Source organism: Enoplosus armatus, chromosome 8, assembly GCF_043641665.1.
Source record: "Enoplosus armatus isolate fEnoArm2 chromosome 8, fEnoArm2.hap1, whole genome shotgun sequence".
NCBI lineage: Eukaryota > Metazoa > Chordata > Actinopteri > Centrarchiformes > Enoplosidae > Enoplosus > Enoplosus armatus.
In genome coordinates, this window is record NC_092187.1 from 13,668,109 (window position 1) to 13,740,197 (window position 72,089).

General features: G+C 41.5%; 1 protein-coding gene across 1 annotated transcript; it reads right to left on the bottom strand.

The window, feature by feature from the left end:
* Positions 1 to 1,302: 1,302 nt before the first annotated feature.
* LOC139288522 (chemokine-like protein TAFA-2) lies at positions 1,303 to 36,178 on the bottom strand. Its single transcript, XM_070909831.1, has 4 exons — positions 36,079 to 36,178; positions 9,040 to 9,189; positions 5,108 to 5,236; positions 1,303 to 1,427 (listed from the first exon to the last, which is right to left on the bottom strand). Exons 1-4 carry the CDS (start codon positions 36,176 to 36,178, stop codon positions 1,303 to 1,305), a joined length of 504 nt encoding a protein of 167 aa, XP_070765932.1.
* Positions 36,179 to 72,089: the final 35,911 nt, after the last annotated feature.

The following is a 72,089-nucleotide window of genomic DNA, read 5'->3' on the forward strand; positions in this document are numbered from 1 at the left end:
AAAGACAAGCCATGGCACGAGGTTGCTGCAGCAGCATGTGCACCATGATGTACACTTTGTAGGAAACAGAAGAATCCTAAAGTCATAAACTGTGTATTTGAGGCAGGTGAAAATGAAAAACAGCCTTGCCATGTCAAGTTTGTGCTGACGCAATATAAGTACACCTGAGATATTGGACCAGCTTATGTCATGTACAGAATCTTTTCAACACAACAAAGCCATAAATGATAAAACAAGATCTGCATTTCACTGTGTGCATGCACCTTAACCAAGTGATGTCAACAGCTGTTTAACATTAACACGTCAGCCCAAAGCTTCAGCTGTGATAGTACAATGCATGTTGGTAATAAACATAGTATCATTGCCAATTCACAATCACTGCTAAAAAACTCACCTGTTGATCGAGGTCCACAAAACAGAGCCAAAACATACACCAAATCTTGTTTACCAAATATTAATTTGTATGGCTGAAACAAAATGCAGAGATGTATCTTTTCTTTTGAAAGGTTTTATTCATTTCATATAATACTGACACATGTACTCAATAGCGGTTAACAGGCGTTTAAAAACACAGATATTAAAACCATTAGAGCGTCAATTTATTTTTAGCCCCATTGATTCCATGGACCATTTTTTACACGTTTACATGTTTCAATATACCGCAACATCTACTTGGTATTAGTCTAACCTCTCCCCCTGAAAGAATTTTGTCCTCTGTCAAAAAAAACAAAACAAAAAAAGAAGACTGGCAAACTGTCTCCCCATTTTAAAAAATGGCATGTGGTAAGCCACAAACTATTCAAGGTAAAATATTCTTATGGAGGTGAAATCTGAAAAAAAAAAGAAAAAGAAAAGTTTCGGTTTCAGAGCGGAGAAACACGTTGACAGCATCAAGTGTGTCATATGTGGCACAGTTAAATTGAAATGTGTCATCCAGGCTACATGAGACAGCCATGTCTGGATCCACTCCCTTTTTTTTCTTGTAGTGACATTTGTAATGTAGGATAGCTGTCTAAAATCCAAATCCCCTTTATTCCCAGTATGCGTATGGAACACAACTAAGCAATAGAAGAGAGATGAAGAATACAGATTGTTGGAAAGAAAGTTTTTTGTCATCTAATCCAGTGCTGTTTAGGTCATAGTTTACTTTTTTTGTTGTTGTAGCAGTAAAGGATTGTGGGTGATGCAGTCCTCTGCAGTAAAGGATCAAGGACACTCAGTTGTGTTTAAGGTGATGGAAGCCAGTGAGTCCTGTCTCTTCAGCCACCACATCCTCAGAAAAATGAAACAATTACTGGTTCCTCATAGATGTCCATCTGAGTGTGTTTCCTCACCATTGATAGGTCCATTGTGCTGTGTAAGTAACTCCACCGCCATTCTCTTCTGCTCTTCTACTTTTCTAGAGACGGGCAGGACTATCGGGTCACCTGAAACAGGGAGAAAAGAAGTGGGTCACTGAAAATAGTCCCTAAAACAAGTTGGGATGTAGCCTGAAACGGTGAAGGTCACAGAACAGTGTGGGAAGCCAAATTGTGGTAGAACACGTCAACTGAAGGTTTTAAAATTAAGCAGTGCCGTGCAGCACAGTCGGCTAAATAATGGGAAGTGAGTCTTGTTGGTGGAGCACCGACGACGTGGCTAGCGCGGCCTCCGTCTCTCCTGGCAAGAGACTAAACAAGACACAGCTTGAATCATGGCAGTCGGCCCACAATGCATCACTCTCAGCGCCTGGCCCGCTGCCATGTCATTTCGTCTGTTTGTCGAGACGGCTGCTCTAATCACATGGACTCTTTATCTCGTCTATCAATCTTTCCATTTTCTTTGCTCATGCTCTTTTTTTTGGTTTATTTCGAGCTATTAGGAGACATTTTCAGCCAGCCAACGACCAAACAGACACAAATTGCTGTGTAACAGTCAGTGCTCGCGCCTGTGATAGACCAGACTCTCCAAGACTATTCTTCTGTTTTCCTGCATACCTTTCTCCCTCATTGTGTTTCCCAGTGGCGTCCCCTCTTATCCGCAACACATGCCGTCCTCCCTCCTGTATTTCCTCTTGAGGGAGTCTGTCTTTTGTCAGACCCAGGTGCCAGCTAACAAAGTGTGAAGGCCAGCCATCGCTGAGAGAGCTCAGAGGAGCGTTTCCTCCAAGCTGCCAGCTGAAACTGTTCTACTGTATCTGCTCTCGATGGCTCCAGGCCACCCTTCCTGGGCCCGTTCCCATTGCCTTCAGGCATCTACTCCTGTGCCTGATCAAAGAGTCTGCAGGCGTTTGTTGTCACGCCAGTTCACTATACATGCACACTGCTGCATCTCTGTGCCTGCTATGCTTTAAGGTGCTTCTCAAGTCCCTTTAGGTGTTCATCCCCTTGCCTGTTTAAATATGCCTGTAGGTGACAGTTTCTGTGCCCAATTAGAAAGCGGATTTAGGTAGTTAGATCTCAATTCACAAAGAACACAAGTAGTGCTCAAGTGTCATCTCTACGGGCCCTTTTTTAGGCCCATGAGTGTCACATTTTCTATTGCTTATTCCACAAGCTTTAACTGTCAACACAAGTGGCCGCTCAGATGGCCACAAGGCGGATGCCCCCTTCACACCTTCTATGACTCTCTTAGTCACACAAGAGTAAGTTATGGAAAGGTATTATTTCAATAGTTTGATGTTGATTTGTTTTTTCTAATTCTTCAATAATCTAAAGCTGCATCAAATTACATTACACAGGTCTTGATTCACTGATTCTATCAAAGGGAAAGGTGCTTTCAGAATATCTCTATAAAGAGGATGATGGTGCTTGCTACATCTGTTTAGTGTTGATGTAAGCTAGCTATATAGGAAGTGAAAGTGTGCTGCTGACACCTTGTCATTTGTTTGTAAATGTGTGTATATGACTGTGTGTGTAAATGCACACAAACACACACACACACACACACACACTTGCCTTGCAGTCTATGACAGCTCAGTGGCTTGGCAGCCCGGCCTTGTCTGTCTGCTCATCCATATGATATTATTTGGCATTGATCGAGCTGTCTTCTATCCCCTCCCTCACTCCTCCCTCTGCCCTCCCCCTCTCCTCCTTTCCTCTGCTCCCAGCCAGGGATGGATGGAGGGAAGGATGGAGAGTGCCAAACCCTCTTTTGTGTTCTTGCTTGCTCTGTGTACCCAGACACAAGCATAAGCTCCTTGTCAGCCGACCAGTTCCAATATTCTTGTTTTCAAGTGTTTTCTTTATTCTTTTATCTACCTGTCACCTCTGCCTTCCGCCTTTTGTCTCCACTTTCCACTTGTTATTTTTTCTTTCTCATCCGTCTCCCCCTCTCTCTTTTATTCCTTTTTTGCTTCTCCCCATGTCTCCTCTCTCTCTCTCCCATCCTCTTTCTCTCTCACTCCATCGTCAATTTCAATTTACGAGCTGGTCTTAATGGGACTATAAGAGAACGTTCGATGCTATTGATCTGGATGCCTGCGCATCTTGACCTCAGCGTACCACACCAGAGGAGAAAAAAAAATCACTCCTTTCATCATCAGGCAAACACATCAACTAACACGCTCACATAGAGTACACACACACACACACTCACCCAGATCATTGATCAAAGACCTGAATGCTAGAGACAGCAAATATTTGTGCTCTTTCAAACTACGACAGAGTCAATGATAAAGCGATGCTGAAACTGGTTTGCTTTGATCTTGTTCAGGAAATTACAAATGCGCACTTTTGGTTTGATAAAACTAAATGCATGCGATCAGATATATGAAGCAACTTCCTAACGGCACTCACATATTCAGAAATTGCATCATGTTCATATCTGATCGACCCTCTTGTGCCTCTCTCTTCAATTACGCCCGTTACATGCTCCAAGACCACTCTTGTCATTTTCTGTTTGTCTCTTTATCTCTCTGTGATGTGAGCAGTGAATTTGGAAAGTTCAGCTACGCTTGTGAGCAGCAGAAAACTATTTCAGGGGTGAGAATAAGAGGAGGGGCTGTTGAGATGGAAGGGGAGACTGTTACTTGAGGGGGGCGAGATCCACTTTGCCAGGTGAGAGGTGAGCAGAGGAAAAAGTAGGGAAGGAATTCTTAATCAGCCAAGCGTATAGGAGGCAGTCTCCAAGTGTTTTAGAGAAGGAGAGAGTGGGAAAGAGAGAGTGACGGGTGTCTTGAGCTTTTCTTATCCCTCTCTTTTACCCGAGGAGATGCACTCTCCCTCTTCTGACCACGCCTTCAAATCAATTATTTAGGAAGAAAACAAAGGTCTGCACCCAGCCATGAATAATGGAAGGTGAGAAGGCAGCGAGAAGGATGGTGGTTAGAAACAGAAGCATACAGTGACAAGAGGTGAGTCTTGCACAAATTCCCTCCTATGACAGACAGCTAAGCGTCTGCTCAGGTCAAGCCACCAAAGAGAAGCTAACAGGTGCCGATGGGGGCTGAGTAGAAAGATATATATATATATATATATATAATGTACATCCACACCTACACACACACACACATACACATGCTGTGAAGACACAGACAAATGGGCAGTACATGAAAATTGAGGAACACACACATGCACAAACCACACCACATACTGTATTACGGTGGGCGAATCAGAGCATAAAAACTATCCGAGGACAATTACCACTCTAGTGTATTCGACGTGGTGAGTTGTTTTTGCATCGAGTCAGATGGCATGCCAGTCAGACGCTGGGAAGCAGGGCAAGTGGGAGTGAGGGGAATTGTGATGTTCTCTCTCCCTGTGTGTGGTGTGTGTGTGTGTGTGTGTGTGTGTGTGTGTTATTTGCCTTGTTCCTGTTGGCCTTGTTTTTCTTCAGAGACTGTTTGATGTTAGATCCAAGATGGGCGGGAGGAGAAAGTAAAGAGAGAGAAATTGGGTGAGAAAAAAGAATGATACGGAGGGAAAAAGAGAAAGAAGCAGGTGATCGGGATGAATAAGACGGAGAGGAGAAAGAGAGGACAGAGATATAACGCAATGGAGGTGGAAGTGGGTCACTTGGTGGGTCTGACCATGTTTGTGCATGCACGTATGTGGAAAGGGATGAGAGGAGAGTTTGTGTGAGAGAGAAGGAAAAAGAGATATTAAAGAGAGACAGGTTGTGCGCACACCAACCTTTGTGGTCTTGACTTTGTTGCCTGTGCTGCAGCTCCATCCCGTGAGGTCTGGGAGAACCTTACACTCCTCACCATCCATACATGGCTCCATCTGACACCACCACTTCTGGGCTACAATGGAGGCTGGGGGAAGAGAGGAGAGGGCGGCAGATATTTAGTTGGGTAAAGACATGACTCAATGTTTGTGGGTGTGGTTTCATTCAGTGCTTTCTCTAGCAAAGTTTCCATCCAAATTTAAATTTCCAAAGAATCAGCAAAAGAAAATGTCAGTTATTGTGCGTTATGGGCGCTTGGAGATAAACAGTTAGTAGCACTTATTGTCCTGTTGGGTGTCATAAATTGAAAGTTTACTGTAGCACGGGCCGCCGCTGCAAAATATATATAACAGAAACACTGATCGGGGTAGTATCTGAGGTGATTTTTTTAAACTAATTTTTTAAAAACACAGTATACTCAAATCTTTTCTGCACTTCATTTATATGAATAACCCTAACTGATTTCAAAGCCAATCTGTGGTTAGCTTTAACGCATCCATTATTTAACTACATTTCCCATCGTTTTCCAAACAAACAACAAATATAATCCAGTGGGCTCTACAAAAATTGCCTCTTACTAGTTTCCCTGATTTAGAAATCCAAATTTAACACAGTGGGGTAAACATGAGTTTTAATATTTGACACTTTACCAAATAATTTTGAATATCTAAGTAAATATTGTTACACATCAATAACAAGATAATTATTGACATATTTTCCATTTGTCCCACCCCTACTAACCTTCAGAGAAACATGAAACAGAATTCTTCTTCAGAAGAAAATATTTTGACAACCTTTCAGCAGTAAAGAAAAGTGGGTTATGTTCTGTTTTTTAAATGCAGATCATTACTGTATGCGTGGGCGCTCGAGTCATGTGAATTTTATCAGCACATAAGGGATCATTTACATTTTCAATTCAACCAGGAAAGAAAGAAAAGAACCAAACCAGATGCAGGATATGCATGAGACAGCAGGGATATGTTGTGTTCTTTTAGGGTCTACAGTAGATCTGTTCACAACACATCAAATCAGATAAAAAATGAATTGATGAAGTGCCTTTAGCAAACACAAAAGAAGAGAAAAAGGCTGAGAAAGACCAGGCACATCAAGAACAAGAAGATTATTAAATATCACAAAGAACAAAGTGACAAAAGAACTCTCACCACAGTAAAAGCTGACTGAGTCTGCGAATACATGAAAAATGTTCTTATGATCAGTCTTTCTTTATCCGTCACTCTTAAGACTGTGTATTTGCCACAGTCAATTACCAGGTAATTACATGTAAGTCATTGTCACTGCAACTTCACCGTCACTCAGTCCAACTTTGCAATATTCTCTGAGAAATTCTTCAAAGGATTTCTTAGTAATCACATGTTGCAGATGGTAATTTTGAACAGAGAAATCCCAGCGTACAAAGCTTAGACAGACTTTCATCAAGTCATCATCATGTCAGCTCAATATTAATGTAATGCCTGCAAGAAGTGTAAGAGTTTTATGGTTAATATACCCTTTCCAAGTGAACAGAGCTATGTTACAATGTATTAGTTTAGTAGTTTATTAAGTGCTATTCTGTCAGAGATTATTCCATACTACTACTACTACTAACAATACATGCTAAATAAACACATAATAAACCACAAACAAAAGATTAAGAGTAACATGTGTTGTTGATCTTTGAAAACCAATGGTGTTCACTTTGATCACCTGGTGAGTTGCGTCGTGGTTTAAGTAACTGAACTGTGAATTCTAGTTAAAGTAGTTTGTTCACTGTATATACCTCGGATTTAAGGTTTTAACATGAACTCCAAAAGCAAGAAACAACAGAGCCACAGAGACTGCAGTCTGTGATTTCATCAAGTGCCACTCTTCATAGCCGCAGGGGGTGCTGGATACTGATTTTGTCGAAACAGGAACAGTAGCCAGGGGGATTTTCTGGGTATATGGGTACAGTTTCTGGCCTTGAATTGTCAGCGCCACTGTGAAACTGTGAAAACTCATTTATGTGTAAAAGCCCAGATAAACAATTGGGTCTACAGAATCAACCTTTCATTCATTGTCAACCAAGCAGCTCCATAAAGATAACACTTTACAGATGATAATATAAAGATTCACACTTCTTCTTCATGGATCTTTTTCCATGTTCTGCCGCTCAGTTAAGAAGCCATTATGTCATATTATAATTTGTTATATTACATTTTTATGTGTATCATTGGAATTATTTGCTTGGTTGTGAAGCACAGATTACTTTTACTATACTGTTGTAGTGTGAAGCATGAGTTCAGCCACCTCCTGAACTCATGCTTCAGACTACTCCCATCTGGCCGCAGATACAGGTCTCTGATCTGTAAAAAAAATCACACTACAGGAAGAGCTTGATGCCCTCTGTGGTGGGCCATCACTGCCCTCGACAAGCTTTAGCAATAACACTCAAATGGACTCACTTTCTTTTGGCTGTTCTGTGGTCCTTGTGGCTATGTTGTTGTGTATATTTCAGTGCACATATACTGTATTTGTACACAATATAATTGACAAAGGCTGTGTTTACAATTGTTATTGCTGGAGATAAAAACAGGAACAATGGGAGTAAGGCTTCAGTTTGTCTGATTCTGTTACACACACCGTTCAGTGGCTACAAGGACGCCTACTATATTTTGGCTTCCAGTACACGTAAATACTGCCAGGGGAGTATTGACATATACAGTATGTCTTTACTGTCAAATCAAAGTTGACTTCATTGATATATCAATTTTATATCAATTTTCAGAAGAGAGCAGCACACACAAGAGCGCACTTTGAAAATGGACAGATTTATGCAGGTTAATGTAATTATATATTTCAGACAGGAACTCTGGGTCAAATGACACTTAGCAACGTTTTTGAGGATAACTGCATCAGGACCAGCGAGAGAGTAGCAATTACATTTCCGTCAAAGACATTTGTGTGAGGGAATTGATCATTTATAGCAAACGGTAGTACTGTTAGATTTGGCAGAAAAGGCTCTGCTCTTTGAGGTCTCGAAGAATTCGAGCAGCAACACATCCATGTACATTAGATCTTAGTCAAATCAGCAATACCAAAAATATAGCACATAAGAAGGAGGGCGGGGTGGTGGAGGGAGAATATCAGGAGAGTAATCAGGTTATAATAGCCCTGCTGTGCACCTGCATGAATATGATTGGATCTTACTAGTCAGCTGGTAGCCAAACAGCTACGACTGAGCCAGTGAGGCATGAATGAAATAGTGGACACGAGGGGTGTGTATCTCTCCCTCTCAAACAATTTGATAGTATCAAGAGATACAGTCCACGATCTGATGCAAAAATGACATTTTCAATATGTTTCGATTCAGCCAATTACAATTTGATATTTTTACTTTTTAATAATACAAGTGTGAATAAAAATAAAATAAATCAATTATTTCCTCATTTTTTTATTATTCCAAATACTGATCAGAAATACCCCTGAAAATGAAGGTATGTCTACTACCACACCAACAGTAAACATGGTCAGTAATACACTGTGTTTTTAGCCAGTCCTTGAGGAGTTTCTTTTCCCTAAAATACTGCAGACTGTTCCTGGGTCAGTGTCATCCTCCTGAATTTGGTATTTTTAACAACACTGTGTGGGCACATGGGTTGGATCTGTGGTTCTGTATCAATGTAGCTAAATCTCTGACTCTTGTAATGGATTTAGGATATGTAAAATCTTAATCCTTACACATTCAGTAGACACCAGTCGCTAATGCATGCACAACTTTAGTGCTGTGCCTGAACTAACTCTATTCTCCATCATCATATGCTGAACAATTCAGCATTTTAAGACATGTCTAAAACCAGGTGTGGTCCTGACAGTGGCAGCATGCAGATATAAAATGTGCACAGTGTTACATACCATCAACACAGGAGGGCATGGCCCGGGTGGTGCCAGCAACCTGTCCAGGAAAGCAGGAACATTTGACTGTCTGAGATCTCTCCTCGATTTTGTTCTTGTTGCAGCAGCGATGGGCAGCGATCACCTCACATGTCCCGGCCTTCACATGCACTGTGAAAGAGAGCGACACACAGTGTTCAGCATACCAGGCTCTCAGTTGCGCTGCTCTTATCTTGAAATATCAGTCTTTACATTTTACACAATTAATCCAACATGTGCTCTGATATCGAACATTGACAAGTTGGCATTTCTTTTTGTTTTTCAGCGTTTCAAATAGGTTTGGTGTTGCGCCCACTGACGGCTGTTTACACTGGTGAACAAATAACTAAGACAATCAGAACGTTGTTGGTGGGATGAAGAAAGAGCATAGCATCCACCTGTGACTGATCCAGAAAAACAGTAACAGAGAAATTGCCAAGTGTAGATCAGATCAATGTAGCTATACAGGTTGTTGTAGTTGAACCTACAGTAATGATAATAATTATAATAGTAAACACTTAAATGACAGATGTGTCAGTCACTGCCAAAAACTGGCAACATGAACACGATGTCAGACTGAATAGTGAGTGAAATGAAATGGCAATTCAGTGCGATTATGAGACTATTATCAGATAGCCATGAGCCATAAAAGAGCAGTTTATAATCAGAACTATCAAATTAAGCACTTAATGAATCCTGTGTTTATGCACCGATGTGTGCACAAACCAAGCCATGCACACATGTAAAAATACATATTTGGCTCATAGAGGTTCACACGTAGAGACTCGCAAATATAGCAAATCTGGAAGTCGCAGTTTTTACTGCATGGCTGCTGAGCCGCAGCTGCTCCTCCACTAAGAGGATCTGTATAGACAATGCATGTTAAGTCTCTTGTTGTCCCTTCTGCAGTACACAGGGAATAAAATGATCATATGATGGAAAAAAATGATGAAAATAAAAATAATGAAAAAATGATAACCCGATAACTTGAAAGAGAGCAAAACAACCAATGTTTGCATTAAAATATACTTATTTGATCCTATGGAATATCATCCCGAGTGAGTATCAGCTACTATACTAATGAACTCACTTCTTCTACAGCTACCACTTTGTGTGCACATTTACAACACACACACTTCAATCAGACAGCCATGTGGTTAATTAACAACAAGTCCACCCCGAGCACCGAAGTCCCTTGAGTCAGCGAAGTGAGAGGGAACAAAGAAATCACTCTACATTTGAAGATTTGTGATGTCAACACATGGTCGTTTCATAGCAGCCTTTCATCAAATACATGAAAATGTCAAGGACAAACAATAAGCCTTGTCAGGAGCACTGTCTGCAAAAGTACAGTGCGTGTGTGTGTGTGTGTGTGTGTGTGTGTGTGTCATGCACGCCTGTTTGGGACTATGTACATGTTGTACCTATAATGTATACAGTACATGTCTTCAGGTATGCTTGACTTTGCATGTTGTGTGTGTTTGTGAGCGTACATGTGCGCTCACTATGGTTTGTCAAAGTCAAAGTCTGTGCATTTTGGCTTTTCACACAGTTGTTGGAAGTTACTGCTATTTCCATTACAAAAGAGCACACCCACAATACAACAAAGGGTGCACACTGCGTGGCAATGAAAACTAAAGCAGCAAACAATGACTCCGCTCGGTCTAAAGAGTATTTAAAAGTGAGGCAAGCTGAACTGAAAGACCCAGTATGAATATGTTAAACAGGCTAACAGAGATTTGAAAAGTTCTTAATTTGCTCCGTTAATGAGAAAAAGACAAAGCAGCAATCCTGCAAAGCCCAGTCCAATTAATATCTCAGTGAAAAGCACATTCTAATATCTCACCCACTGTGTGTGCCTGTCTCTCATCATTCTTTCGTGTCCTCTGATTTCCCTTTTCACACCACTAGCTGTGAGGCCAAAGCTTAGTGATGTCGGTTGATTGATCCTTCCATCTGTCTGTCCATCAATCTAACACTTTGGTCCACAGAAAGATATCTCATGGGCTACAGGGCAGAACATTTGGTGGCAATATTTATTTCAACCTTTGGTTTATCATCCCCGAGACTTTTGTATACATGTAATCAGAGCTTTCCTGTGACACTAGCCTCAGGTCAAATGGTGAACTATTCATAGGACTGCAATGCTGTGAAATTAGTTGTGGACCTTAATGCTCCCCAGAGGACGACCCTTTCTGACCTTGGTGACCTGTTCTCTACTATTCCCACTCAGGACACACTTCTATGATCCCCACAAGATCTTTGTCATTTTGGTTATTACGTGACCTTTACTCAAACGCTGACCTCAGGCCAAATCATCAAGTCAGAGGATGAATTATATTGCTGATACTGTTGCTTCCTTTTTGCCACTCTTCAACCAAAATGTCTACAGGAGGGCACTTTAACATTTTTATCTCCTTTTGTGTCAAGGCCAGAAGAATATCCGGATCAACAGTCATTTATTCCATCCACCACTTTAATACCCTGGGCTGAAATGAACATCGCGGCCTTTAGAGATTGCTAGTGAGCTTTAGTGTTTTAGTTTTGTTTGGCACTAATGTCCCTCATTTTGCCTTTTGCCCTCTCTCTTTATGCGCCACCCTAATTGGCTGGCTTTTTTTTTCTTCTTACAGGCTTGACAACCCTGTTGGCAGATACACAGCTCAGGAAAATCAACACACACACACACACACACACACACACACCCGTAGTAAACATCTTAATCCAACCCCCCACAGGCACACACACCCCCTGGCCCATTTTTAGGCTCAGTACCTGCAGTAGTAATTGACTCAGCATTAGTCAAAGCGGCGGCGCACTAAGCTGAGCATAGAGAAGTAATGAGGAGGGGGATTTTACTGGAGGAATGTAAAAGTTCACTGAGGCTTAATTACACATATTAATGTTAATAGATGGCAGTAAATGTCTTCAATGTGGACCACATGGTACAATAATATGACAGAATGGTTGAGTGATTATTTTGGCGGTGCTTGATATGTAGATGTCTGCAACAGACTGTCTTGCTTTATTTTTCACACTCTCTAATTTGCAGCTGATTGGCTGCCTGTTCAAGGTATACTCCTACAACTTTTAAACCATTACTGCTGCCTGGTGGCAGTAATAGTTTTAAAATCACTGACGATTTGCTTTAGTTGGTCAGGCAACAAACATGAAGACATGGGAAACTGAGCGCTAAAATTGTTTGATTATTATAATTGTTTTGATTGCTGCTATTCATGGTTTTTACAAAATGCAGACAGTGGTAGTCATCCCGCCTGAGGTCGTTTTTTTAATCCTCCAAATCAACCTTTAAAAAATGAGAATTGTTAAAACACATTCTGGGGTCAACTTGTTTATTGGACTGCTTTTTAAAAGGATGCTTGTACTCAGTGTGTTAAAAAGGCTGGATTAACAGTGCTGATTTCACATTTGATAAAAAGAAAAGTATTCACTCATACTGTGAAATCCTTATGTAGGTTTACTCTGCCTCAACATTAATCTCATTATCAAATCGAGACTATTTCTGGTGGATTTATGCTGAATTTCTTTTCAGGAGGCATTTGGAGTATTTTTGTGATATTTGTTTCAAACCTCTCTGCTTTGCAATAACACAATGGAAGGCATAATGGAAGACAGCACATAATTTCAAACTGTCATGTTTTTCCTTTTTACATGTTACCACAACAGGATAGGAGTGGGACTTAACATCGGGAAGGGTTTCACTTGAGAGTTAAAAAGTAAGCAGGACAAAGACACAAAAGAAATGTTCCCTGTTGCGTGCTCTTGACTTTTTTGCTGACGATCACTCGCCTCCTCCATCAGTGGAAGGACATGATTTTATCGGCATCATGCCACAGTCAGGTTGCGATGACCATGTATGTCTGAGCTTTTTGCCGTGCAGAGAGCTGCTGCTGATGTTGGCAGTGTTGTTGTAAACTGACACCCAAATATGCACCTGTAACACATGTTGCTGCTGCTATTGCTGGTTAGCTGGGTGCAGGTTTTATATGACGGCATGTGTTGGATGGATTGCGTTTGTGTTTATTTTTATTCAACATAAAAAGAAAAAACTATTTTAGTTAGCAGAAAGTGATTTGGGGGTAAAATACATCAAGTACTCACAGGGAAAAGGCACTGCATTTGTGTGCGTAGAGTGTTTAATGTGCTCTATGTAATACAGCTGAAGGTGTCAACAGTTTGAGGCTGTGTGGTGCTAAGATGTTAATAATTACCAATCTGCTAGATAGTGAGCCAGGCAGTGGGCCACAGACTCCAGTAAACTCTGATAAATACTAAATAAGGCATTACTCACCACATGACATACACAGAAGAACACACACATTCAAATATAGACAGAAGAACACACACACGCACAAATAAGATATTTTATCTCTGTGAACACATTTGTGTAACACTGCTAAAATAAAAAGCAGATATAAACACTTGGGATGTTACAGTCTCCAGAGATATAAAAACTCACCATGGACTGCCTCACAGTGCGTGTGTGTTTGTGTGTGTGTGTGTGTGTGTGTGTGAGAGAGAGAAGACTAAGAATGTTAAACTACACTAAAAAAGCATCCAGTTAAGCCTCATTCTGAGAATGCAATCCTCTTTCTATTTCATAAATGGCGCCTACCTTCATTGTGATCTCTCCTTCACACATCCATTTCTACTCTCCTCCATTCACCTTCTCCTCCTCCTCCTCCTCATCTTCATCTTATCTCACCTCATCCTACTGCTATTACATAAATGACCCCTCCTTTTCTCAATCTCTCTTAGCCACTCCAGCACCCTATTTTTCCTCTGCGCTCTCTCTTACTCTTAGCCCTGCACAGCAAACTCAGCAGGGTAGCGAGCCATTATCCTCAATCACAGGCCCTAAATCTGAGAAATTTTACACTTCCTATAATGTGTTCTCCCACTCTCACTGTGTCTCTTTCTCTCCCTGTCGACGTCTCTCTCCCTCTCTAAGCCCCCTCCCATCTCTCTCCATGGCATGAGGACTTGTTATCCCTGCCTCTCTTAACACAGCAGTGGCTGTTAACCCCATTTACTAAGGATGACGTGCTACTGACAGACTAACAGATGGACAGATTGCCCTGACTCTGAAGAACCAGGAGATATGTGTGTGTGTGTGTGTGTGTGTGTGTGTGTGTGTGTGTGTGTGTGTGTGTGTGTGTGTGTGTGTGGTTTCGCCAACACATACGAACCACTGAGACAGCGCTCTTGGTCCCAGCGGGGTACTTCCTTCAAATGTCATTCCTGCCACTGGGGGCCTCTCTTTCTCTCTCTCTCTCTCCCTCTCACACACACACACACACACTCACACACATAGACACACACAGAACCACACATACAGTACATATAGTATAACCTGCAGAAATACAGAAGTAATATCGCAAGAAAGATTGGACCAAATCTACTCACGACCAGTGTAAATATGTAAATGGTCAGTTGTTTTATATCTGTCTAAAGTCCCCTTTACAAGAGGCCAGTTACACCAACATTTCTAACCAAAACCAATAATTTTACATTGAATTACCACAATCACACGGCGAACAACTCACCGAGGCAAAGCAAGCCCATGCATTGCTTTTGGATAGAGGTATTTACTTTCTGGTCTGACCAGGTTTGAAGCCTGTCTTTAATTCTCAGCGCTGCCGGCAGTCCGCCCCCTTCCCTGTTGTGTTTTCTGGGAAATTAACTCAAGAGATAATAAGAATTCCAAAAACTGACAGTTTCTGTATGTCAAGCCTCCAGGAAAGGCACAGGGCGATATTGGCACAGTCAATAAAGGTAAGTGTCACAGCCACATGTTTTTGCCACACACATCCATTACAGAAGAAACAGCTGTAAAACTAAGAAGAAAATGTCCTGAGCATCACCCGCATTTACAAATTACCCTTTGAATTATCTCAATCCACTGATCTATTTGATCCAGTATATATTTAACAGCCACAAAGAGTTATAGTAAGATATTGCTTTTGTGTGATTCATGTCTATGGGCAGGTAGCCAGGTGGAGCCAGAGACAGATGATGATGTGAATGTGTAATGGGCACACACTGTAGGAAGGGGGAGAAACTTTTTTTCCGTCATATCTGCTGCGTGAGCAGCTTTCATCAGCATGAGTCACGTACTGCCATGTTTGATTCTTCATCCTTTCATACATTCCTGTGTTATGTTGAGTGTATAAAACAGCCAGTACCTAAAATTACTCCTATGGAAACAAAAGCAGCTATTGTGGAAGTGACAGTGTCATTGAATTGTAGACGATGAATGGATTCTGTACTGATTGTACAATGTCTTGACAGTTTTCAAGCAGTGCCCTTGAATTCGGCTCTTTTTAAAAAAAAACCCACAAACAATCTTGCACGTTCAACGCCAAGAGAGTATGTTGGCAAAGCAGCTACAGGAGCTGGCAATCCCTCCTCAGGTCCCATTAAAGTACCGGCATGATGTGTGAATGGAGAGGCTTACCAGTGAGATAAACACGCCCTCTGGTTTTTGTTTGTTTTAGTAGGTGCTGGTTACACAATGCTCTGATTACTAGAAAAGCCCCATTCATACTTTTGAAGTTGAGAAAGACAAATGTTTTTGACCACATTTCAAATTCATTGAATAAATCACTTGTTATTATTTGTTGTTCAGGCATTTTTAGGTTGTACATTTTGTTTAAAGTGTTGCCTGATGGCCGAGTTGAAATCTACAATATAGAAAAAGTGACCTGACCTTCTGGCCCAGCCCCAAATAACTCAAGTGGAAATTACGCTTCAAATTAGTAAATGTATCCATGGTGCATATGGATGCACTATATAAATCACATATTTAGTATGTATAAATATTTAATTACGTTCTATTCACAAAGAGCATATTTTGAAATGGAAAATGAGTTCAGAATGCTTGCCAAGTTAATTAGATTACAATGTACGTTTCTCTGTGCATGTGTGTGTGTGCCCATCAGTGCATGTACGTCCATGCATTTGTGTTAATAATTAGATTACATTGGCCTCTGAGATGGCACCCTTCGCTATGAATCGTAAACACAGAGCAAATTAAAATTCTGTTTAAGTGCCTGCCAAGAAAATTAGCATCGAGAGAAAGGGAGGCACGCACACTCGGCCACTACTGTCTTCTCTGTCCTCAACCCTGTTTTTTATTCTCTCCCTTGTCTGAATGCTTTCTGCATGTCTACAACACCATCCCACCTCTCCTCTCATCTACCGCCACGCCATTTCTACTTAATGGTTATTACTAGAAGGTTAAAAAAAAGGGTACATAACAAGCACAGGAGACAAATATTTCTCTCTCTTTGAGAAATAGGTAATAGTTCCCAGTTGGAAGCAGAAAAACTTTTAATTTTTTCTTTCCTCCTTAAATTCCTTTTGGATATAAACTAACATCAGCAATGTACTTTCTGTGTTGTGTCTCCATGCTCATAATGCGTGTGTGTGTGTGTGTGTGTGTGTGTGTGTGTGTGTGTGTTGATGTGGGCATGACTAGACTGATCAATGGTAACCCCCTGAGGAGCTTGACTCCTCTCACACACTACTGTCCCTCCCTGTTATCTTAACCCTTGAGACCAGCAGGGGACAATCATGAGAAGGAGAAGGAAGAGGAAGAGGAAGAGGAAGCATGAAACTCGTAAAAAATAATACCTTTGGGAGATATACATCTCATTATGCTTTCTCATGGCTTTACAAAAGGATCTTCTAATTGGAACAATATATTTGACTAACTTGACTTGGCAAAACAGAATTAAACTGCAAATTTAGAGATTAACTATGTCTATTTTCCACTTGGGTAGCCCAGAGAACAAGGCAGGTTTGGCTTCATTTCTGTACAGAACCGCAAACAACTGTTACAAACGACCAACAGCTGAAACCATCAAAATTAGAACAGAGAGCAGAGATCTTTTTTTCTCAGACTTGTTGAATTGTCCTAATGTTCCCTCATTCCCAAAGCACAACAAAACACAATGACATTAACTACCACGACTGGCATGTCAGACAACAGAACAATAAACTGAACACAGCTTGTGCCCCCTTTCTCTTCCTCAATGTCACACTCACGAATACACAACCAGCAGAGTCACAGCAACACATCAAAGCTGCATCACGTGGCTGATTTTCACATTGTTTTGTCCAATTAAATAAACATGAAGAGACTCAACACGTGCTAGCTGAAATTTGAAAATAGTGAACTTGATTCAGTAGGTCTGTAATTTGTTGTAATGTCAGTGCTGATCATACTTGAACGAAATGTCTTGATGGTCAGCAGCACTGTGCTGGCTTCCTTTCACAAATGACATAAATGACAAGTTCTCCAATTAAAAATCAAAATACATCCTTTGTAATTGCTCTCCAGAACAACACATATAAGCTTATACTTTTCTACTCACAGCACAACATCATTATTCAGTATATATACTGTAAGAAATCAATGTTGCAGAAATAAAAAAAAACGTTTGGTTCAGTTTAGGCACTAAAACAACTTGATTAAAGTTAGGAAAACATTGTGGTTGGTGTTAAAATAAGTACTTCATTTAACCTGCAATAACTGATTTCTTGACCACTGTGGGAACAAGTTGTGAACACAACATTAACATTACACATCCAGCAGTTGGAGAGCAACGTCATCATTCGTTTAGAGTCGCGTTGCTGGCCATCCAGTAAATCTAAGTCCAATATTTACTGTCTTTTAGCTCTGGCTTTGGTTGCTACCTACTCCTGATGAGCCAGATATTTCCACCAGGAGTTGGTAGCAATTTGGTGCTGAGCAGGTAGTATACAGCGAGTTTTTAGAGCTTTTTCACTGAAAACAGCTGTTTCAGCTCACTGATAAGCAATTAGTTGAAACTCAGTATGAAGCTCTATAAAGCTGAGGGGAGCTGCAGATTCAGGCAATAAAAGACCTTAAAAAGAGTTAAAATTGTATTATAACAAAAGGATTTCTTCAGTAACTGCAACAAAACTATTACAAATAAAGCAGGTATAGGTATTACATAGACATGTGAATGAAAGCTGAATAATGTGATATTATGTGCACTGATTGTGGAAGTCTGCTTAGAAAAATAGCAGGTTAGGCGCAGACTGCAGACCAAGGCTGCTCCACACAGCATCCTCACACACAGTCCTATCATTCTGGCACAGCTCAGCGTCCCTGAGTGAGTGAATGAGTGAGTGACCACAATTTGAAAGTGTTTGCTCACAGCGGCAGTTCCTCCTTACGATGTGACAAAAATAAAGAGTGAAAGAGGGGAGGAAGCAACGCTGGGATCTGGCTCATCGGAATTTAGATTTGAAAGGAAGAACAAAATACCCTGGACGTCCACACAGAGGGGGATCATCCCTGTCAGAAAATAGGCCTTGCCAAAAATCACCCAACCCATTTAGACACACTCGCCTGCACAGGAAACAAAAACAGCCTCGACATTATCAAACACTCACTTCACTTCTGTCATGAAACTGGCTCTCTTTCACCTTAACAAAGTGGCAATTGTCATTAAGGATGTGACGAGCCGCCTGCTGAACCACTCCATCTGTAACCCCCCACCCCCACCCCTGTGCTAATCATCCTCACCAATATGAGAACAGCTTGTGCCAGATTGTCTCCTACTCCCCAAAACATGCCGCTGGTTCTCCGTCACTGATCTCCATGCAGTTTTAATGCAGCACCGACAAGGGAATTATCTCCCCATACCGCCGCCACCACCACTGTCCTCCTGCTACATCATACAAGATATTAGCGGATGCGACAGGGCGGGCCTGGTGACACATGGCGTGTCCTGACACTCTAGTAACCCCGCCACCACCGTCGCTACCAGCCCACAGCAGACGATTTGTACTAATTTGTGCTTCAGGCGAGATATTAGGGCAGTGAATTGGGTATAAATTGTTAATATGCTCAGATGTATTAACACAGCATTACCACTCAGCCATTAACCTGTGGCAGCGTGTGTGTGTGTGTGTGTGTGTGTGTGTGTGTGTGTGTGTGTGTGTGTGTGTGTGTGCGTGCATCAGGCCCTCATGTTTTAAACCCTGTGTTAATTGTTAGCTGCTGACTGGAGGTGACTTTTCACAAGCCCTTGGGGAATGTCCAGGTCTCCTTACTCATCTGTATTTCTGTCTCTCTCCCTCTCTTCACTCCCTCCTTCTCCTCCCACTCTCTCCCTGGAGTTAGAAACCTACCCAGTGCTCGGGAGTATTTGCATCGTTTTCCCCCTCCTACTGCGGCTTCTAATGTGCATTGTTGTGGGGGAGCTCAGAGCCATGCCAGCCATCTTTTCATTTCTCTCGACTGAAGCTGGTGTCTTTCTCTCTTTCTTTCTCTGCCTCTCAGTCTCTCTCTTTCTCCTTCTCCGTGTCATTCTGGCAATCCGGTATAGAGACAGAAACACAGTGATTGTGTTCAGTCCAAACTCTCCCCTCCTCCAGTTTTCTCTTTGTCAGTCAGTGAACGGAGAAGAAAGGAGAGATCTATAGCCCGGCAGCCATGTTGATGATGATGATTTCATTCTGTCTGAATTCTCTCCCTGTCAAAGGAATAAGGACAGACACTCGTAAACGTCAAGCTCTGCGTATTTCACTTTAACAGGTTGCCGTATGTTTGTGCGTGTGTGTGTGTGTGAATTATGGCTGTTGTTTATGTCACTCTGTTGTAGAGGTGTCATTTCACAGATCTAGATAAATGGCTTGCTATCACCCTGTTTACTCTCTGTGAAAGACCGGACAGTCCCATATGTTACACCACACACCACCAGTCAACTCGGAGCACGCATTGCTGCTGTCATCTGCAAATATAGTGGCTCTAATGTTAGTGATTCTCACAGCTTTTTTTAAACTGAAGGTTTACTAGAGATGAGGGGAAAATTCTTTAAAAAAACAAAAAGGAATTGGAAATCTTTGGCATGTTTTATACTGTAGTTAATGAGTGAAAAGTGTGGCGCTGAAACAATAGGTTACATTCCTTTGTTTATAAGCATGGACACGCAGGAAGGAGGAGGATGATACAGGATTTTAAAAGGTTGAAGACTAAAGTGAAAACTGGCATTGTAAAGTCACATTTTGTGGTAATCCACCAACATGCAGGCACATATGCTTTTAGGCCGACAGATAAATAATAATAAATGATGAATAATAAAATGATCTGCACAGTCTGATCTCTGTAAGGCCTCCAGCTGTGTGTGTGTGTGTGTGTGTGTGTGTGTGTGTGTGTGTGTGTGTGTGTGTGTGTGTGTGACATTTTTGGACCCAAAATAAACTCATTTCAATTGTATCACTGCGATCAATGGATTTGGTTGCTTAGGTCAAATCAATTTGCATGCTGCTTTGATGTAGAATTCGACTGTGGTTAACTTGCAAATTTGCACCGTTGGCCAATCGCAAATCTTCTTCATAGTTCTGACATTTGAGGGAACAGAGCCAAATGGAAAATCATCTCTTTGTCATCAATGATTGTTCAGCCATGTCTTTGACAGTGATACATTCATCATTAACAACCTAGTTAATACAGTGTATTTTGTTATTGTCCTTCTCACATGTTTGGAACTTGCCCACAACTTATTCTACTTTAATTTATATGTGACATATATATCTGCCCATATTGCCTGCTGACAGGAGAAAAATGAGTGTCCCTCTTCCCTCTGTCCCTCTAAATTAACAATATATTGCTCTTGGACAGAGTTAAAATGGCAGAATTAAATTAAAAAAAAGTGTGGTACATATTGAATCAGCACTGTAAGAATCGATAAACAGTAGTATTGTATCATGAGACATTTGATGACAGCGGCATTAATAAAACTAATTGAAGCTCCCTCTTTGCAGATACACAGGCATCATTGTATTATCCGCCTCAAAAGATACGTTCTTAAACCTTTTATCTGACAGCAGCAACAAAAGAACACCACAAACAACTGAATGCTCTTCCTTAATTATGTTGGAACATAATTACTCAATTAATTTCTTAGTTCATATTTCAAACACCTTACTTGGCCATTGAACATTGACAGGTGATCTGATGAGCTCTGTGATTGGTGCATTAAGCCCATCTCTTCTTAAAGCCTCTCTTCCATTGCGTCAGCACTTTCTCTCTAACTGCATTCATCAGGACAGATCATTACATCCTTCCACTCCTCTCCTCACTTGCCTCTCTCTGTCTCTCATCCCATCCCTCACTACCAAATGAAAGGGAAACCCTGGTGTGTCTGAGGCCGGCCGGCAGCAGAGCCAGAGGTGGAAAGATGAGAAGGGAGAGGGAGGGGAGATGAAGGCAACGAGAAGGAATGAGAGAAGAGGGAGAGAAGAGAAAAAGCACAGCCTGCTCTGACTGTAAATGGTGTGAGAGAGGAGGAAAGTTTGTGTTGGAGGGATGATTAGTCTCTGTTAGGACTCTGTGGGAAGGAAACTGAAAAACCACCAGAGTTGGGCTATTAGTACGCAGCAGGATCACATTTAAGCTCCAAGTCTGTCTGCTGCAACTTTCAAAATCACACTGAAAACAAAGAGTCTGGAGAAGCACCTACTGTATGCTCAGTGCCATTTTACAGTTCAGTTGAGCATCTGTGTGCTGAATATTTCATATTCATCTTTTGATTGAAAAACCTTTATTTCTCTGAAACCCATTTGTTATGACATGTTATTGACTTTATTAGGGGGTTGTTATCAATTTCAGAAGTCAAACATTTTGCCCTAATTTTGAACAATAACTTTGCCATCAGTAGTTACTATGTGCCTTGCATTACACCCACATGGGTGTTTTTTCTTATATTTTCCTTAAATAGACCTGTTCTCAAGGTCATAGTAAAATGTTAGTTGTATAATGCTTTATAATCTAGCACTTTGTCGACTGCTCCTGTTAGCCCATTAGCCATGCTAGCACCTGCAGTTTAGTCTTACAGCCCTAACTCTGCTTTCCTGTCCTGTCTGCTTTTTCGTGACTTGACACAAGTCAATTTCTGCAAACAACATCTGGTCTGAATTCACCTTAATATAATTTTTTTTTCTCCGTCTTTGGTTATGTTGTAAACAAGGTACAAAAGCAGCACCTCTTCCTTCTATTGACCTGAAGCCCCCTCATACTCATGGTCCACCCACACAGGTGTTCTCACTTATGTGGCCTTATTAGACCTCTTCTTATGAGTGTGCAGGCATATAAAAATGACACTTGATTGACATCTACCTCATTCTGCCATTGGTTGTGTTGCACCTCTATACCTTTGTCACAGTGGAAATTTTGACAGGTGATACTATTAAAAGCGCCTTCCATTTAGGTGAGCCAGTTCCAGGGTCCTCACTGTCACGGCTTACAGGGACACTAACAAATTTGTCTCACCTGTCCTTTCCTGCTATGACAAGTCAAAATGTCTGCCGTGAAAAAGGTCTGTCTTGTCTGTTTTTCCCTGCATGGCTCCATCCACCTTCGACCTGACAAGAGGTCTAATTAGCCCATGTAATTGAAAACACCTGTGTATGTGTGTGGGACCTTTCAAGGCCCTACATGCCCATTTTACAGCCACACCTTTTTCACTTCTCACTGATCAGATCTCTCCTCAGGACTGTGGGGATATATAGATAGTGCTTGGCTGTCATCTCTCTGACTGAGGTGGGACAACTTTGTAAATCCACCATAGCTCCACCCAACATCAACCTGAGCAGAGGCCTAATCAGCAGACAAACTGAAAACACCTGTGTGAGCTTTTAAAAGAGGCAGGACACGGCCCAAATGGTTTTACCTTTTTTTTCATAACCCCCTTACAGCCTCACAACATTGTAGGATGGAAACATTTTGTTTTTTGTCAAAGGAAATTACACCAAAGCTGTTGCAGCACAGCAAATATTCTGTATTTGCTTCAGGCACCTTGTATAATTCACTTCAGACCCACCAGGGGAGATATTAAAGAGCTCAGTGGCAGTTTCATTTGGAGAAAGAAAAAATACAAAACCACTCATTTATTTGATTCACATTTCACAGTTCTGTTTTCTTTACAACAGCATTTGCATTATTTTTCACTAAGGTACAATCTGAAAACAATGCTTTAGGAGATCTCAGGAGATCACAAGAAATTCAAGCTGTGGGCAACTTTCAACTGTATCTTTATCCTTACTCTAAGGTCAATGTTGTGTGATTTTGAGATTTTGGTTATTTGGTTATAAAAACAGTGACAAAGTGATTTTTTAATCACTTGAAGTGGTATTTGTAATTTAAATTCCACAAGAGCAATTAGTTGATTAAATTATTGAAGCAAGTTTTTTCTTAATTATCAAGGAGGCATTTCCTCATTAATTAGGTTACTTTGCACTTTGCGTGTCCTTGTGATTATGTTTTTGTACACAGTTGGCACAAAACCCAACTTGAGCCAAAATTGTTGCTGAGTGAAGGAGAAATTCACCCTGCTTTGGCATTTCAGGACAGTATTTGGTTGGCCAGTAGATTAACGATGGAGAGCACTTGTTGGCAGAGAGAGAGGCCACTACAACATGCAGAAATGAATAAAAATATAAAGGATAAAGGATTTCATTTAGGTTCACTACGATGCACACAAAACAAAACACAAATTGAAATAAAGAAAGTGTCTGAATGGTGGGTATTGCTAAAATGAGTTGAGAATCTAAAGATCAGATTGAGACCAAATGCCATGACTGCTTTGGGAAACGTGACTCATGATCGTCTGCCCACACAATCCTCAAAAGAGGTAACCACACAGGTTATCTCAGATCCATTTCTGTCTATGATGAAAGCTATCTCAAGCACGCAAAGTCTTGTATTGATTCTCACAGTGAGTACTGTATGTGCTGGTTAAAGAGCTACAAAAAAAACACACACAAACACAAATGCACACACACACACACAAAAGCCACACAGAAAATATCAAAAGTCCAAGAGGAAGTCCAGTTATTTCCGGGACATCTCTCCCGTAGATGAAAAATACAATTTTCTATTAATCTGAACCAAAATAAGCATAAAACACTCAGTGAAGGATTGAGTGATTTGTGCTTTAATGCAGCCCACAGAGTATTTACAGTGGTGTTCTGCTAGGATTAGTTGTGTGAGAGGATTAGTGAAGCTGCATTACTGCTGTTTTATTTAACTCACAACAGCAAAAGACTAAAAATAAAAGCCTCTTAACCACATTTAGGCAACATGAGAGGCCAGGCCAGACAGTTAGACAAACATGTTTGTGTCCTCTTTTAAAAAAACCCGTGCTGAAAAGGGATGTGCATAAACACACACACCCACAAACACATGTTCTCACACACTCAACTTTCTGTACTTAATCTATAATCTAGTAATCTTCTGAATATTGCCCTGCGCAGCATATGCTACGCAAGGAAACACTGTGTCATATCTGTTAAGGCGATGATGCTGGTGAGAGTGCAGCATATGCAGATACTGGCAGGATCAACAGAGTGGGAAACTCGCAGAGAGGGGAGAGGATTAATGCGAAAAGACTGGGAGAGAGAGGGAGACAGTGAAAGAGAGCGAATGAGAGAGAGAGATTTGCAGAGGCAGCACATCAGCTCTCTCTCTCTGTCTCTCTCTCTCTCTCTCTCTCTCTCTCTCTCTCCCACACTCTCTTACCTTGCATCAGCATTGATCACAGTACATCAGTAAAGTAAAGAGCACCCCATCCATCAGTGCATGACTCTGGAGCTGCTGTAAAGAATACTAAAGCTGCTCTCCACAGTGCGCGCACAACCGCACACAGAAGCACAATCATATGCACACTGTTTACTATATAAACATTGGCTTTAAACCGGCCAAAATAGAGGCACCACTAATCCACTTAAATTCTACTACATTTGAGAGTACGCACTGGGATTGTTCCAATGCTGAACCAAAGAGCAACACTTTCCCCAATCATATTTTTATTGAGGGAATCACAACTGGTGCCAATTGTACATTGAGCAGTGTGTTCATCCCTCTTTTGGTTCAGGTTTTGCTCTCATTTGGTGACTTTATTGCGCTTTCAACTACTGGATTGTCCAGGATTAAGCTTTTCTATTTTATACATTTCATTATCTCTGCATGAACCTAATGGAAACACCTCTGAAGTTCTGCTTCTAATGGACTGCTTTGGAAAATAAAGTATGAATATACTCTTGGATGTTTTACAATCTACATTTCGTCATCGTAATTGTATATACTATGATTTTCTGTTGTGAATCTATTCTGTACACATGACATCTATTGCATGCCTGTCCGTCCTGGGAGAGGGATCCCTCCTCTGTTGCTCTTCCTGAAGTTTCTTCAATTTCTTCCTTTTTAAAAGGCTTTTTCTGGGTTTTTTTCCTCATTTGAATCGAGGGTCTAAGGAGTGTCGCATGCTGTGCAGATTGTAAAGCCCCGTGAGGCAATTTGTGATAATATTGGGCTATATAAATAAAATTGACTTGACTTGACTTGAACATATATGGCTTCATTTTTCCTGGCCACATATATGAAGCTCCTATATAGGATATGTTCCATTCATTATTCACGTAGCTTCAAGCGTGCCAGCTCTACTGGGAAAACTCTGGAAAGAGCGTATTCCACTTTTCATCCAGCCAGCAGAAGACAAACAACACTTGCAAACCACAAACATGTAACCTAAAGAACATTGCTAAAACACAATATAATAGCACTAATCCGTCCAAATCATTCTTGGGTACAAATATAGCAAAACAAAAGCTCTGGATGGTTTCCTGCCTCTCCTGAAAGCCTGTCTCAAATATCTAAATGGTTCAAAAGGTAACACTCACCCATTTGTTTCCTTGCCAAACATCTGGTCATTTGCAGAATCTCCTGAGACTGTAAATCAGAAACTGTGTACAGGGGGAATGAAGGGGGCGGGAAACAGGGTCAAATGGACCCCAAGGAGGCAGAGCAACTCGCTTTGATGTGCTTCGAGCCGGACAGTTTGTAAATTACACAATGACATAATGATTCATCACCGTACAAATAATAAACAAGACTCACTCATTGAAATATATACCTCTACAATTTCTCTTTGCTCTCTGGAGCTCTGATCTCTTCTTACAGTCCTAATTCATGGAGATTAGGTGCATTTGAATATAAAATTGCCTGAAGGTGTGAATGTGAGCATAAATGTGTGTCATATGTGTTAGTTCTGTTATAGACTGGCCACTCCAGGGTGGGCCTTGCTTCTTGCTCTGTACAGATTGTAAAGCGCCTTGAGGCAAATTTGTAATTTGTGATATTGGATTATATAAATAGACAATGAATCAGTTTAATGAATCTTAATGGCGACAACAGGCAACAACATATATCTGTATGTCTGCTCATTCAACAAAAAAGGCCTCAGATATTTGAAATAATTCAAGGATTAAGGCACAAATGGTGAAATACATTTTTCATCAAAGGGGGTTATTTATTTCAATACAGGCAAAAAAGCATTGGGATATTAGAGCTAGACTGATAAATTGGCCAGGCTGATATATCGATTGATATCAGCTTATTGCAGATATATCAAGTTCGACATATATATATAACAGCTGATAAGTAACAAGAAATTGCAGGACAGAAATACAAAACTAGGTTTGAAGTCATTTAGAAACAATGTTTTGGCTGATATACAGTCATCACATTATTTATACCCAAAGATTGATGATGTCACTATTGACCTCAAAAATCCAGTATCGATATCAGGCTGTCTGAGATTGTGACTAAACACCTCTCACTATTTATATTATACTAGTAATGTTAAAGGGAATAAATATATGCAGGTGTTCGTAAAAAGGCAAGCGACCACAGTGAGCTGGCATAATGTAGATAACTATGTAAATTTACAGCAAGTATCATGTTCTCAATTCACAAAACTGGACAAGAATTTAACTAATGATGTTTTGGTGAAATATGAAACATTGTTGTATATTTAATATTAGAATGATTTTTAAAAGATTTTCATCTGATTCCTTTCATTTGTATTTTCTTCTGTGCGAGTTAAAACGCACTGTAATTTGCACCCTGCAGCTCTTGCTGCAATGTATAGTTTTCGGTCTGAGGGATGCGATGAACCAACAACCTTCAAATCCCAAAGTAAGCTCCTCTGGTCATCCTTGTCTCTAATAAAAGGAAATTGTATGTTGGTTATACACATTTCAGAGCATCTATCCTTGCTTGCCGAGAGCTTACTCGAAAGGGCGATTCCCATCTCAGTGTGACTTTAATGTAAAATAAAGCCAAAAGAATTCCAGACACGGAATTGGAAATTCAAATGCATGTATCCGTAAGACTGTGTTCCTATGAATACCAAAGGCGAGTATTGTACAAACAACTAAGAACAAAACCGCTGCGCCACCCACCAGGCAAATACCTCTGGAGGACAAATTGGAAATTGAATCATAAACTATAAAGAGCCAAGGTTGAGTTCAGCTGCGGAAGAAAAGAGAGACGAGATGGAGGAGGAGAGGAGGAAAGAAAGAACGGCTGCATTAAATAAAAGTTCACTCTTTCTCTTCTGCCCCTGCAGAAATTCACGCTGTGCTACCTGATTGAAATTTCCTGGTTTAATAGCTGTGAAATAAAGTAAGAGTTGGGAAGAGGTGGAAAGAGAGAATATGAAACAGAGGGCAAAGGAGAGGAATGGAGCAGTGGCGGAACGAGGAAGGAGAGAGAGGGAGATTTGGAAACTCAAAGACCAAAAGATACATGGATTTAATGGGGAGTGAATTACTTCATGACTTGTAAAAACTGCAATCAAGGCTAATTAGTCATTGCTGCTTTAAATGTGTCTCCCTGCAGGTCTCTTGCCAAAATCTTAATCCACACAACTGTTGTTATCATCCTAGTTCCACACAGTGGTTTAACCAAAGGCTGAGAGTCAATAGAGGCTTTAGTTTTGCTTAAGAAACCATACAGATGTACCAGCAGGGTTGGCTGGTGAGCTAACAGGTAACGATTAGCGCTAATGAATGCAATGAGAGGGCCCCAATGAGGTAATCTCACTGTGCAGCCAGAGGAAACTCTCCATTTACACCAATTAGTGCAAACACATAGTCAGACAGTGACCATAGCACCCAGACACATTCTGTACTGTAAATACTTTTATTGCTAATTCTGACAGTTCAACTATTTGAGTGGGTGCATAGTGCAAATCCCCACCTCTGCATCTACCTTGGGATCTGTCTCAGATTCTCTGTTGTGTTTGTCAATAAAATGTTGGCAGACTTCTGAGTGGGATTCTTTCTTTATTGTTTGACCTAATGGTAGCTTTACAGAAATACCTGTCCCCCAGGACTTTCAGACATCAGTGCAGAAGGATATCTTTAGGTTAGCGTGGATCACAGTATGTTTTACTGTTTTCCACGGAAGCATTTTCTTTGACAACAACACATTTTTAGCCAAGCTAGTGGCATGACTCTAGGGATGTCGGTCCAACACTGTGGTGCAGACTGAAATATCTCAACTTTGGTGATCCCCTGACTTCTAGTGCCACCACAATTTTGACTTTTTTCGTTTTTAGCGAAATGTCTCAACAACTATTGAATGGATTGCCGTGAAGTTTGGTACAGACATTCATATTCCCCTCAGGATGAACTGTAATAACTTGATCCCTTGACTTTTCATCTCGCACCACCAGAAAGATTTCACTTATTCTGTGCAATATCTCTACAGATGGATTGCCATTAAATGACAATCATGGTGCTAACTTTGGTGTCTCAACTCTGTTTCAGACACTCATATCCCACTTAGGATTGATGGTAATAACTTTGGTGATCCCCTGACATTTCTTATATCACCATCATCAGCTCAAAACAATACTTCGGTTCATGACCAAAACCTGCAAAACTAATGACTGACCCATTAGCCACAACTGTACTTTGTGTTTAGTGCTAATTAGCAATGTTAGCATACAAACACACCCGACTAAGATGGTGAATGTGGTGAACATTATACTAGCTAAACTTCAGAAGCTGATCTTGGATAATGGATTTCTAAATGATAAGACATTTCACATTTCCATTACATTATATTACATTCTTGAATTCTTAGACTTTGAGGTATAGAAGATCCAAATCAATAATACACTTTTACCTTTTGATCTTATTAACCTGTGTATCATCTAGAATCGCTGGCCTAAAACAGTGAAACACACACACAAATGGCAACAGCAGAGGACACACATGCATAGATACTGAACATTCACAGCACATGGCTAGTCCTTAGTAACCCAATCACACCCTCACAGTCCGCTTTTGTTTATCTGTCGACCTGGTTCTTCAGGCACAGGCCATGAATCATACTGCCTCCTAGCAGAGTGCATCTCGCTGTCTGGCGTCACCTTTCTACTTTCATAGATATTCATTTTCTGCACATGGTGGAAAATAACAGCTATAAACACACTTCCCCCTGGTAGAAAAAGCCATTTTGGCTGCTTTGTGATCCTCTGGTTCAATATTTCAGCAAACAGGCAGTCTGCTTGACAGACATTAGAGAATGTATCTCTGCATCCCTTGAATATACAATGGAATCATGTCTGAGTAGGAATAAACATACAAGATTATCCTGTGATAGACTAAAAAAGGCCAGAGTGCCTGTAGCCAGTTATCAAAAACACTCCTGGCACCTTAATAACTGAATACATCATGGTTAAAACAACATGTGCGTTACCAAGGACACGCTGATTGGCGAAGGTTAGTTTATGCAAATGCAGTTCCTTGGAATTTGTCAACACCAATTGAAGTGGAGCAAAGGGGAAAAGAAGAGAGAGAGAGCGAGCCAGGGGCTGAATAACACCCATAATGATGAACAAATGGGCAGATTATAATTAACAGGTACCTTGGTTGCTGTACAGCAATGGCTCAAAGATCGTGACGTCTTCAGTGAAAACCAGTATGACAAAATGTAATGTAATAGTAATTTGATAATGAGCAAAATTTTGCTTTGAGCAAAGAGGTAATTTTTAAACATGCAATGACCTGCTTGGACTAAAAAAGCCTTCAGTCTTCATTGTGATCTGTTTTTCCATCCCATACCGCAGTTCATCTGGTGTATTGTTATGAATTACTGTGAAAATGTTTCTATGTACAATATATCAGTGCTTTCTGAAAAATAAAATACTCCATTACAAGTTAGTTCTGCATTCAACATACTACTTATGAGTAAATAAAAGTACAAAAGCATCACTAGCAGAATGTACCTAAAGTATTAAAACAAAAAGTAAAATTGTCCCTGTTACTGTTACTGACCACTAAGATATATTTTGTGGTTGTGAGATAACTAATGTAGCAAAGAAGAAAAAACAAAGTTCTGATACACAAACGTTTTAGACTTTTCTCTTATCTGAAGTATTGAATCATTTTACATGTTTGGGCATCAGTTATTTAGATAATTTTGAGGTGAACTGTCTTATTGGTGGAACCGCTAAAAACTCATTGACATCTGAAACCGTAACTACGCACTGCTTTTTTGTAAGGGGTCACAAGCCAAAAAAGGTCGGGAACCGCTGGTTTAATCGTTAACAATATATTGTGTTTTATAAGCTTATATGTGTTTTGAATTAAAAATTGTAATCTGCAAAGTAACGAGCAACTATAACTGTAAAATTAATATAGTGTAGTGAAAAGTACAATATTTTCCTTTGAAATGGAGTGGAGTAGAAGTATGAAGTATTACAAAATTGTACCTGAATACATGTACTTAGTTTACTGCACAGAGGAGGGGGTGCTGTGGTTTCTATATTTAACTGGGTTATTTTGGCAATTTTGTAATTTACTTCATAGTTACTATCTTTTTGATAGTGATCAAATCCCTCTCTAAAGTGCACCCCACTTGCATATTCCACATTTATTCAGAAATATGTCACATGACTGATGCTCTAACTGCCATTTAACTGAGACTTTAGCACCCAAGCTGTAATTATTATCTCCTGTCATGCTCTCCCTATTGTATGGAGTTTCATGATACTCAATGAAGGCAATTTGTTTATATGAACTGCCAACAAATAGGCAACAAATATCCTTTTTTAAATTAATGATGTGTATTATTTGATACTAATTGTAAAAGTAGTCTTTTCATCGTCTATATCTGGGGAATGAAGAAGGAATTGACAACATTAACACACACACACAACAGCATTAAGAACAAAATATCTGTAGTAAAAGAAGGAAACACTTCCTCTTCAGTACCACAAAAGAACGTATCACTATTATGGTGCCACCTTATCACATCCTTATCACCAGACAAGAACATCGATGCTCTGCCACCGCCTAGTTTATATCCAATGACAAAGTTTTTACAATTGTCACTTTCTTCAAACACCCGGATCTCTCCTCCCTTACTTTCTACCTCACTGCATAAAGGACATGCTACTTCCTGCATAACGCTGAACATTGCAAATGACATAAATCGTGAGGTGCAGTATGAACATAATTTCTAGGGATACTGGACTGGAAGTATTGCAAGAGACTGATTGAGAATAAATAGCGATACTTGATTATCCCACTCCTAATAGTAATAATAATTAGTTGATTTCATTAATTTGGCCTCCCTCTCTGTCTCACACATGCAGCATATGAACATAACCGCGCTCTCTCCGCCTCTTGACCAGCGAATCAAAAAGTGGTTGGTAACACTGGGACGTTTGTCAGCATGAAAAATTTCACATTTGTAATTTTCAGCTTGAATTTTTCACAAGCCATATGGAGCCGTGTTGTAGACCAAGCATGGAGTGCAGCTTTACTGTGGAGCTGCCTCTAAGGAGGGCAGACAGCCTGTCTCCGCACATCACATTAGGGAGCCTCTTTGAGTGTGCATGCATGTAGGTGTGTGTCTTTGCATGTGCGTTTACTGCTGGCCTGTCTGCGTGCCAGACTGAATGCATATGGCCCTCTGAGCTTGTGTGAGAGTGGTTTAGCACATGCATCTTATCATCCCTATACATCTTTGTCCTTACAGCTCTATTTCCCCATTCTTGGCAGGCAGAAGGCCTTTCAGAGTAAGTTAAGTTCTTACTAGGCTCAAATCAGTGGAGATGTATGGCGATTGCAGCCTGTAGACTGAGAATCAATGACTCGACAGTGTGTGGTGAAGTGATCAGCATAATCGCTGTTCCGCTTTACTTCAAAATCCAAGCCAAGCTGTTTCTCCAAGACTATTGGCAAAGCCACTGAGACATTTAACCAAAGCATAGACTTTGCCTACAAATAAGATCTCTTCATTGCAGGAGATCTGCAGTCTATGAAGAGTGTTGGAGCTCCGCGGTATAAAGCCTGTAATATTAACACAGTTCTGTAGTGATGTGTATAATAAAGCATGTGAATAAGAGAAACTGACAGGAAGATGGATGGTTTAACAGATGGAGAGGAACCTATGGCAAAGTAGAGGCATCTTTTTCTGTTCTGGCCAGAGAGATAAAAATCTGGAGAATAAAAGGTGAGCAGAAGCTGGGCAGGCACGCACACACACACATTTACACGCGCACTTGCTGATGCTTCTTTTGCCACTTCTCAGCCCCCTCGACTTTCCTCCTAGGTCGCTACAGCTGTCTTGTCAGCACGAACCTCTTGAGCTGGTGGCAAGAACAAGCATATCCACACACTCACACACATACACACATTAAGGCTGGGCAGTATGGCCAAAAAATATATTTTCTTTCAAGCTTGAGGGTGATTCACAATTGTAATTGTTTTGTTTTCCCCTGCAAAAACACGGGAAAACAGAAATATAATTGATACATCATATTTTTTGAAGAAAAAATAATAAGAGACCTGTGCCACCTGCAAGACCATTTTGCATATTAAAAAAAACAGGTTATGCCATACAGCTATGGACTGTCAGTACCAGATGCTTCAACTAAGATGAGCATTGACATTCAGGCTAATTATCAGTTTCAGCACAGGCAGCAGCATAAAAGTCTGCACACTAATTCATTTTCTCCTGCTGTTTGTGTTTCTTGACAAGACTTCAGGCTGATATCTGCAGACAGCTGGGTGGCTAGCGTCGATTCTGCACACTTTTCTGTCGAGTCACCTCTTACAACAAAAGATAACACCTGGTCAACAAACACAAGCTGGGCTCAGATCAGTTTATTCCTGTCATTACCATTCGACAATTAAATGAACTACAAGGTGGCCAGAGCCAACTAGGCGCCTGGAGTCACGACACACAACCTGCGGCTGGTGCGCATGTAGTTTAACTATTCACATTACATTTTACAGGACTGTCGTGACAGCTGATATAGCCAGCTATCATGTACGTTACTTTTTTACTGAATGTAACACTGTTGTGCATGTTGAAATAACTCGCTTTTCATGATGTAGACATTTTACACATTGTGCAAAAACAAACATTGGAATAAATCAAATTAATTCAATATATATTGCCCATACTAACACACATACTCACTATCTTAGTTATGACCTTGGCCACAAATAGATCGAAGTTATAGGAAGGAAAGGAGGAGAGGAGGATGTAACCGCAGCAACCATCGTGCAGCGGGGTGCCATTTTCATGAGAGCTGAATTGAATGACTTAAGTCACTCCCTCAGCCCAATAATATAACAATCAAATTTTCTTTACATGCCGGCATATATATGTGTGTGTGCCTGTGAATGTGTGCGTGAAAGAGACAGTATGTGTGCGTGTGTAATGTATGTTTGTGTGAGTCAACCTTGCAGTGACCTAAGGGATTGTATTCAGTAATTATCTGATTACTCGTCTGTTTTTCCCCACTCAGACAACCTGCAACTGGATAACGCTGTAATTCCCTGATTACAACTTACTCTACAATCAATCACCCATTAACGGAAGCACACAGGCGATACACATGCCCACACACACACACACACACACACACACACACTCACAGACACAATCATATGACGAGTCAAGGTAAAATACCAACACCACCATTACTGCCACTATTTCAGTGGATAGTACAATAAAATAACCATGACAGGATCGACACAAAGCTGACACGACTACCAAATTTTTTCTCATCTTGTGACTTTGCCATTCATCTCTCTCACCCGGTGCTTTTGAGTGTTTTCGTTCGCTTTGTGCAGACATCAGCACTTCACTTAGCCCGGTGATGCACCACAATAAGAGAGCATCTCTGTCCTCTTTCCATGTCTTTTCACCATCCTTCCATTTATGAAAATGTTTGCCCTTGCCTTGTCAAGAATTGCTGGCAGCCAGAGAAGAGCAGAGTCAATTTTACACACAAACAGAAACAGCACACACATAAAGCTATGGTTATAGGTACTCGCATTCCAGCAAGGAAACACGCACACACGGTACACACACATAAACTCACACAAAGAACCTTGTAGTCTCCGAGAAGTGATAACATTATGAGAAATTTTCAATTTCTACACACAAGGCCAAAGGACTAGTGCACTATCTGTCTAAGATGCTGCATTCTCCTTAAAGAATTATAGAAAAGTCATCCACGCAAGGCAAATGTTGAGACATACAATACACTGACTGCAGTATAAATATCTTTAGATCGGAGACATTACACACACAACAAAAAACAATGACAAACAGAGACAACTAGCTCAGATGAAGGGTAGTTGGTGCACGCCACTTTATCACGACATGAAAGCCAAGGGCAGAGCTTAACATTTTCAAGCCATCACTGCCTATCACATGTAGTCAACCCAAAGACAAAATCCACTATCATCACTTCGTGGTTTTATCCTCAGGTGATCTTTGTCATTGTAAATTACTTATTTTGGTCAGATATGTTTTTTAACATGTTAGTCACGTCCTTCTCTTTGCTCCACAAGTCTGGAGGAGCAGTCTTGAAATATAATGTTGCTGGTTGAATGATCATATCTGTAAAGCAGGCATCAACCATTCAAACTTGCAGATTGACATCTTACATCCACTGGAGCGCTAAAGATCTGCATCTTTACTGACGTCACCAAAGTGCATTTTAGTATATTGTAATCACATCACTAGCTCTCTGTCCAACAACAGATTCAATTCAAACTCCTTCTCTTCATTTACAAAGCTCTCCATAATCAAGCTCCCTTCCACCTCACCAACCTTCTCCTCCTCCACACTTCTTCCTGCAGCCTCCATTCCTCAAATGCCAACCTCCTGTTCCCACCATGCACCGGACCGATGTGACAGGGCCTTCTCCATAGCCACCTCCTCCCTCTGGAGAACATCCAAAACTGCTACAGTCTAGATTCGAGAAGTCTCTTAAAACTCCCTATTTTTTATGTCAGCTTTTATGTCCTGCTCAGTTTCATGAAGAAAACATTAATCTAGGTTTGTTGTACTGGATAATATTGGATGGAGCTAGGTGTACCCAATTACAACACAATTATTCAAAACAGCTCACATTATAATGAAATTCATTACAAAACTACAGCCAATTAACTCATGGTCATGAAATCATCATCTTTTCTTCTCAGGCATATAAAAAGCTCTTATTCATACACAGGTAGCAGGTGCTTTTCTATTAAAGCTTTTTTCTCAGAAATAGGTAATTTTTAGTGTCACACACGGGTGATCATTGTGAACCAGAGAGGCGAAGATACCAACCTTCACATGAGAAATGAACCGAAAAGCAGAGAGAGGCCTCTGGGCTCAATCATGCTAGTGACTCAGCCACTTGGCCCACATGGGAGGGGAATCACGTAACCAGGGATTTCTAATCCATAAGGCTACAGGCATTTTGGAGAGTCGCCCCACTCTGATGGGACTGCAAGACGTGAAAGCTCCTGAACTGAGAAGACCTTTCTTGTTGGATTACTCGTATCCCTCTTTCTTTTATTAAAGAACTTTTTGTGTGTTCTTCCTGGCAACCAGCCTCTGTGGTCTCGTATTTCATTGTGAATCCGACCTCTGCATTCCCTCGGGTAGCACATGGCCTATTCACTCCAACTTTACAACATGTGAAAAGAAATTGGCTGCAGAGGCTGCCTGCAGTGGTAATCCACAATAGATCCAATACCATAAACGCTGTACACACGCACTCACCAAGTGACAGGAATATGGACTGTATATATACACACACACATACACACACACACACACACAAATAGACATACACACATACATCTACCTACCTGTGTGGCTCCTGTGTGCATGTGTGAGGGAGGCCAAACAGAGGGACAGCAGTAGACTCCACACACCTACTCCGCAAATGCAAGGACCCCGTTCCCGCATTCTGCCAGAAAGAAACAAAAACACACATACTCCATTAGGGTATACAAGTATACTGTACATTGTATGACTGACAACCATTGGATAGATTGCTGTGAAATTTTGTACAAATATTCATGGTCAACAGATGATAACTCCTAGTGATTTGGTGATCCATTGACTTTTCTAGCGCCACCAGCAGGTCAGTTTTCACCTATCCAGTGAAATATCTCGACATCTACCTCATGGATTGGGACAAAATTTTGTGCAGACATTCATGGTTTCTATACCATAAATTATAATAGCTTTAATGGGCCATATCTATAATTATTATTTGTAGATTTGGAATCTGTTTAATTCTCTTGGCAGCCAACAGGAAAACGTCAAAAGCAGAGATGAGCCAAGTTCTGTTAATACAATCTACATCGTCGTTGTCCAGTGATTAACTACTGTGTATGTGTTTTGTAAATTTGAATGGTTGCAAATAGACGGCATCTGTTGAGTGAAGAGTACTGTTAATCCAAACCAAAGCAGTCCAAAGCTTTCGCAGCCCACTCAGGTCTGACAAATGTCTGTTGACAACATGTACACACAAACTCACAAACAAGGCAATAAACAGTCTAATAAAAACAATAATGAAGGCTTTCTAATAAAAACCAAAACAAATCAAGTAAAAACGGTCTAATAGAAAACAAAAGCAACCAAGAATTATGTTTTTTTATTAGTCAGCAATATAGTTTTAATAATGGATTTTATTTTTGTCTGGGCAAACAATGATGAGTAAACACTACAAAACACAAAATCTCTTGTGTGTGTGTCTCTCTCTCTTTGTCCAAATGCAGGTGTTTACATTGAATTGGTGAGCAGGGATGCATATGATTAAAGCACTTTATATTCTGAGCACTGAGTAGGACGGAAACTTCAGCCGCAGACAAACAAACTCTCTCTCTCCATCAGGGAAACTGTGTTTTGTAAGAAAGCTTGTATACATGTGTGTCAGTGTGTGAATAAATTAACTGCAGGAGGCTGGCGAAGCAAAAGCAAACGTATGAGACAACATGAGAAACTTAACAAGCCATTTTAGCTTGAACACGGCATGTTAACATAAAAACAAACAGAAGTGGATGCAACTGAGTGGTTGGGAGAATGAAGATTTGCCCCGAACACTTCAACTCCTTAAACTACTTCTACTACTCTGGTTTTCACACTCTTGATCTCTTTGCATCCCTCTCCACACCTCCAAGAGTTGACTTTTGTTTTTATATTTTTTTGACAGAGGAGCTTGATGTTGTCTTGTACTTCGGAGCATGTTTTTTGGGTTCTGAAGTGCAGCATTACTCACTATAGACTGGGACCATAATAAACTGGTAGTAAAATAAAGTGACAGTGCATATAATTTACTTACTCAAAAAGTGAATTTAGTGTTAAGTCACTCTTTAAATACTTTTCATGGTGGTTGATTTTCCTTATCTAGTAAGCCAGCAAATGTGTTGCAGAAACAATAAAATGATTCTCGTGAACTACTTTTAGAGCAGATATGTGATGATGTAAGTAAAACAATCCAAACTTTCCAGGTTTGTGTGAGAGTCTGTGCAGATTAGCTCAGTGCAGATGAGATTATACAAACACCTGGTCGAGTCGGTGCTGATGTGTTTATTTATGCACATGTATTTGGGCATATATCTGCGTGCACATGTGTGTGAGCTATGAGGAAGTGTGTGTGTCTGTGTGTGTGTGTGTGTGTGTGTGTGTGTGTGTGTGTGTATGTGTTAAGCCCTGGCTTGAGTTCTGAGCTGGGTGTGTGAGTCATCTGGCTATGCAGCCAGGCATTTCTAGAGCTGGGAGAAGCTGCAAAGCCACACAGGCTGAGCCAAGGCTTTCTCTGGTTAGAGGGCATCACACACACACACACACTCATACAGAATCATACACATATACGCTTTATTGTCGCTTTTCATCTTTTCCCCCATTCATCTCTTCTGGTCTCCTTTAGTCTTCCTATATCCTGTCCTCCCTCCCTCCCCCTCTCACCCCCTTCCTCCTGTCCACACCTATGCTCCGCTGGTAGTAAATAATTAGGAAACAAAGCAGAGACGCTGCCTGCTTCCTCTCCAGCTCATTTAGACACACAGCAGTGTTTGTGATGATGCAGTGCCACTTCATTTTGGCTGGTTGTTTGGTCTGTCTGCCGCAGAATGAGTGGGTGTGCGTTATAGAAATGGAGAGAGAGAACGAGAGAAAGGGGGGTGGGGGGGGGGGGGGGGGCGTATGTGTGTATGTGTATGTGTGTGTGTCTGTCTGGCTGCTCGGGAACACAGGGTTCTGATCAATAACATCTAAACAGCTTGACTTTCCATCAGTATCAAACTCAGCAGCCAATGGTGACTCATGTGCGCGCACGCGCGCGCGCGCACACACACACACACACACACACACACACACACAAACTCACAAACAACAGCCACTTTTATGCATTGATAAACCAAAAGACTGCACTGGCGTGAGTTCAGCAGTTTGTGAATTTTGAGAACTGCTTGTATGCTAACTGCTTGTAAACAATTAAGTTTACACTTGTTTGCATGTTATTCTCATGCATATGTGTTGAAAAGATGTTTCCTGCAGCCCCTTCAGGTACTGTAGACGTCAGACAGACTCCTCCGATCATATCCGCCAATGTGAATAGTGGTTGAAAAGCAGCATTGGATCCTCTAACCCTGGATGATGTAGCTTTCATTAGCCGAACACAGAGAAGCAAAAGAGAAAAGAAGAGCGAGAGGAGAAAGAGTGGTGGTCTCCGATGAGTTCTGCAGTCTGTTCCATCCCTTTAATTAGTCCCATTGGAATGCCCTCCCCGCTCCACACGGCTGATCAGCTTCCCCTCTATATCTCCAGTCTGTATTTGTGTGCATGTGTGCGTGGGCGCGTGTGTGTGTTTGTATGCATCTTAGCTAAAGCCGGACAGACATCTCACGGGCATATGAGCTCTGGTTGAGCTCCCAACGGTCGAGGAGAAAAATGTAGTGGAAATGCATTAATATTCAAGGAGTTTCCATTCCCAGAGATATCCGCCATTTAGAAAATTGGGTGCCTGTACTCTCTACATCAGTTACCGCAGCAATTAACATGAAGTGATTTTGCTAACAGTAGATATATAGTGTCACTACATTATTTCTTTTCCAGTAAAACTGAATTGGTGGTTTATGATATTGAGAAATAGATTTAATCTGTGTCAGTGAAATCATTTGTGACCGCTTTTAGGGTGCTTTCACACCTTACACCACACCTTTGGTTCAGTTAAAACAAAATCTTGTGCATTTGCCCATTTAGTGCGGGCTGGTGTGAAAGCTGTCAATCGAACTCTGGTGCGGCCCAAACAACCAGACCCGACGCGACGTGAAAAGCAGACACAGGGTGCTGTGTGGCCTGAAAGCAAACAGACCAACCACAGTTGTTTTACAGTAGATATGTGGCTTCAAACGCTAAACTACTTTTAAATCCCAGATTGTGATTTGTGGGCTATCTTAAGCGATCTACAGAACACTGGATAACTACCAACTGGATACAAATACAGTTGGTAATCATGGTAACATGTTTGCGCATCAGCAAGTAAGTGCAGGGATTTTCCCCGATCAATTCTGTAATTTTGTTTCTTCCATTTTCCCCCCATCATTTTTTTGGGGGAGTTTTTCCTTATCCAAATCAAGGGTCAAAAGACAGTGGGTGTCGTATGCTGTACAGATTGTAAATCTCCTTGAGGCAAATTTGTGATTTAGTGATAATGGGCTTTATAAATAAAATAAAACATTGTATTATTTTTCCCTTGTTCCAGACCAAATGTACCAAACTATTAAATGTGTGAAAAGCCTTCTACACCAATTAGTGGTGAAATCAAGCTGTGACCTTGTTAGTGTATGTTTCTCTGTCTTTGTGCATGAGGTGTGCGTGTCCCCTCCCTCACACAAAGTTAACTAGCATTTGTATGACTATGAATTTGGGACAATAGATATGGATCTTATTCATCCTGTGAATTTAGCAGAGAGATGACCATCTCGGTCTCCTGTGGAGTGGCACCATGGCTAAGGTCATCGGGATACTCACAGTAGCATGCTGTGCTATTCAAAGTCACAATATCAAAAGAAAATGGAAGATATTGTCTGATATTGTCAAGAGGCAGCAAAGAGGAACGGAAAGGACACAGAGATGATAGAAAGGAAAGATGAAAGGTAAGGAGACGAGTGCATAGAAGGGAAGTGAAGAACAAAAGAGTACGGTACAAAGATGAAGGAGAGGGGAGGAAACACAGGTTCCCAACAAGGCCATGAAGGGTGTGTTTGGATGATATGTCAGTTGGTATCATGAGTCTTTGTATTATTGTATTAAATATTTTGACAGTAAAATTAGTTTTTGGAGTAAAAGCATTGTTTTTCAATCGATGTTAAATTGGTTACTCTCCTAAACTTACGTACTTTTTCCTCATCAATCAATAGATTGTTATGTGGAAACACTAGAGCCGGAGAAGAACCGAGGAAAAATACTCTACTAACTTATGTTGATTTGTTTTTAGCTGCACTATAGTGGCAGAGATGGCAATGTTGGTCAGTTAGTTCATCACATATATTGGATGGATTGCCATGAAATTTGAAAAGACGTTCATGCCATTTTCATTGTCATTAAAAGACATTCATGATTCCCAGAGGATGTATCTTAATGACACCCCCTGACACCACCATGAGGTTGACATTTGTGGTTTTGAGTGAAATGGCCAGGCAAATATTGGATAGAGTGCCATTAAATCTGGTTCAGTATCCAGTACTAAAATATATGCAACACTGACAACATCTGTCAGCCTCAGCTGTATATAACATTTGTGAACATTATAATTGCATTATTATACATTTATACTTATATTTGTAAATGTTAAAAATTTAATTTCTCCTTCCATATCTACTTATCCTTTGCAAGGTCGCAGGTGACTGGCACTTATACCATCTCACACTGAGCGAGACAAAGACACACGGAGTACATACATAACTAGTTGTGCCAAACAGCAAAAGGTTTTTAAGGTCAAACCCTTGGGTAACTTGAATAAGAAGGACCTATAGCTATACTAGATGGAAATAAGCCATTAAAAGTTGCAGGAGTGTGTGTGTGTGTGTGTGTGTGTGTGTCTTTCACCTGTACTTCATCTCTGCAGTGGTACATATAAATGTGTAGTGGCTAAGTTAGCACACAGCAGAAGATGAATGTGAAGGGATGAAGCACAATAGTATGATGATTCGTCAGAGGAAATCTGTGTATTCTTGTGACTTAATGGAGGGTTTTGCTTTGTATCCAGAGTTAGGACTGTGGCTCTCCAAACCTAATTGCAACCTCAGGAGATTTCAGCTTGATTAGGCCTCCCTGATCCTGCCAGGAGCGCTATGTGTGTGTATGTGTGTGTGTTTCATGTATGTTTCATTAATAAAGTCCAAAGTTTGGCCTTTGTGGATAAATTCACTCCATGTGACCTGTGGAGAAAGCCAGCGGCTCCAAATTAAGCCTCCAATTTAACAAGCATTGTGGAAACTCAACACTTTGTGTGTGTGTGTGTGTGTGTGTGTGTATGTTGGGGAGGGGGGGGGGGGGGTAGGTAGGTAGGAAGAAAAGGGAACGGAAATTAGGAGTGGCTTTTGGCCCTTTCCTCCTCCATTCCTCAGCTTCTTATTGCTCTTTCACTAGTTAACTCTATGACTTCAGCAGAGTGCACGTCACAGACTTGACATTCCCATCTTTCAAATCAGCTTTTGCCTGCTGCTGCTGCTGCTACATGTGTGTCCCCAACACATCCCCAAAGCTTGATTCGACCCAAGGGTGTCACACTCCATCTATCTCCCTCCCTCCCCCCTCTCTCTCTCTCTCTTTTTTGCTCTGTCTCTGTCTGCCGCTCGCTGTGCTAACCTGGAGAACTAGTTGCACCGCGAGGTACGATCCTGATGTCACTACAAATCCATCGTCCACACATGACAAGGCCACCCCTAAAACATCCCCAGGTCAAACACAAACAAAGACACGCACCCACACACACATGCAGAAACAACACACCGCCGCAGAGTGTGTCTGCTGACAGTGCAGATCCAGGTGGTAAACGCAGTTATGTTGTCTGAGCCTTTCTATCACCCACAAGTCCAACAGCATCAGACCATAAAAGAAAAAGGGAATTGCCAGCCCTCACCTACAGGCGCGAGCTACGCCATAGCTACAAACTGGCTTAACACTGTAAAAATAACATCAAAGTCAGTCTCTCCATAGAATACACAGCACACCACTTTCATATTTATCTATCACATTTTGACTACACTTCAATTTTCTGCAAGGTTCTTGGGCAATAACAGAAAAAACACTTTGAACTAAATAAACAAATGCAAAGTAGGGATCTCTTGAAGCTTTGGAATTTAGGAAATATATTAAAGCAAAATGCAAATGGCCTCCACCGTGTGGTCCCTGACGCGGGAAGAGAGGATAGCGTCAGGCATGGGAGAGCACACACGGGAAAATAATCCAGGGGGGAAGAATTGGTTTCTTTAATTCAATTTCAATCCAGGTTTTTTTGTTGTTTTTTTTTACTTCTGTAGCCTTTTGGCCGTGATTATTTAAGTGCTAGAGGAGCAAAGTGGAAATCCATCCCATACTATAAGCCTTTGTGAACAAATGTAGTGGTTGTTCTGAAGAGTAAGAACAACAGTTAAAAGTAAAACACAGTTTTTACTCCAAAAACTGATGATGTTGCTGACCAAGCAACATTAGCTCAGTAGGAGTCTCATCAAAGACTATAAAACAATAAGAAACTACTGCACCTCAGATGCTTCAGGAGAACTACCTGGACTCTGAAGGTACTAGAGGCTGAAAAGGGGGGCGCAGTTATCCCCTTGTTTCTGGACTGAGGAAGAATGCAGGTTCTGCTTCTCCAGCTCACTTTATTAGGAGTCTGATTTCATCCGTCCATCTCCCAGACAGACAGGTGAAAATGGCCGGCAGTAAAAGCACTTTCTCTCTCTCCTCTTTCCACTCCCCTCTCTTCCTCTATGTGCTCTCCTCTCTCCTGTGCCTCCCATCTTCATTTTTCATTTCACCGTGGTTTGCAGGGGACCGGCACTTTTTCTCCTCTCCACCGCCCTCAGCTGGTATATTTAGATTGCGTCTCTCCTCCCCTTCCATTTCTGCCTCTCTCTCTCTCTCTTCTGCTTCCCTACCACTGATTCATTTCTTCATTATTGACATGAATGTTTTGCCCGTCACTTCCCCAACTTGTATATTTATATTAGAGTTGGAACGATTAGCCGATTAATTGAAGTCAGTCTTTTTCAAGCCAAAACACCAAACATTCTCTGGTTCCAGCTTCTCAAATGTAAGGATTTGTTGTTTTTCTCTGTTTCTCTGTTATATCATATTTTAATTTAATATCCTTTTATTTTGAACTCACGGTTGGACGTTCCCTTGGGCTCTAGAAACTTGTGATTAAAAGTCTTTAGTACATGTGCGAAAATATCGTTATACATTGTTACTGCACGAATCAGTAGCTTTGAGCAGTGTAGCTCCCCTCACCGGTGTTTGAGAGCACACAGTATATTACTTCCTCATTAAAAGCTAATTAAAAGACATGCGTTGAACTTACTACCGTATGTAAGTGCATTTAAAAAGTGATGCGACACTTAGCTTAGGGTTAGCGTTAGCAAACTACATAGTCAATGATTACAAATCTTTGAAGCGAAGTGAGTGAAATGATTTGAATCAGCAGAATGATTCGTCATTTCCACCTACGTGATGGGTATTTTTCACAATTTTCAAACGAGTAATAGAGAGAATAATCCGCAGATTAATCAGTAATTAAGTCATTAATGAATTGTAGCCCTCATTTATAGGAAACAGGCCGTTTGTGGCATACACAAAAACATACAGTTTCATGCATTTAACCCTTTGAACCCTGGGCTGTTTATTTAACAGTTATAATTCCCTTTTGGCTTTGTAACTGCATGCCTTACTCTAGCCATATATTATTTTAAATTGAAAAATAAGTTAGGCTACTCAGAAATGCCATCATTTGGCATGTGAGTGGTGCTGTTCATGTTCTGGGAAACATCCTAAATGTCTGGATTCTTTGCCTTTATCTTTTTTAATCTTGTATCTTATTTCCATTAGTGCTAAGTGTGTTTTGATCATACAGGTTATGTACATATGAAGTATGATGGATGTTGGCATGGAGTCAAGTTATTCCTATATCCATTTTTATTTCTATTTTATGACTCTGATTAGAAGCAATTTTGCGTCACAAAATGCGTCAATCTGGTGCCATAGGTTAAACACACCTGAATACACATGCTTAGAGGAAACCTCTCAAGTTACTCACTGGAGATAACAAATTGAAGTTGCATTGAAGGAGCACACACACACACTAAGAGGTCGTCCCTACAGGACAACACTCTCAGACACTCTGAAACCAACACCTGCCACTGGGGAAAAACACACACCCACTTAAAAGCACATAGCGAGCAACATTATGTTTAAAATCAGTCATGTTGGGTTAAAAAACAAGCTGCTGCCAGTTGAGAACCTCAAGAACATTCAATCTGAGCATGAAAAACAACATCCAGAACTGGATTCATCCATGTGTGTCAGTGGAGGACTGCTGCTAGTTACAGTTTATGTAGAAAAAAATGTGGTTGAGAGAGAGAAAGCGATGGACCAGGGTAAAAGTATATTAGAGGAGTCAACAATCCACTTTCCCTGTTGTTGTTTTTTTTTCCATTTTAGAGAGAAAGTGAGGGCAGGGAGGGAGAGAGGAAGAGATGATGGTCAGTGATGTGAGTAGACGAGAGGCAGGAGGTAATGATTAGTGTCCAAGCTGCCCTTAGAAACTTCTGCCTCAGTTTAATGAATACTTAAAGAGGGGAAAAAAGAGCCTGAGAGTTGGTAAAAGGGCATTGGTGCATCTTCTCTCCCTTCCTTTCTTTGTATCTTCTTCTCTGACAGATCAACATACAGGGCAGGAGTCCCATTGATGGCTTCAGTCCTCTCTGGTCTCATTCTGTAACTCTCCTAAACTCCCTCGGTTCAGACCTATTTCTCTGCCCTAAATGCATAATTTTGTAAATGAAGCATCTGCTTGGGTGGTCCCAGTAGGCCCATGTGTATCAGGCTAGGGCTGATACACACACACACACACAATCACTCAAAAGTAATTTAGCTAACAGTCCCCCAAAAATGTGTAGCACCTAGGAAGTATCTTTGCAGGAAATGACAGTTACATTTTTAAGACTTCATATGTTAATGTTTGTGTACAAGTTTGTTGAATGTTGCTGAAGACATATTAAGAAGCAGTGGGATATTTTCAAAGAACTTTACATAAAATGTGATAACAGATGCTGATTACCGCATAGCCGATGAATCATGACACTAAAAAGGTGGGTTGCTGTGTGAACCGAAGTCTGTATTTAGGTTTTTCCTAAATTAGGACACAAGCCTTTATCACAGGCACATTTGTTCTGTGTAAGTCTGGTGCTGGAGCCGTACGGATAAACAACACACTGGAAGCTTTCAGAAAACATAATAAGCTGGAAGTACTGCAGAGAATAGCATAGTAGGAGTTGTCAATACCTTTCTGTACAAAATCCCTGTTAGCATAAAGTCAGTGTTTCTATAGTAACAATACTATTATTAGATTTCATTTCTTTTAATGACAGAAAATTACAATGAAAACATATCAATACAACACTGCTTCTGGGGCAGTCAAAAGCCCAGTTAAAGACGGTCTGTTTTATTGTGAACACGATGCACTGTCTTAAACTATTCAATTTCATACTGTGTGTTAAAATTAAATAATAATAGAATTTCAAAATTATCTCTAAAAATAGTTGTGCTGCTTCATAACTAAGCGATGATATCTGTAGTTCAGGGTGTTAGATGCCTGTTAATGTGGGTGTTTGTGTGTGCCTGGATGCATCTATTTAGGTCTGCAGATGGTTTTTAATTATGTTCACTACATTCCTTGGTAACAAAAAAGCGACAGAGAGAATAAAGCAGGGAGTCTCATGCATTACACAAACTTCGCCCCGTTCCTTTGCTTTGTCTCTCCTCCCCCCAATCACTCCTCGTTGCTTTCCTATTTCACCTCACAGCCTGGTGCACATAACTTATGCATGCTGTTTTCATACAGGTTGCCATGATTTGGTGTGTGCCTGCGTGTGTGTGTATGTGTGTGTATGTAGCAGCAGCCATAGATAGAAGCAGAGCAGTAATGGTGTATAACTCATTCTAATGATGCAACAGTGAAGCAGCAGGTAAGGTCAACACAAGAGACTGTGGTGGAAGGTGAACTGCCTGGACATATAACACACACACACACGCGCACACACACACATAGACTCATGAATGAATCAATCCCCAACAAACACACCTCCAGGTACATAAACATGTACCCTGCCAATCTCTATATCACTCTCCATCCACTTTCTCCCGTATTTTTTCTTGCAGCCCATTATTTTTTGTACTGTACTTTTTCCTCCCTCACCCCCCTCCCCTTCTCTTCCTTCCTCCCTTCGTCCCTCCTCTTCTCCTCCCTCTCTCCGTCTCATGGTGATATTGTTGGAGGTCAGTCAACGCCCTGAGGAAGAGGGCTGATGAATAGATCCATGATCACTGGCTGTAATTACAGTGTCAAATGAACTGTTAGCTGTCCAGTATGTGCAGGTTCAGTGTGTGTGTGTGTGTGTGTGTGTGTGCGTGTGTGTGTGTGTGTGTGTGTGTGTGTTCTTTCCTAATGTGCTAGTCAGCTCCCCACAGATGCAGTTGCCATATCAGCATACACAACAACAGATGGGCTCCAGTTACACACACCCACAAACACACACAGGCATGCAAAACCACTGTCTCACATGTCATTCATCATAGTCTGAAGTAAGAAACTATAAAAGTAGCACGTCCAAGTAGAATATTTATAACTGTATATGTGTTTGTGTGCATTTATAGGGAGCTTGGAGCTTTTGTCTCCATCCCAATTATACCATTTCTGTACAAACGCATATGGGAACAGGCAGGTTAGTACCTAAACATTTAACCACAATACATCCTGTCACAGCAAATTCAACTCAGCAGGGCCCTCTTTGTACTGCCAGTTAGTCTGGCAGATGTGGGGTTCTGGCACACACACACACACACACACACACACACACACACACACCGAAACTCCCATCACAAGTTATTGCCAACAGATCAGGGTGAGCTATTGACTTCTACACACATCCATCCACCAGACATGATAATGAAGAACTGAAGCCACTGGGGCAGGCAGATCAACAGCTGGGCTGGCAGGAATCAGAGGCAGACAGACGGACAGACAGACAGTTTAGTTTTCCTGGCGGGTGAAATTATGTCTTTTGTATGTTTCTATCTCACTCATGGAGAGGAAAAAGAAAGAAAAACAGTCAGAAGCTCTTGAAACCGTTCCAACTTACTCTCAAGCATTGTCAAATTAGAGTTTATTTACATAAGTCAAAGCTTAGGTCTCAGGCTAATGTATGTATAGGCTTTTATCCTACCATACTCGACACACACTGTTGACATATCATCACCTTTTAAGTTGATATGGCCTATTTACACATCCAGCAGTTATGGAGCCACATTATCATTCAGTTGGAGTCGTGTTTCAGGCCACCTGGTGAATGTAAGTCCAATATTCACTCTCTTTTAGACTCTCTGTTTTTTGGTCTCTACCAACTCCCAATATCTGGCTCTTTATCTGCTAAACGTTCCACTATGTTCACCAGCTCGTCTGTAACTGTGTCTGTCTGCTGTTAGGTGCTGACCATATAGTGTACAGTACGTTTTTAAGAGCTTTTAAAGCTGCTGAGGCTGAAAACGACGCCATGAGAGCGGTAAGAGTGAACCAAAACAGTTATGTCGCTAGCCGGACAGCTAAACAGTGACAATAAACAATCACATTGTTTTCACATTGTCATTCATACATTGTCATAAAAATATTGATTATAGCCGCTTTAAACTCTGCTGTCTGCTAATATGAGCGCATTAGAAGCAGAAATACTGTTTCTGCGTCTGAGTTTCAGAGTGGTTTTCTACATCCTGTTAATCTGGGCAGACATTTTCCTGCTCTGTCACTGTAAATTGAGTAAATCATTTATACTGCTTGGCCTCATGTACCCATATGCCTGCAAGACACACACACACACACACACACACACACACACACACACACACACACACACATCCGCATGCATGCCTCTGTTTCCATGGATGCGTTATATGCACCAAGAAAACATTTACATTTCCAAGGCAGGGCACCTAATCAAATTCAGATCTACATCTAGAGGAAGAGCAAACGTGGACGCACATTCCTGCCACGTGTGTGTTTGTGTGTGTATATGCCTTTGAGTGTGTGTCTGGGTGTGTATGCATCTGTATATGTGTGTGTGTCAGAAAGAAGACAGACAAAGAGAGGGAGAGTGTGTCTAGTTGGTATTCCAGGGTGGCTTGTTGTGAGTGTGGTTTCCCACATTTCTTATCAGAGTTGTGATCACAGAAAACTGGTCTCCTCAAATGGAACACATCCCTCCCTCGCACTATCAGGGATGCACACACACACACACACACACACACACACACACACACACACTCAGAGACACACAGTCGTCCCTATGTTTCTCTGTTCGTGATTCCCTTTTCTTGAGTCTAATTCAATCTTCAACTTATAACCTGCCGCCGAAACACACGCAGCCAAGAACATGAATGCAATTTGGAACCATCTGAGGTGAGTGTGTCTGTCTTATGAATATATAAGAGTTTCTCCTTTGGAAGTCCTGCTCAGAACCAGCAGAGGCATTCAGCCTGGGGACGGATAAAACAATTGCTGGCTTAGAAAAATTTAAAACAAAGAAGAAGAAAAATGCTTCGGCAAATACAAAGTACCACAGAGAAGAAGACATGTAATATTCAGCGGGAAAAGTAAAGAGGTCGACATTTTGAGGATTGGTGGGAGTGAAAAAAAAGCAAATGGCTGCCAGGTTGTACTTGAGTTAGCCTCTTTCACCCTGCACTTCATTTCCTGAGATTGAAACGCTAAAGAAATTGTCTAATTGACAAGCCAGTGATGCAGTGTAGTAACCCAAAGTACATAAGCTGTGTACTCACATTAAAGCACAACGCAGCACTTCAGCAGCAGTGAGGTAGATCTGCATGCTGATATGCTGAGGATGCTGCATCACACAGAGCGGTTCATGCAGAGGTAAAAAAGTGACAAGAAAAATACTGAGATAAGAAGAATCTTGTTCAGAATCTGGCTTTGCTTCATTTAGGGAAATGTGTCCTAGTTAGCATCCTGCTGCACAAGCACACACACATTCCTATGCTGCTAATGAACAGGCTGCTTTCCCACTTGGGATTTCTCTCCCTATATGTTTCTTTCTCTCTATCCCTCCCTCTGCATTCCCGTGACAGCTTCTCCTCTCCAGAGTTTAGACGTTTGACGTGTGTCACTCATACAGACTCAGACTGGCAAGTTGTGAACCCAAACACACACACGCACACACACACACACACACACACACGTATGCAAATAATAAGCAAAAATGACAAAGCTTTCCCAAAAACAAGCCAACTCGTAATGAAATACACTTTGTGCTTTCTCACACACACATACATGCACACCTGTGATGTGAGGTAGTCCTCAGCGAATATATTAACACAAGACAGTGTGACACCTCTTGTAACTGACTGCGCTGTCACCTCTGCATCTGCAAATTGGATGAACAAATAAATCTATAATTCTCAAACATCACAGGCTATTTGAAATGCGTTAATCCCCCCGATCCGTAATGTATTCATGTTATTCATCTTCACGCTTGAGATACACAACCCCTCTAATTCAAATATTTGTTTTCACATCCTTTTAATCAAATTTGCATGGATTGATTTTCATAATGTTGAAAGCGTTGAATCTCTTAGCCTATAGATAGCTCAGCAATCCATTTGAAGACCAAGAGATACAGTTGACGTTACACTAGTTTAACATTGTGTTGCATGATATGTGTGGTAATTGAAGCAACTAGTTATTTCTTTGCTTTTGTTGCAGGTCACAGTTACGTTTCATCAAAGACTCAGTGTCAAACAGCCCCACATTTTGAGGCAGACTTCAAACATTTCATTTTTAGTCAATCATATAAGCTGTTTTACTCGGAGGCGTTGTTCAAGCCAGGTCGAAAACCTTTGAAAATTATCTGCTGCGTGCAGATGTGTGTTACAGAAATAGAGAATAGAGAGAAAGGGAAATGGAAAGAGAGAATGGATCATCATCATCACAGATGTCAGTTAACACAAAGTACAATCTGGTGCCAACATGGCTGTTTAAAACCTCATCTTCAGTTCAGTGAATCCCTAACATGGAGAATCTTGGCATTTATAAAAGAGAGTATGAATTTGGCCTGCGGGATGCTAACACTACGCAGAACTTTGACTGACTACTAACACAACGAAAAGTTACACAAGTATGAACATGTCATATGTGTATTGACATTTTAGACTTTGATCTTTTAGGTCGCTGTGGTCATTCTCAAAAAGGACGCTGTGTCGTAAACATAATCCAGGTACTACAGCCGTAGTATAGAACTGAAACCTTGGTGAAAACTATGGTGTCTCCCAACATTCAAAGCAGTCTGGCAGTCCAACAATGTTATAAATCCTTAAAAAAAAAATTATGTCCAAAATCATGCAAAGAATTGTCAGGAAGTTTGTTGTGATGTTTCATCTGTATTTAAAGGGTCCATACCTCAAACTTATCAAACTTAAAAGTTTTTCTGAGTGTGCAGGACACGCTAACAGGATTTGCAGGCAATTTATGCTTTATTGTCCTTCCATGTTGTTGGCTATATGAATATGATCATTTGTGTAAGAAATCAGGGAATGTTTTACTTTACTTACTGTGACAATTGTCTTAATTATTTTTCTCGTAAAAATCTACAAATGCACGGTACTCAAGTGAGTTTGTAACACAGTTAAATGTTGTAATACTTCCATTTCAACCACTGGCAGTTTGTTTGGAAACATATGAAAGCCCAGAAGGCAAAATAAGGTGAGAACTTTTGTCAATGTCAGACGCAGGGGGCTGTGGCTATTTCCTGGACAGGAAAGCCTGCTCGAAAAGCCACATGATGTTGCTAAATAACATAAAATACAAAAGTAAAAAAACGAAACGAAACTGACTCTAACTAGCTGCATCATTAGGTATTATTATGTTTCAAGCTGCTATGCATCTAATTCTACCTCTAAGTTAAAAAAACTTTTTATGAAGGCTGTTGTGTAGACTGTGGAACTGAAGTCCCACAAACAGAGAGGATCCACACACTGGAATAAAGTCACTCTTGTAAACTCTATTTTGAGCAAAAAAAATAAAACTCACATAGTCAAGGATGGGGATCAGTGATTGGATATTAGGTATGCACATTCAGTGCTCATTCACGTTTTCTGTGTGATTGGTCAAGTGAACGTGCTGCTGCTCTCCTCCGTTCAGCGAACACCGTCAGTTGGGAGAGCCACAGCCACATCAGTGCATATTCACTGAAATGCACGCACAGTAGCTAATGCTGCAGACCCAATACATACAGAGCTCTAAAAAGTATCAGCAGAAAAGATTTGTCCGTTCACTTTTTGCCAGTATTATTGCAAGAGTCTGACTATGAAAGATAGTCCATTTATTTTAATTTAGGCCAACCCTTCCCCAAAAGGGGGGTGGCTATTAAAGGCTTAAAAAGAGAAATCTTTTGTTTTTTTATAACACCATATGCGTTGTGTTTGTGCCTAAGGACCCAAGTTAGACACCAGACACCTAAAGGAATTCCCTGTGGTGCCAATAAATGATAGTGTTGCGTTTGCCCCCTCACTGGTTTTACTATCTAGCAGCTGTAGTTAGCTGTAGGGTGCTATCTCACAGACAAGGCTACATCACAAACACCAGCGGACAAACAATTAAGTGATAGAAGTGATAAAAGAATTACAAGAGCAGTCTGTTTTTTCAGCTAACAAAAAAATGTTTGGATACAGTTTGGAGAGAGTGTGTGGTCCTGTGTGTGTGTGTGTGTGTGTGTGTGTGTGGGTTGACTGGGTGAATAATCAAACCTCCTTCCTGTTGGGCTTTTCCACAGTAACACACGTACATTCACGCCACCCGATTATGCCTGATTACAGGCTGCTGTCTTCTGGATGTGACAGCAATTCAGATGTACAGCTCGGCACACACACCATCCCACCGGCAGCACAACCCCTTCTGTGCACACGCACGTATTTACACACACACACACAAACGCAGCCAGTGTCCCACCGCCCCTGACAGCATATTGCCAAAATAAACAGCATCAGCCCTGTCAACACAGAGATCTCTCACTGCGAGCAAGAGACTCAGACATACACCTGGTAGTCACACACACCTACACAAACATAAATCGGTACACACACACACACACACACACACACACACTATAAACACATCTAGCAATCAGAGATGTGCAGAAACACACACAGCAGGGAGAAGAGGATCAGTGGGGTATTGATATTACAAAGACTCATGCATACACCTGCTCTGTCTCTCGCTCTCTATCTCTTACACACACATACACACACACACACACACACACACACACACACACACTCCACCCCTGACAGAGATACAGACTGTTACTGACAGGCTGGAGGACAAGTGATTTCCTGGCAGCCATCGTCTCCTTGCCTCTTAATCCAAGCTGTGGGAGGCGGGCGGTGTTGACATCTGAGACCAGTGTATGGGATCCTCTCATATCTGACCTTTAACACAGCCAGACCAGAGCAGGTAAAGGTCTACAGCTCCCCAGTGACTTGCATAGATTTGATACTGCACACAAGAGCAAAAGCAAGAGAGCGAGTGAGGAAAGAGGTAGAGCAGTGGGACAAATGGAGAGTCCTTGAATAAAAACCTATTAGCTACAAAGAAAAGTAGGTTCCTTCCTTTTCCTTTCAAGATCAATCATTCAGATTCTTGTTTTTTTCAATAGAGCTTTGTACCCATGAGACAATATTAGCAAAAGCTTAAAATGGTATGACACTCTCTGAGTATCAGTATATTCACTGGACTATTCTGTGTATCTGTGGTTTGAATTTATATTCATAAACACAAAATAGGCTCCTCGATGGGCTGAATAGGTTGCCTTACTCTAAGGAAAACACATTATGTGATACAATATCCCTATGAACTACATTCATACTGGACAATTCTGCAGTGCAGTGCGTGCGGTTTTCGTCCAGTGTTGACGAAGCTACAGTACTTTGAAACTAATCCTCATAAGAAGTAGTGAAGCTACACTTTGGTTGAAAGCTACACTACAAGCTACTCAGAAAAAAATGGCCTGCTACATGAACAAATGTGCTCATTATTTTGTGGTGTTTAATGCCAACATTAAAGGGTTAGTTCAACATTTTGGGAAATGTGCTCATTCACTGTCTTGCAGAGAGTTAGATGAGAATTGAGACCAGAGGAAGACTCTCATATCTCCTCTTTGAATGTGAAGCTTCAGCTGATCACGGTGAGGTTTGCCAGGCAACCAGCAGAGACTCCAAAAAGTCATTGTGTCCGGCCCCCCATAAAACCACAACTCGTTATTTTTACTCTTCAGTTTTTGTACAGATTAAACAAGTGAGATATGAGGTGTTGGAGGCAGATTTTATTAATTTTGGACAGAGGTTGCAGGTTGATATTGTAGAAGTTAAAAATTAAAAAATGTTGGCATTGAGTGTCAAAACCAGTGTCTGAGAGTGTCTGAATGTAATCCAGGATTTATGCCAAATTGTCCAATATCTTCCTGTCTAGAAATAGGATTGCAATAAGACTCTAGTCTGGGAAAGTTGCTTTGACGTGGCATGGCATTATTCAGTGGGCAGCACCACCAGACGACCTCCTATATCCACACCTCTCCCCAGCCAGGAGAAGGGAGATCAGGGCAGGCTTTGACCTGCCACCCATACCCACAACACCTGTCACACGGGTCAATCAGGCAGGGGTGCCACGTCTGTTAGGGCCAGGGTGAGCCGGGTAGCTGGTCACCAAGCGGTTTAATCTCCAACAGATTCCCACCACCTGGCTCAACTGGCATCGCACCAAGCCCCGCAGCCCTCCAATCTGGCAGATCCTCGTGTTGCAGTTCAACAGGAACTCAAGTGGAAATGGATGGATAGATGGATGGAGCACGTAAGTGTAGGTAGGGCATGCAGCCCACTTTTGAACCTCCATCTCTTAAAGAAAACAGTTTGAACACATAATCTACTGTATTCCTCTCATCAGCCCTGCTGTGTGGAGTCATGGCCACAGGCTGTACTGCTGCACAAGTGTATATGCGTATACATGCAATACATGAATGTTTGCCTCAGGGGAGGATTTGCTCTCGGGTCTTTGATTACCAGTTTGCAGTCAGGCTTTTCAAAATGACACAATTCTTAGATTCCCCTTCAGCAATATAGCATGTGGCTTGTAGTTAAATCTCCCATCTGCTGGATGAGGACTTAGCATTTTGGCTTGGCTGTCCACTTCTTTATTGTAAATGTGTGCTGCAGAATTGTTTTATGTCCCTAAATGTAGAATGAGGTCAACCATGTATGACTTAGCTCCAACAGGATGCTGATGAAAAGAAAAGAAATGCTTTTCTTAGTTTTGTCGAATAATAAAGAGGATCGTATTTTTGTATCAAAGGTATGACTGGCTGCACTGGATTGCATAACCGACCAGAATCTGTGACAACATTTAGACACAGCAGCTTCATTTCCCTATCCTCCAAATCCTTCGCTCAGCACATTATCAGCCTTTGTACACACACAACGAAACAAAGATATGCACACAGACCCACACTGTGCCCCCCCCCCCCCCCCCCCCCCACACACACACACACACACAAATGCGTCACTTTGCAAAAGGTTTAACTAAAGGATACAGCTGTCTTCTGTATTACAGTATTACTTACAGTTCATCTGTATATTTATGCATGCATGTATGTAAACCCTTTACATTTCTGCTGGTCAACCAGAACACAGGAAGTAACTCTGCATGGAAAAAGATGAATTCATCAATTCATCAAATAGTCTACATCTGTTTGGGTTGAACAAAGAGAAATCAGATCATCACTGTCAACACACTGACACACACACACACACACACAAAAGAAAAAGCTATTTAATAAGCGCTGCAACTAATGACTATTTTCATTTTTTTGTTTGATTAATCAAACATTATTTCACAGTAAAACACTTTTAAAAAAAAAAAAGACAAATGCAAGTATTACAAGTTACCAGAGCCGAAACTGATCTCTTAAAATATCTTAGTTCTCACTGACAAACAATACCCCAAAGGTATTCCATATTACGAAGATGTGAAGCAGAGAGAAGAAAGCAAATCTTCACATTTCAGAAGACATAACCGGCAATTTAATATTATTTTTTCTATGCAACTGACTCAAAAGATTGTCAAAAATCTCTATGGTTCAATGTTAAACACGTGTGTAAAGGCCTAAAGGACTAACATAAACCGTACCGTCTGATCCAGTCACACTTCTGTTTGCCCTCTCTATTCTGTTTCCCCTCATTTAGGTGACTAATAATAGTCCACACAGTTCCATGAATCATGGTTATTAAGTGCAGTAAGAGAAAATAGTTCCACCTAAGTCTCCTGGCTGCTTATTTTTCACAGTCTCATTGAGCAGAGAAAGTTAAGAGACACAGACACCAAGCGCTCGCTCACGATACCAACAAAACAGCATCTCCGTGACTCAACATTATAACACGGTTAAGCAAATGAAGAGCTTATATTTGTGCTGCGCTCATCCACCACTTGATAACAGAAGGGCAGAGTCGGAGAAATGGAGAACCCGGATTGAAATAGATGAGTGTAAGACAAGAAAAGAAGCCAAGAGGCACGAGTCAGGGCAGACAGAGAAAGAGAGAGGAATGGTTAGTAGGTGGGAACTTAGGTGGGAGCTATTGTTCTCTGAACATGGAGGGTTAGTGAGGCAGCATTTGGCAGTTGGTTCAAAGCAACAAACTCGAAATCAATCTTTTACAGCTTGTCCAAACAGACTCGCACAGACACATAGACCCAAAAAAAAGGACGCACACACAGAAGCAACCACAAACAAGCAGACAATACCAAAACACTTTGTAGTAGACTTGTGTTGTGAGGATGAAAAAAAAAGGGTTTTCACTTCCTATGCATGGTTACTCTTGAAATAGGAGAGAGTCTGGGTTGATACTGAGACTGTGTGTGTGTGTTTGTTTGTGTGTGTTTGTGTATGAAAGTGTTTGTTAGCATGTGCCCAATGCTGTGTTTCTTTAATGAGCTCGGTTTACACACTTCGTTAATTGGCTGGCACAGCAAAGGACTGTCCAAGATCTACAGACCAATCTGCACACACACACACACATACATCTCCATTTCACTGTGCTTATTTATTCATGTATTAGTTAGTTTGTTCCACTAGGTTCACTTGCAGGCTGCTGTAGTAATTGCCACTATATTCTCTGCATTGATTTCCACTCCGACTGCACACACACACACACACACACACACACACACACGTACAGTACGCCCATGCGTACACAGTCGCCAGCTCTTTGGAAGTGCCTTTTTCTTTGCAAATCTGCTTTCGCAAGAAACAAAGCAAGAGCAAATTGTATTCTCAGTCAATTTATCTATCCATTTATCCATTTACCTGTGTCTCCCTAACATGTATTCATTTGCGGTAACAAAGAGACAGGTGAGACAGCAAGAACTGCAAGCATTCTAATTAAAGTATCTGGGAGGGGGGAAGAGAGCCGAGCTTTCTTTCAGCGCATCCCTCATCACACTGGCTGTAAAAATAGCATCAACCCCACAGTCCCGGGCAATGTTCTGTCTGCTTGCAGCTCAGGGCTTGTTTCTGGTGAGCAATGGGAGGTACAGTGGAGAGATTTTGCTGTTGCTGCACAACAAACACAGAGCAGCCAGACTCAGTCCGCATAGGCATTCTGTTCGAGCTGGATGTGATAGTCCATTCTGACTGGACTGTGTATGTGCGTGAGAGAGCCATGCTAAACATGATTACAGATGGGAATGTTGTATATGTGTGTGTGTGTGTGTGTGTGTGTGTGTGTGTGTGTGTGTGTGTATATATCTGTGTATATATATGTGTGTGTGTTTGTGGATATGTGGGCAGGCAGGACAGGAGGTCTGCTGGGAGAGATAACTGCTCAAATCTGTCCTCTCCTTCTCACTCACACCCTTATGCTCAGACCTCTAAAAGCTTACCCCTAGGCTTACCCTGCACGCACGCACACAAGCACACACACACACACACACACACAGGATCCTCATATCAACCCTATCCCCAACTCCCATTTCAGTTCTCCCAAGTCCATAGCTGTTGTGCTTCATTTGAGAGAGACAGACATGCAGAGACAAGAAACAGAGGGGTGGACAACAAGTGCATTAGCAGGGTTAGGTTATCATCTATTAATGAGGTGCAAGTTTGCACATGCATGCGCATATATGCACATATGCACTCACTTGCACTAGCAAACACACACACACATTCATAGTGAGAGGGTTGGAAAGGGGTCGTTTAATATTTAAACAGGATGCTTTAAAGTTGAAATTGAATTAGAGTGGCACAAGGAGATGCCGAGTTCCCCTGAAAAAAAAGATTGAAATTTTATGCATTCTGCAGGTAATTATACTGCGAGGGAAAGTACACAATGCTCATGCTCTCTTTCAAGTATTCCTCTTTTGTTTTCTCAGTAGCTGTTCTTCCTTTGCAGTGACCCGCTGCCCTCCCCTCTCCTCTTTCTCCCCATGAACAAACAACTCCACGTCAGATGGATTTTCTCCACACCATGCCTCATTGCATTATCTCCTGTTTTTCCAAACACCTTTGGGGGTGAGAAGGACCGGGCTATGTCAAGGAGATTCTTAAGATCACCATCTCTCCATGCTGGGAAATCTCAACTGTGAACAAATCTGTCCTTAAAGTGGCAGAGACTCGGTCAGGCGACAAGAGGGCCCCGCTGTCTGCATCATGTGGGTGGCCAGAATTATGCATGGGGAGTGACACATTCACAGTGAGAAATGATTGTGGTCTGATGAGTGCATGTCATTCATACCAAGTGGGTTACAGTGACCACTGTAAACATCTTAGTTTCCTGGTGTTTGTTCCTCGCTGCACATCATTCCTGCAGCACCACGGACAGCTCCCTCACTGGATCCTACTGCACTGGTCAGCACCACAGACAGCTCCCTACTGCATAAGGTGCAGTCTGGGTGACACAGGGCAGCAATTCTCAAAAAAGGGGTTCAAGGGCCTTTAGGGGCCTCATTAATGTAGTCAGGGGTATGTTCCTTAATTCCTACAGCGTACAACATGGTAAAATCTTACCTGGTATGTAACCACCTATCACCTTCTCCACAGGATTTAAGTACATAACAAGTGTAGTCGTCCCATGGCATGTTCATGTTAAAAAAAAAACATGCAGTGAGAATCAAATCAGGGATCTTTTACATCAAAAGGGTGAAAAAATAACAAGACTAAGACTCTACAGCCATGCTCTGTGAGGATGTACTTAGGCACAGTGGTGCTTACAGCTAAATGCTAACGTCATCATGCTAACAATGACAAAGCTTACACCCTGATATTTAGCAATTATAATGTTTACTATGTTTACCATCTTAGTTTATCATTTTATTCATTTTGTCATGTTAACATTTACTAATTAGCGCCAGACAAAGTACAGCTGAGGTTGATGGGAATGTCATTAGTTTTGTAGGTCATAAACTAAAGTATTGGACAAATTAAAAATGTTTACCTGATGATGGCGCTAGAGGAAATGTCAGGGGAGCAAGCTAATACAGTTCATCGTGATATGTGCCAAATTTCACGGCAATGTGGACAGATAGTTGTTCAAAACCAAAAATGTCAACCCCTGGAAAAGTCAGAGGATCACCAAAGTCAGTAGGATTCATGTTCTAGGGTTCATCAATGCCTGTACAAGATTTCATGGCTATCCATCTAATAGTTGTTGAGATATTCCAGTCGGGGCCAAAGTGGTGGACCAACAGACCATCCACAGAGCCACACCGCTAGTACAGCTAAACATTTTACTTTTCTGCTGTCTTATTATCACATAATTGTGCAGACATGCTTAATAGGTCAAAGCCAAAACATTTCTATGTGAGATAAGAGTAAAAGAAATGTGTAGAAAACATATTGACAAAAAATAATTGACAATGTAATTCCTTGTGACTGAAAGCCCTAAAGCCAGCGGCATCACAAATTAAGCTCCTCTTTGTGCCCTTCTCTGCCACAGCTGCAGCCAGGGAGAGGACACAGGCCCGGCTCAGCCTCATCACATAAAGGCAGGCGGAATGCTAATAAAGTTGGATTCAATCAAATTGAAAGCAGTCTTTTGGTAATTCATGGCTTTAAAATTAGAATTCTTGTTCTGCATTCAGAGCCTCTCTCTGTCTCTCCCACACAGGCCGAGTCTTATTCTGGCTCGAACTGAGAGATGTTGTGTTTTCTACTGATGGACATTTGAGGCATTTTTTCAACCTGCGAAAAAAAAATGTCAGCACTTAAAAATACTACGTTCCTGAATGATCTTATGAATGAAATCCTCTTGTCTTATCATAACACAATCTGTGGTGCTGAATAGACACTGCTGATGTTTACATTTCCAACAGTAGATATCATCTTTTTTTGCAGTCACTGTTGCTTTTTTCCTCACACTATTTGTTGATTAAGCCTTGTTTTCTGGAGGCACTGACATACATCTTTGTCTCCTCAGCCTTTGGGGGGGGGGGGGGGGGGGGTGCTATCACTAAGTCTAGCTAAGCAACATATTCTTGTAATGAACAACTGTGGCTGCTGGCAGAAATATAAAGGGCATCGTTATCTGTCCACAAAATGTTTTTTCTCTAGAAATGACCACAGCAGCACAGGATGCTTGAAATGACAAATGTAAAAGCTAGATAGATGTTGTGTTCAGAGCATTTAAACCGCTGTTTGCAGTATTTGTATGAAAACGTTGCATATTAATACTTAAAACCTACTCATACGCCACTGTAACTCTGTTTGTGGGCATGCACATGTGCATGGCTATAGTTGTCTCCCCATGTGTGCCCTCCGAGTGCTGTGGCTAATGGCAGTGTCATAACATTAGTCATATTAGGAGGGGATTAGTAAGAGAAACCGTCTTAAGGATGTGATCCCTGGGAGGGGGTGCCAGATACTGCTTGTATTACTGTCAGCCCTGTCTCGCACACACACTGGGAGCCTAGCAGCCTCGCCTGCTTTCCTCAATAGGATCTGTAGAGAAACATGACACACTGAAGCGCACCACCTACTGTAGCTCATTCCCCTCTTCCACTGTGTTTTTTTTTTTATCTCATCTATTGAAGTGCTGGTGTGAAACATGTCTCGTAGAAAAACAGAAATGCTCCGGCTGGGTTGAAAGGTTGAAGCGAGCGGATTAGAAGAACCAGTCCTGCGCTCTTGAGCTTCTTAACAAGGTGTTCCCTCTTACTGGGCAGACTGTGTCATTTATGGTGGAAGCCAAAGTGACAAACTTCTCAGAGACTAAAGTGCATGACTTATGTCACAGTGTTGAAACCAGTGTCATGCCAAAGCTTAATTCAGCGTCAGCAAGCTTAATAAATTATTTTCAAACATGTACTTTTTAAGCATTTTGCTTCAAGAGAAGTTCTTCAGTATGAAATTAACTGCAACGATGAGTCTATTTTGTATTCTCTTTCTTAACGGGCACCATGCAGTGCATGCTAATTCCACACTCATCTAATACAAGTAAATGGGTGTGAAAAGGGTGCAGAGGACAGTGCCATAAAGACACTAAAACAATGATACTCACAAGTGATTGGCTGAGAAGCCATTCAAGACATCACACAAGGGAGGCTGTTCATATTTCTCACTCTATCTGTAATTGTTGTTTATCTTTAGAGAAGTTTTAGCCACTCCATTCTACTCTTTGAAGAAATAAAGTATTAGATTAGGTCTAATATTTGTGTTATCAGGAGGACATGTTGCAGTACTTTGAGCTGCAACTTTATTCAACTTCTTCCGGTTTACATCTAGCTGTAGTACAGCAGCCTCCATAGGACCCACCTACATGTAGCTATTACGACAATATCAGACATTTCCAGCTCCACTGGTCCAGTCAGACGGCGGCAGGAAGAGACAGTCAATGGCAAGATGGAAGCGTGGAAGGCTGAACTGTAGGCTGTTACCACTTTTTATCTGCTTGCTGTAAGAGAAGCAGTCGACCTTCAAGCATTAAGCAGAATATGACAACCGAATCATTCAGCATTAATGTTGAATTTAAATGTTTACATTTAAATAAACCTTTTTTTTTTCTAAGTCCAAGGTTTGTTTTGTTTTCTAGAGGATCTTTCTGCTCCGTGGGAAAAGACACTAGATTAAGAAAGTAGCCAAGCTGAGCTGTTGGATGGAGTGTTTACCACCCGCACAACCACACTAATTACTGCTGTGTATGTGCTCCGGCTCAAACATACCAATCTACAGTATATAAAGCTTCATACTGAATTCATAATTGCATAATTAGATATAATTGCATGTGCTGTGGGCTTGCCTGACAACCTAATGAGGCAGCCATAAAATAGCTAGTGGTTCCACTTATAAGAACATAATCAAAGACTACAAGATAAAAGGGCATACACAGACAAACACAGGCAGCCAGTAGGATAGGCCCAGAGGTACACACGCTAGAAAAGAGTAGAAATTATTAAAGGAAAGAAGAGAGTGAGTGAGTTTACTACTCTCGTTATACTCTGTCCACAGTGGCTCAGGTCGTCAGGGACTGTGAGAGTCTCTGTGGTTCCCATGTCACAGCATTTGGGATGTCATTTGCTCCCTACCTTTCCTTACTCTTCACTATCGCCAGAGGAATGACCAAGGCAAGACTCACACAAACATGCCTCAAGAGAGAAGGATACACACACACACACACACACACACACACACGAGGCTGAGCCTAATTATGCTGGCTTAATGACCACAGTGATTGCTGTCTAGTGGTTGTTGATGAAGAAAGCTGGCGGAGCTGGAGGGCTGTATGTGTGGTGAAGCTCTGACTTCTGGCTAACAGCTCCTCTTTGCCGTCAGCCATAATGAGTCAGCCGTGACACCGCCAAAGCTACTGTGTCTGCGTTGGTCCGTTTGTAACTGCCGCAGAAAGTGATACCACATCCCTGCCCACACACTGGTGGACAGTCCTGTCGCTGCAGACTCATTAGCAGAAGCTATAGCCGCATCAACATCAACAAATCAAACTTGCTTTGCAAGTTGCAATGTGTCACCGCAGGCTGGCTTCTATAGTAGCAGCCATAGTTGTAGTTAACCTGCATACCGTGAATTTGGCTACCATGGTACTGCAGCATCCACCACAGTGTCATGTTTCTGAAATATTGTCAATAATACCTCAATGAGCCTGCAGGTTTTTCAGTTCTGCATCACTAAACTGACATCAATCAAACAAATGCTTACAAGGCAATTTGTTTTGCTTTGCAATCAAAGTAAAACACAGCTTTAACACTGCAATTTATTGATATTTAGGAGGGAATTATTCTGAGGTTCATCAAGGTAGAAAAGCACGAGAGACTTAACGCTTACACATTCACATCCAGCCTGCATTGGTTTGTAGAGAGTGTAAGTATTGTGTACAGATAGCATCTGTCCTGAAGAGACAGAGGTGTGGCGAGACTACACAGCATTGCCATAACATGCATACATGCAGCTCTCCATCTCTAAGTGTGTCTGTGAGTGTGAGAGAGGTTTTAGAGGAGCTCAGTACAGTACAGTTTATGGTTCTCACCATTAGATTACATTCAATTAATATATCATCTATGTTTTTTGTTTTTAATTAATTGTTTTCAATGATTCGTTTGTTGTAAATTCGGAATTGTTATACTTACATCGTAAACGTCCTGCTTTAGAAGTACTATACTTGATTATAGCCATGCCAATAAAGCAAACTTTGGAACAGAGGTGTTCAGTGCATGTACGAACAAATCTCTAACACCAAATCTTCAAAGTGAACGGACTTGACCGAATCAGTAGCTTTAAGTAGTGGAGCTCGCCTCACTGGTTAAAAACATTAAAAGAACACGAAAGCCAAGTTGCTGCTGAGCTACTAACCTTACAAACAATGCTTGAGTGGGCCTAGTTTTGTACTGAACTGAATGTAACAGCTTAAACCAGCAACAGACTGAACGTACTACTGAAATGAATCCGTGCCAAACATCGTGGTGTTACGAACGGTGATGCATTCACTTACTGATGTACGTACTGAAGTGCATTTGATTGCTTAGCTTAGGGAAAAAGGTGAACGAACTACAAAGTCAGTGACTACGAATCTTTGAACTGAACTCTACAAAATCAAACCTGCAAATGAATTTGTAATGTCCACCTTTATTTTAAAATGACAGTTTGAGTTTGAGAGTGGGAGACCGACAGTGACACGGCACAGCAGAGAGTTTGGTCAAGAGAGATGGCCATTAACAGTGCAAATGAAGGGAAACATGTAATGACAGGACCCCAGAGTCGCTGATGAGGGTGATGGATGGCTTTCAACTCAAATACATGGCAGTTCATCACTCACCTCAGACACAAACACACACTCACACACACAATCACACACTCACTCGTGCTCTCTCTCATTCTCTCCCTTATTAACCTTGTGCACATCCACTTACACTGTTTTGCACATGCAATGCCATTCAGCATTGTATTGATGGCACGGGGATCACTTGTATAGCCTTGAAAAACACTCATGTATACACAGACACACACACACACACACACACACACACACACACACAGAGCATCACTCACCGTAGCCCTATCACCCACCCTCATTAGTCAAAGATGTAGAGCACTGCCACACAGTATTCCCCCATCGTCTCTTTGCCACAAGAGATTATCGTTATCTATTACCTTATTATTTTCAGTAAATTGATCTTTTAGCATACAAAATGTCAACAATGATGACAAATAGCAATCACAGAATAACAGAGTTCAACATGATGAAAAAATCCCAAACATGTTCAAATTGAGACAATATGGCTGTAAATGGCAAAGGTTTAGTATTTTACTTGATAAATAATTAATTTAGGGCTGCAGCTACTGTTTTTTTTTTTTTATTGTTGATTAATATTTTGATTATTTTAGTAATTGCAGCCTCCATTTTTCCTTTTAAATGAATTGGTTAACCATTTGCTGTACAAAATGTCTTGTTGTGTCTTACAGATTGTCCAAAATCCAAAGATACTCGATATCTGATATAAAACATAAAAAGCAGCAAATCCTCATGTTTGAGAAACTGTAGCCAGATTTGTTTTTGCATTTTTTTTTTTACTCAGTTATCAATATTGTTCGAAATACTGTAACAGAGTTCAAAATGAATCTTAAAATTCCTTTTTTTGTTTGTCAGACAAAATAAGCAATTTTAAGATATCCCAAACACAGTCAAATTAATACAATTTTGGCAGAGGTTTGTTATTTATACTTGATGAATAACAAGCAGTTAATTTAGGGCTGCAACTACAGATTATTTGCATTATTGATTAATCATTTACTCTACAAAATGTCTTAGAATTGCTTGTTTTGTCTGACAAATGGTCCAAAACACCAAGAGAATATATAGCTGAGATATTAACAGACAGAAAAGCAGCAAATCATCATATTTGAGAAGCAAGAACCAGAGTTATTTTGTATCTTTGGTTTATAAATAACTATACATTTTACATTGTTGCACTGACTCTGTTTTTGTCTTGTCTTTTGCACTTGTTTTGTGTGTCTTGGCACCTTATGTTGTCCTTTTGCACCTTATGTTGTCCTTTTGCACCTTGTGACTGTTGACTGCCTTGTTTGCACTGCTTAACTGTTAAATGTAGCACCACTGGCCCCAGAGAGACGAAATGTCATCCCTGCTGTGTACTTGTGTGTGGATGGGCCGCCGATAAAGTTCTCCGGGGTCTTGAGTCTAAATGATCACTCTGTTATCAAAATTGTTGTCATTAATTTTCTGACGATCGACTGACTAATTGATTCATAATTAATTCTTCTCTCATCTGACTGACTAATTATTTCAGTGCTACACATTACACACCGCCCCAGCTGTGACAAAGATAAGCTTCATGTTTTCCCTCCATGCAACTTCTCTCATCTCCCTCTGGTCTTCACCCTTTCCTTGCTCTGTAGTCAGGGGACACAGTGTGTGGGGCACAGAGGTGCTGGGTAAACAGTGGTTCTGCAAAGTGCTTTTTCCCAGGCTGTGTATACCTGGGTAATAGAGGCAGTAATGGAGTTTGTTCAGGCTAAGGTAATCCTGGAGCTGTGAGCGCAGCATCTGCCGCTGTTTCTCTCTGACGCTGTTCTGTTCCACAGCAGGTACTGATGTTGTTGTAGCTGTCACAGTTACTGTCCCACACAAGCCATTTGGGAAGCAAAGCAACGTGTGTATGTGTTTGTGTGAATGTGTATTTTCTGCAACAAAAAAAAGATGTGTGTGTGTATGTCTGTGTGCATCCTGAGGTTCTGCTGAAAGATGTGTGTGTGGGGGGGGGGGGGGGTGTGTGTGTGCGTGTTTGGTGGAAAAGTCTGGATCTGTACGTGTGTGTGTGTGTGGAGAGAAAGAATCTAAAAAATATATGTGTTTGGATGTTATAGCTCACCTTTGGGAGGTGGGATAAGAACAGGGCTGGCGGCTAGGAATGTATTTACGGGGCCCGATCTCCCAGAAACAATTTCTTTATGTGGGTTACACACATTTAGAGTGGCTACTCGTCCCCCCTGGGCCTCAGCACACCACACACAGCTACTGGAGATGGCCAATGAAATACACAACATTTATAGGACACATGCTTTTTATTTATTTTTATTTATCCCCTGTAGCTTGCCTTCTCTCTCTCTCTCTCTCTCTCTCTCTCTCTCTCTCTCTCTCTCTTTGTCTCTCTCTGTGTCTAGATCTCTGTCTCTCTCCTTTCTGTTTCTCATTCTTGTTCTTTCTTTTTTTCATTCTCTCATATTCTCTTCTCATCATGCACATCTACAGGAGGTGCCAAATGAAAAAGAGATCACCTTTTATAGGACACATGCTGTACTTTTTATTTCTTCCTTGCTGTTCTCTTTGTCTTTGTCTCTCTCTCATGTCTCTCGCTCTCTCTCTCTCTCTGTCTGTCTCTCTGGGCAGGAGCTTTGAGATTATTGTGTGTGTGTGTGTGTGTGTGTGTGTGTGTGTGTGTGATCACAACAATCACATTTTTAACAATTGGAAAACAATTGGAAAATGGCAATTTGAGTACTCTACTGGCATGTAAAGCAGTGTATTATCTCCTACTTTGCTCTACATTAAGACGCCGACCACGACCTTTGCTGCATCTCTCCCTCGTTTCCTGTCATCTTTGAAAAAGCAAAGATACACATTGATTTTTTTTATCATACATGTATACACACAAAGTATCTTTAGCCAAGTGTCTTGACCTAAAATAAATGGTTATCTTTGTAGGGACCAGCTTTTTGTCCCCTGATGGGAGTTGAGTCCCCACAATGTGATTAATAAAGTACACACACACACACACACACACACATCTTTGTACTTTTATACTTGTGAAGACCCTCTTTGACAAAATGCAGCCGTAACATAAACTTAGTCTAACCTAAAGCCAACCCTCAAACTCACTTTCCAAAGATGTCCTCAATCTAAAAGTCCAACACCTCACAAAGATAGAAGTACAAATGCACAAACACACACACACACACACACACACACCTGTCTTCTTTACCATGCCGTCCTCCCTATCTCTCATGTTATTTCACTTAAGTTGTTTGCCTCATTTTTGAGGAGATCTAATGTGACTCAGCCATCATGGCAACTCATATTTCAGTAATAACACGTGAGGAGAGGGACTGTACTGTTGTGTTTTATTTACTGCAGCGGGTGTGCAGCATGTCACAGGAGGGAGGCTGCAATCACTAAATGTTTCCTAAATGACATGGCACAAAAGTAGATTTATAAGGATATACTTGCATTGATGCAACACTAAGCTGTATTAAAAAATGCAAATCTAAAGTCCTTCCTCTGTCCTCATTTTTCCATCTTTCCTTTCATTCTCTCCGTTTCCATCTCCTCTCTATGTACCTGTGATTAGTGATGTGAGCTGAAAACCAATAGTGTTTATTGTGTAAACCAGCGATGTTATAAAATTTCATGACGTGTTCATCAGCCCGTGGCCATATTAAAAATACATTTGAGAACCATTTTTAATGTATTCCTGTATCTCCCCATAAACCCCAACATCCAATCTTCCTCCCTGCTCTACTCGCCATCTCCCTGCATCGCTCTCTCCTGTCAATCATCCCTCACTGTCAGTTCTCTTCCTCCTCTTCCTCCCCCTTTTTTTTTCACTCCACTTCTCTGCCTCGTCTCTTCTCTATGTTCTTCACAGAGGCTCATGAAAACAGAGGGAGAGTCGGAGACAGATGGAGCAGGAGCATGTCAAAAAATATATTCACAGTTGGGATGACCATCTTTGTTTGAATCAAACCAGCTTGTGGGCGCACACAAGGATTTATAAACAACACGAAAAGGCCAGAAACAGATGTAAAATAACAGGATCAGGAGACACAAATGTTAGCTTCTAACAGTGTATTTTAACATATCCAAAGCTAAAAGTAGCCAGTATAACACCTTCAACACCTCACAGCCTCTACTCTGCTACCAAACTGAAGCACTTAGTTGCCACCGACACCAGTAAAGGTTGTCATATGAATCACCATCTACAGTACATCAGGTGATCCATGGGGCCCACCGCTGGTTTCAGGTTTGATGAGTCTCCCTGCATGCTCCACACACATCTTCACATGTTTAATGTGTGAAAACAGTACGCATTATGTTCCTGTCATGTAAAGACTACACTAACCACTGTTGAGTGCAACTATTTTTAAATGGAAGATAAATGTTAGCGCAAAGGGAAACGTCAAGGTTCCTTATCTGTTCTTATCTGTGAAACAAGGCGACAACATACTTATCATTTAGCACCTCGGGATACATCACAGCTTGTGGAAATCAATCATCAAGAAGTGAGGCTGCTGTTTGACACCGCTAAGCACCAGCTCTGCCTGAAATGGCGCACTGAACCCCTGCGCCATATGCCCGTATACGCACAGCTAAGACCTGCGTGCCCCGGTGTGTGTGTGTGTGTGTGTGTGTGTGTGTGTGTGTGCGTGTGTGTGTGTGTGTTTGTGTGCGTGTGTGTGTGTGCCTGCGTGTTTTGGACTTAGGCTACCTTTTGGGACATGGCTTTTGGGGGACAAAAGCCATGTCCCCAATAAACTGATTTTTGGGTCAGTGGTGTATTGGTTATAGTCAGGGTAAGTCTCCAGGAAATGAATGTAAGTGTATGTAATGTCCCCAAAAGTGACCTAAGTAAACGTGTGCGTGGGTGTGTGTGTCTGAGAGAGAGAGAGAGAGAGAGCACCTGAAACAACCGCAATCATTTGTCTTCGCTATAAAATCACAACCGTGATAATAAAACTGAAACCATACCAGAGCAGGCTGATGGGATATTACCATGAGAAATCTTTTTGCATAACTCCCATGCCTTCATAAAATCAAATCCTTGCCTATCCCCTAAAATGGAACAGATGAAGTGTAATCCATTCTGTGCGTAAATGGTTTGCAAAGACGTGATAACCAGTAGGCTGTTATACGATCACATTCATGCGTGACAGGTGTGCCATAATTTACTTTTCATCACGCATACTTTTCACACAGTTGACAAAAAGCGTATTAAAGCCATGGGATGCGGCAGGCTGGTCTGTGCAGGTGTGAAGGCTGCCCAGTGATCCATACCTGTTGGCGCAGTGTGGTCTTGTTCCGTTAGCCCAGCAGGTGAACCTCTCTCCTCATAGCCGCTCCGCTATCCGAGACGGAGGAGAGGCTCGCATCCCCTCTCCAGTACCATAAAACGGCTCCTCTCTCACACCGGCCGCTCAGGTTCGACTGGAGCGGAAAAGTTATACCATACCATCCACCTCCGCAGCCGGGCTGGAGAGAAACGGAGCCGGTGGCAGACGTGACCTCCTAGGTTAAAACCAGCGCGCTGCCCCCTCGGCGCAAGAAAAGGTCCCCTGAAAGTTCCGCTCCTCTCCTCCTCTGGTGCGCAGCGGGCGAGACAGGAAACTTAGTTACTAAGTCATACCAACACGGAGGAAACATCCAACTTAAACCTCCACAATCGGGCTTTTGTGTTGCACCGGGAACCCCCTCTTTATCCTCTTCAAAGGAAGCGATGAGAAAGTAGCCCAGTGTGGCGGGACTGAGGTGCGACACGGTAGGGGAGTCAGGCAGACTGTTGTTGCGCTCCAGTCTGTCCGCCTGGAAGATGGAGAGCGCTGCCTGACTGTCAGCTCTGAAGTGGAGCAGCGCTCCCTAGCGGCCAAAGGAGGGAACAGCTGTCTAGAGAGGCGCATGCAATAAACGTAAATGATACTGTACAGTAATGTGAAGAAGACCATATGGGCTGCGCCAAGACCTGTTGGATATATGACTTTAGTCGTCTCTTGTAAGCATAGACTGGCAGACAAACAGAAGGAGGATTGAACTAATAATGTATCAGCACAAACATACATGGAGGCACAAACACAAGCACACACACAGTCACGCACAGATGCCTCAGCAATGCCTCTCAGGGGGCTGGACGGGGAAAGTCTGAAATGTTTGTGTCACTTCAAGAAGGACAAAGCAATATTGGCTCTCTCTCTCCCTCCCTCCTCATCTCTCTCTCTCTCTCTCTCTCTCTCTCTCTCCTTCTCACTCTCTCTCTCTCTCAGCTGTGTGAAGTTCAAATTAAATTGAACTCACTTTAGCTGAGCTATGGGCATTTCCCAGTAGACTACACCAACAGGAGCGAAGGGGTGATCGACACCAAACTGACCTGTGTGTGTGTGTGTGTGTCTGTGTGTGTGGTCTCCTCCACTGCCTCAAATGACCTGAGCTGCCCAAAGAAGTTTACTCACAACAAATGACTTTGTCCAGGCTCAGTCACTCTGACCACTGCAGTTCATTTGAGGAAGAAGCCCCAATGGCTCTGGGGTGTAACTGTGTGTGACTGTGCATCTATGTATGTATGTATGTATGTGTGTGTGTGTGTGTGTGTGTGTGTGTGTGTGTGCGTGCGTGCGTACATCCATGAGTATGTGTGTCATGGGGCGGGTGTGCAATTTCTCCTCCGGCTGCAAGAGAAACAGATAGACAGTAATAGGTATTAAGGCCACAGAAGTCAGGCAGTGTAGAGAAACTTGGTTATAAAACACTGCACACACACACACACACACACACACACACACGCAAACACAGCCTGCTCAATGAAACAAAGTACATCTGAAGTTCTAGCGGTGTGTGTATAGTATATATAGGAGTCAGCATGCAAGTGCCAGAGTTTGTGTGCGTGTGAGATGTAATCGAGGTGATGATATATGGTTGCACACATGGATGACAGGGTAAGTGATCCATAGTGGGGGTGTGATTGTGCGCGTGCACATGTGAGGAGGCCCAGTGCCAGTCATATATCATTTCACCTAGTGAGCTAATCTGTTACTCTGACAGAGAGTTCAGATTACTGATGCCTCCTCTCCTTTCCGTTCTCCTTCTCGAGCCTTCAACCCTCTCCTCTCCCCTTTTACGCGCTTCTTCTTTTTTTTTTTCCACCTTCTGCCATCCTCTGTGTTTTCATTTCTCATTCTCTGATCCCTCCATATTATCTTCTTAATATACCAAAGCACTCTCCTTCTCTCTCTGTCTCTCCGTTGCTCTCTCTCTCTCGCTCTCTCTGAAGTAACACGGGTGAATCATGGATAACCTAGCCATGGGATTTGTCTTCTGCACCGTTCTCTGGCAGCACAGTTAAACTCAGCATGTGGACTGCAAGATAACAAATAGAGACACACATGCGTGCAAGATCCCAGGGCTGCTTGGAAGCCCTCAAAAATCAACCTAATTCCTTTGGGATCTGTGGCATTTGCACACATACATCCTCACCCACACACACACACACACACACACACACACACACACACACACACACACACTCCAGTCGGTGGCCTCCCAGTGACACAGAGAGGGATTTAACATGTGCCAATCAGAGACCATGGTGGATTCCCGTCACAGAATAGATAGTCAATTCCCATAGAGAGAAGCTTTACAGACCACATGACAGCCTTGGAGAGGCATGTTGTGTGTACATGGAGTAGCACATGCTAGCGCACACACAAACACTGCCACGTGGATATATTAATAGAGCTTCTCAAAATAGTCTAATCGCATTCATTTGTCACTCATTTCCCTCAATCACTGAGGTGATTGGCAAATCAGCTCAACAAAACAGCTGAAATGGAGACAAATGCTGCTGGACTTAATAATCCTTACAAGCACGAGGAGTTCGCCACATGGGCAGCTGTCATATGCAAAACCTCATAGAGAAAAATTATTTCAATGGATGAGACTGCCAGTATTCTGTATTTTTGTCCACAAATCCCATGAAAAGACCAAAACCAGCAATGCGTTCATTCGTCACTCAACACTTTATGACTTTCTCAGCCTGTCTGTGGCTCTCAGCCCTGAGTCCATTGGCTCCCACTGAAGAAGTAAATCTTTAAAGCGGCTATAATCAATATTTATATAACAATAATGTATCAAATGACAATGAGAAAACATTGTGACAATATGAAAGGGCTCGCTCATAGTGAGTTTTATAGTGAGTTTCAGCTCATTGCTTTTCTGTCCGGCCGGCAAATTATTGTTTTGTTCACTCTCATAGCATAAT

Excerpts from the sequence above, each read along its gene's own strand:
- LOC139288522 (XM_070909831.1), bottom strand. The coding sequence starts at position 36,178 with ATGCGGGAACGGGGTCCTTGCATTTGCGGAGTAGGTGTGTGGAGTCTA. Across the intron at positions 5,237-9,039 it reads CATGCCCTCCTGTGTTGATG|CCTCCATTGTAGCCCAGAAG; the intron begins GTATGTAACACT and ends CTCTTCCCCCAG. Across the intron at positions 1,428-5,107 it reads AGTCAAGACCACAAAGGTTG|GTGACCCGATAGTCCTGCCC; the intron begins GTGTGCGCACAA and ends TCCCTGTTTCAG.